Below are 72089 nucleotides of genomic sequence, written 5' to 3'. Positions count from 1 at the left end.
ATTTTCAAATTTTGTGACATATCAGCTCTGGAAGTAAGACCTAATGATTCTTTGGATTTCCTTCATGTCTGTTGTTATCTCTCCCTTTGTATTTCTGATTTTGTTGATTTGTATAGTGTTTCTCTGCCTTTTAGTTAGTTTGGCTAAGGGTTTGTCTATCTTGTTGATTTTCACAAAGAACCAGCTCTTGATTTTGTTGATTCTTTGAATTGTTCTTTTTGTTTCTAATTTATTGATTTCAGCCCTCAGTTTCATGATTTTTAGCTGTCTACTCCTCTTGTATGTATCTGCATTCTTTTTTCCCTAGGGATTTCAGGTGTGCCATTAATTTGCTTGTATGAGATGTTTCCAATCTCTTTATATAGGCACTTAGTGATATGAACTTTCCTCTTAGGACTGCTTTCAATGTGTCTCGTAAGTTTGGGTATGTTGTACCTTCATTTTTGTAGAATTTTAATTGAAATTTAAAGTCCCTAATTTCTTCCTTGACCGAGTTTTCATTGAATAAAGAGTTGTTTAGTGTTTAGTTCCTGTGTGTGTGTGTGTGTGTGTGTGTGTGTGTGTGTGTGTGTGTTTTGTTATTTTTGTTATTGTTGAAGTCCAGCTTTAGTACATGGTGGTCTGATAAGATACAAGGTATTTCAATCTTCTTGTATCTGTTGAGGCTTGATTTGTGACCTACTATATGGTCAATTTTGGAGAAGGTTCTGTGAGCTGCAAAGAAGAAGGCATAATCTTTTGTGTTTGTGTGAAAAGCTCTGTAGATATATGTTAGTCCCGTTGGGTTCACAACATCAGTTAGCATCATTATTTCTCAGTTTAGTTTTTGTTTCATTGATTTATCATTTGGTGAAAGTGGGGTGTTGAAGTCTCCCACTATCCCACTATCAATGTCTTGTTTAAGCTTTATTAATGAGTGCCTTTGTATTTGGGACATAGATGTTCAGAACTGCATTGTCATCTTGGTTGAATTTTCCTTTGATGAGTATGAAGTTTCCTTCCTCATCTCTTTTGATTAATTTTGGTTGAAAGTATATTTTATTAGATATTAGAAAGGCTATACCAGTTTGCTTCTGTGTCTGTTTGCTTAGAAGACCTTCTTCCAGACCTTCACTCTTGGTAATGTCTATCTTTGTGGCTGAGGTATGTTTCTTGTATGCAACAGAGTGTTGGGTCCTGTTTATACATCCATTTAGTTAGTCTTTGTCTTTTTATTGGAGAGTTGAGTCCATTGATGTTGAGAGAGATTAATGACCAATACCTGTTAGATCCTTTTATATTGATGTTGGTTATGGTAGTGTTTTTTTGTGCTTGTCTAACTTTTGTTTTGCTGAAGTGAAGTTATCCATTTCCTGAATGTAGTTAGCCTTCTTGGGTTGGAATTTTTCTTCTAACATCTTCTGTATATGGCTGAATTTTTGGTTATGTACTGTTTAAATATGTTTTTGTCATGAATATCTTGGTTTCTCCATCTATGGTTATTGAAAGTTTTGCTGGGTGTAGTAGTATGGACTGGCATCTGTGGTCTCTTAGGGTTTTCAAGACATCTGCCCAGACCATTCTGCCTTCTATGGTCCCTGCTGAGAAGTTAGGTGTGATTCTGTAAGGTTTGCTATTGTATGTTACTTGGTCTTTTACCCTTGCTGCTTTTAATATATATTTTTTGTACTTTTAATATTTTGATTATTATGTGGCAAGAGGAGTTTTTTTCCTGGTTTATTCTATTTGGTGTTCTGTAGGCTTCTTGAATGTTTACAGGAATCTCTTTCTTTAGATTGGGGAATTTTTCTCCTATGATTTTGTTGAAAATATTTTCTGGTCCTTGGAGCTAGGACTCTTCTCTTTCTTCAGTTCTTATTATTCTTATGATGGTATCCTTGATTTCTTGGATGTTTTCTGTCAGGATTTTTTTATAGTTAACATTTTATTTGATGATTGATTCAAATTCTTCCATTGTATCATCTATGCCTGGGATTCTTTCTTCCATCTTTTGTACTGTCTTGATGACACTTTCCTCTTTAGTTCCTGTTTTCTTCTCTACGTTCTCCCTCTTCAGGATTTCCTCAGCTTGTGTTTTTTGTTTAATTGTTTTTATTTTCATCTTCAGATCTTAACCCTTTTATTGATTTCTTTAACCTGATTGTTTGTATTTTCCTTAATTTCTTCCAGTGATGCATTCATTTCCTCCCTCTAGGCCTCTCTCATGGCCTCTCTAAGGGCCTCAATCTGTTTGACTGTATATTCTATTTACAGATTTTATTTGTTTCTTCAATTATCATTCATCATAGGGAAAGATTTGAGGTCGTTTTCTCATGTTTTAGTTGTGTTAGAGTGTCCAGGGCTGATTTCTTTGGGATAACAGGGTTCTGGAGATGACATATTGCTTTGACTTTTGTTGTGTATGCTTTTATGTTGGCCTTTAGCCATATGGCTGTCTCTGTTGATGTGTGATAGTTTTTGGTGCCTTACACTGGCTCTTGAGAAGCAGCTGATAGGTGAGTGGCTATAGACTGAGACCCCTCACGTGTGGATACCAGGAAACCCTTCTGTAGATCAGCCTTGCGACCTTAGTTCAGACCTGGGAACTTTGAGTGAACCAGCCATTGACCTGTGTTCCGCACTGTGGTGTCTCCTCTCATCAGGAAGATTCAGCCACTGGTCTTTTGTGGCCAATTGTTCATTCTGAGACATTGAGTGCAGTGTGCTGCATGCGTATGTGTGGGTAGACTCTGGAGACTAGGTCTGCACCTGCTTGGAGCTGGGAACTTTCTTTGGATTAGGTGGGTGACCTGGGGTCGAATTCACTTGTGCTCCACACTGTGGGGTCTTCTCTGAGCTGGGAGACCTAGACACTGATGTTTATGGCTCATAGATCTGTCCAAGACACTGAACACAGTGAGCTGTGCACAGGCCTGTGGCAAGACACTGAAGACTGCATGCAAGCCTGCAGGGACCTTGGGACTTTTCTGTCAATTAGCTGGGCGACCCAAGGCTGGACTCACCTGTGTCCCACACCGTGTGGTCCTCTCTCACCAACAAGATGATAATATCTAGCCTCTGACTTCTAGTTTCTCTCAGGCAGTATGTTTTCAAATGTAATCCTCATTGTAGGATGCATTTTACTTCTTTTTCTGGCCTAGTAATAATCTGTTGTTTAGACATCACACACTTTGTTTATTAATTTATCAGCTAAAGGATCTTTGGCTATTTTAATTTTAGTTTATTATGAATGTAAGAATATAATGCTTATATAAGCATGCATAGATGTTTGTATAAATTTATATGTGCAATTATATAGTTGAATTGGGGATTTATGGTAGTTCCTTAACCTATTAGGAATCACAAGCTTATTTTTACAAGCTAATTGTACAATTTCACATTCCTGCCAGCAATATACACATTTTCCAATTATTTCTCCACTATGCCGCCTACATTGTGTATCATTTTTTTAAAAAAACGACCACAGTGACAACAATGAAAAACCAACAAAACTATTCTCATTGGTGTGATGCAGCATCTTACTAAGGTTCTGATTTGGGTCACACACCTTATCCTGTGCTACTGGGCACTTATGCCCCACTATGTGAAAAAAGAAATCACTGTTCAAATCCCTGCCAAGTTAAAACATGTGGCTTTTCTTTTCATCATTGATTTGTAAAGGCTCTTTATATATTTGCAACTTCCCGTCATTGATTTGTAAAGGCTCTTTATATATTTGCAGCACAGAATGCTTATCAGATGTAACACTCGAAAAGTGCTTCCTGCTCTGTGGGTTATCCTCTCACAGTGTTCATCAAAGGACAGGTGGTCATTTTGACAAAGAATAATTCATTATTTCATAACATTTATGAAACCATTGTCCAATTCAGTGTCAAAAAGATCCGTACGTATTTTTCTTTTAGAAGTTGTAGTTATGTAGGCATTTAATTCATATTCTAGTCAGTTTTATTGGTTGTATAAGGCACAGGTCCAATTTTTTTCCCTTTGCAAGTGGATTCATAATCTTCTCATCTTAAGTCATTAGATAACTATTTTTCTCCTTTACATTTTCTTGGCACATTTATGTAAAGCTATATATTTACATATTTATGTTTGAATCAAATCCATTTAAAATTAATCCCCATCATTTTGGAGGTGGTTATCCAAATGTCTTAGTATCATTTGTTGAAAACCAATCTACTCCATTCCTACTGAAATCGTTTCAATGCCTCTGGCAGGAGGCAAGCGCTCCTAATGATGGATGAAAGCTCGGATTGCGAATCTCCGACTTCAGCCACACTCTCTTCTTGTCAGCTGGTTGCATGTGTGACTCTTTCTGCCTGGAGATTAAGCACATCCTTCTCACACTTGTAACTCCTGTCACACTTGCTCCTAGCAAATATGTATTAAAATGAAACTTTAACAGATGTAAAGTTAAACTAACACTAGACTATTGGCACAAGGCCCCTGAAAAGAATAAGAAAGGAATATGAACTTATTACCAGCAGATTGCAAGGTACGGTGACTCCTAGGATGACAGCTCTACAGGTTTCACTAAAGGAAGGAAGAGGACTGATGAGACACATGGCAAACCAAAAGGTGGGAGGGCAGCAGCAGGAGAAATGTCCAATCAGTACTCATAACAAACTGTCACAGGCAGGCCAAGTGCAAAAGTCTATTTCCTTCCATGCAGTACAAGCTCTTTATCATTCCCCAGACACTGAGATAAATTCAAGGCCAAGGAAAGGGACAGAAGCAGTGTTGACAGAGCTCTGCAAGCATTCGTAGTGGGCAGGGTCCTGGGAAGCAGGACTCAGCTCACTGTCCTCCCTGATGTGACACACGTTGTACTCAGGAGGCGAGGCAGATGTCAGCTGCAGGTGTGTGTGCTGCGCTAGCTGGTGGGCAGTAAAGTCTCCTTCTGCCTGGACTACTGAGCTGCAGCTGCATTGGAGGCCAACCTTATGGCCCTCTGCCTGAGGGATGTGAGATGCTTGAAGAAGATGCAGGGAGCAGTGGACAGCCCCTCCAATATGGAGGGAGACACTAGAAGGAACAGGTAGTTGGGAGATGGACTGGGTCTACTGGTCCCATCCTGGCTATGTTCCTTGTCATTTTATTTAATCGTGTGGGACATATACTAGACAATGCTATAAGATGAAAAGTGGAAATATGTTAGTTCATGAATAAAAATCAGAAAACAAAGAGGTAAATAAATGAGAGGTTCACTGTATGCTCTAAAGGACAAGTTCACGGCTGGTGAAGTGGCTAAGAGAACATATTCAGAACAGCATGGCCTAGGTGTGGGTCCCAAACCACCTGCTCATCAGCTTGCTGGGCCTGAGCCATGGGAGCCTCTGTAGTTTATGTAGAAAGGCTAACGGAGACGTGTCTTATTATTTATGGTTTCTATTGCTGTGAAGAGACACCATAGCCATGGCAGCTGTTATGAAAGAAAACATTTGATTGGGACTGGCTTCCAGCTCGGAGGCTCAGTGCATTCATCATGCACAGGCAGACGTGGTGCTGGAGGAGGATCCCAGAGTTCTGCATCGAGATCACCAGGCAGCAGGAAGAGAGTGAGGCACTGGGTCTGGCTTGAGCATTTAAAACCTCAAAGCCCAACCTCCAGTGACACACTTCCTCCAGCAAGGCCACACCTTCTATGGTGCCACTCCCTGTGGCCCTGTAGGGACCATTTTTATTCAAACTACCGCAATACAAGCTCAAAGAATTGTAGCAGGTCTGATGTATAAAGTACTTAGTGGTAACTATAGCTTACTAAAGGGCATTTGTTCCTTATGGTATATAATACTTACTTGGTTTTGCCACGTATTTAAATTCTAACTAAAACACTAAGGAGTCATGTGTACCTTAAAATTGCCCATTCTTATCATTTTATAGTATGTAAGAATTAATGTTATTCAATAATAGGCACTAAGAAATCTAATTTGATGTTTGATGGTTGAATATTAAATATACTAATTATGTAGTGTTTTGATTCACAGTAAAGCTAGCACTTTTGAAAAGATGAATAAAAGGAAACTAAATCCTTCAAAATTAAAAGTGATCTATATTATTTTGGTAATATAGGTGTGTTGGTTTGAATGAGAATGCCTCAAAGGTGCATATATTTAATTGTGTAGTCACTAGATAGTGAGACTGGGAACGACCAGAAACCCTTTGTTGGAATAGGAGGTGTGTCACTGGGAGTGGGCTTTGAGGCTTTAAATGCCTCTATCTCTGTCTCTCCATCTCTGTCTGTCTCTCTCTCCCCCAACCCCCTTTGCCTAGGGATCAGATGTAGCTCTTAGCTGCATCTTCAGCACCATCATTCCCACTAGCTGTTATGATTCCTGCCATGATAGTCATGGGCCAAGATTCTAAAACTGTTAAGAAAGTCATCAATTAAATGTTTTCTTGTCTAAAACTTTCTCTGGTCACAGTGTCTCCTTAGCTAAGACACTAGGTGTTTGGTGATAGAGGGCATTAGTGCACATTGCTTTTGAGATTTTTTTTTGTATGCAAATGACTTTATTTTTAATGAAAAACAATTCTTTGTGAGAAAATAGGCCAAAGGCACATTGACATTACTTTCATAATAGTAAGCTGCTGAAGAATTAAACACAAGTGTGAAGCCTTATAAGCATGATTGGTTGCTGCCAGGAAGAAACCAGTCTTTCTTAAAATGTGAGCTACCTGCGAAGTTAGCTCGTATGTGTGTGTAAGAAATATTTGTAGAGATGGAGACCAACCTTCCTCCTATATCTTTTTCTTCTATATTTTTTATACTTTTATCTTCTAGATACACCAAAATCTACCAATGATTAGGGATTCCATTTCCCTTTTCATTGTGGTATTAAGATGTTTGGATTAGCTGAATAGCAAACAGATGAACAAATATCCTCCATGATGTGGTCAAGGTTGCCCTATGGACCCTACATAGTGGCTTCCAGGAAATCTGTTCTTGGGCTGCCTGACATCCTCTAACTGCCGACTCATGGGTTACCCCTGCAACGGCCAATTGCAAACCAAACACGAAGCTTTCCAACACCCGACCCTTTCTGCCCTATAACTATGGCAGCTTATAAGCTGACTGCAAGCTCTAATTTTTATGGGAGCTCCATACTCTGCAGGAATCTTCTTACAAAGAAGGTCTGACCTGTATCAGGTGACTCATTTTTCTGTCTGCCCTTCATTTTGGGGAACCATTCAGTTTTAGTGAGACTTTCATTCCTCTTCCCCTGCCCACCATCATTGGGCTATAAATGGATCGAAAGAGATTTCATTTTTCAGGCCATCTTCTGTTGGGAGTACAAACAAAGTTGGGCTGGCCAATTTGCTTTTTGCTGCCACAGGGCTGGTATTATAACATTTATGTGCCATAATACATTGTTTTTCTACAACATGGATCTGGAGATCAAATTTGGATCCTTATGCTTGCATAAGAAGGTCCTTACTGGCTGAGCCACCTCAGCAGTTCAGAAGTATTAATTTCTGTACATTACGAGTTAAAGCAAAGGTCAACCTGAAGAGATTGTGTCTGAGCTGGGGCCTGTGGGCAAGTGGTATCTTGGGGTGTATCATTGGCTTTGGGTCTGCAAGCTGGATGGAGCTTTTTGTCAGTGACTACAATATTAGACTTACAGTCCTCAGTCCTTGCCATCACTGGAGATCCTCGGAGGTCACCAAACTTATGCACTTTCTCTCAACCCTCATAATTGTAGATGCTTTCCACAAGTAAAAATAAACTTAGCACTAGAGTTAAGATTTCGGTTTTCCTGACAGAGGCCACGTTCACGTTCTTGGTTTCTAGAAGAGCTGACTGTGTGTGTGGCGGGGCGGGGGGGGGGGGGAACGGGACACCAAATGATGTCAAATTAGTCATGTCACCTTTTTTCAACTGCTAAAAACAAAACAAGAGCTTCCTCCACCTGTGAAAATAGAATGGATACTTCCTGTATATTTTAATATCATGTCTTAGGAAAAGGAATCCACCACCCAAACACTTGACTGATACCTCTTTATCCTGTGGTTGAAAATGATGCTACGACTCCCTCCCGTAAGAGTCTGGGACTTAATAAGACAGATCTAGAGCTATGCACATCCTATGTTCCTCCCCCAAGAGCAATGATACCTAATGGGGAATCCAGCAAAGATTCAAGATTCTTTTTAATCTCAAGGTTTTAAACGTCCCCGGAAGAATCCTCTAGTATGAAATAGCTCCAAATGTTTACATCGTTGCTTCGTATACTGCTCATTATAACGAGGAAGCTGTGCTCACGTCCAAAGCACGGACAAGAGCCTTACATCTCACTTTGCTGGTGTTAATTCTTCATGGGCCTGATGAGAACGCACCTATGGCAGTGCCACACTTGTCTTGATCTTGAGTTCCATTCAGTATGATATGGTGAGAGAGAAGACGGAGAGCTGGGTTCTCTCAGGAGCTGCATTCTTTCCCCATCTTACGCTAAGCATAGACAAGCAGAATATATGTGTGGGTAACATGCTAATTAGCCACCAGTAATTTCACTTTAGGAAATTATCTAGTTGTGGGAAGCTTAAGTTTGGCAAATTATGGAAAATGCTGGAGCATAGTTTCATAGTGTGATAAAGAGTGACTCTTCGTTGCTCCTATGAAGACAAGCATGACTAAAAGCCACTGGCATTCCAAAGCGTTAACCAGCTCAGTGCGAGTAGCCAGGCAGCGGGCGCTCAGTCTTGTGCGCGCTTGGCAACACAGCCACCGGAGGAATAGGACCAAGTTCAAACGGAATTTCAAGGCCAATTTCTTTTGAAAACACACAAAAATCTTTCCACTTTGACACTGTAGTTCAGGTAGCCAAACAAGAATAAGATGTGTTCTCAGTTGAAAGAAATTACAATTATTTAGCATTTAGGAGATGGAGGCAGGAGGATTCTAAGCTTGAGGCCTGCCTGGGCTACATAGACTGAGACCCTATTACCAAAATCACAACAAACAAATACTACACTATTTTAGAGTTGATGTATAGTAAAATATGAGAAATGTAATTTTTTATTTTATTATCATTGTGGTGAATGACCCAAGTTTTCCTATAAGGTAACTTATGGCACATACTTATGGCAAAATTGTAGTTTCTTTCTTCAGAAGATGGTACTTTCTGACTAAAGTGACAGCTCCATATTCGTAAGGTAAGCTCAGAAAATGGGAGAAAACGTGCAATCTTTGTTGCAGTTTTTAGTCACTAGATCTGGACTCTGCCCTGGAATGTGGATTGAAAATGTTTCAGACGGCATGTTAATTAAGGCACTATTGCTGTGATCAAACACCATGACAAAAAGCAACTGGAGGAAGAAAGGTTTTATTCATCTCACAGCACACAGTTCACCATGAGGAGAAGGCAGGCCAGGGACTCAAGGCAGGGCTAAAGCAGAGACAAGAGAGCCCTACTTCCTGGCCTGCTCCCCCTGGCTTGCTCCCCCTGGCTTCCTGATACCACCCAGGACCACCTGCCCAGAGGTAAACTGGCCACAGCTGGCTGGGCTGTCTCCTATTAACCACCAAGCAAGAAAATGCCTTACTGACTTGCCTACTGGTTAATTCTGTAGTGCCATTATTTTTCTACTTAGATTCCTGTTCTTGGGTGATCCGACTTTCTGCCAAGTTGACATAAAAACGATCAACACAGGTAACTGCAAATCCGCATCATTCCTTGGAAAACCATGACAGATTATCTTTCTCTGAAGATTCCTTGGGTCAAAATATTATAATTATACTACCTCCTTCAGTTTTTAATTGTAAATATACTCACCTTATTTTTGCTTTTAAGACCATCGGCCTCTGATAGCCTTAGATAGATGCTAGGGTATTTATCTTGGCAGAAGCAGTCCACATATTTGGAAGAGCTATAAATTCAACTGATGTCATAATTATATTGCCTATATAATAAGCTTTGAGTTTAATACGCCAGCAATATTGATCATATTGCTATAAAAATTAAGAGTATTTTGAAAGGGGGTTTTAGTGAATTTTTCCCAGTTTTCTTTAGATGCCTGAATGACCTGAGCTTATTAATTCTTTTTTTTCCCCCCTCTGAGATAGGATTTCTCTGTGTAGCCTTGGCTGTCCTGGACTTGCTTTGTAGACCAGGCTGGCCTCGAACTCACAGTGATCTGCCTGCCTCTGTCTCCCAAGTGCTGGGATTAAAGGTGTGCGCCACCATGCCCGGCCATAAATTCTTTTCAGTACCCAGAATACTCTATCCTATACCAAGATTTTATAGTCGCCATGACTATATTTAGTAATCATTTCACCCTTGAATGACAACTTTAATAGTTGTTGTTACAACTCACCCCAGGCTGATGAAGTTAGTTTCTGGGTACTACTTGCTCTGGATTCTTAGAATCCTGTTTCACATTGGTAAGAAGTTCAATATTTCAATCAAGTTCAAAACCAGTGGCAGGTGTTGACGTCTTCAAGGTGTGCTATCCATGGCTACCTCTCACAGGTTTCTGAAAAACAGAAACCACAATAGGGATCTGAGCAGGAGGAATGTCTGTCTTAGCTTCCTTTCCTGTTACTGCAATTAGACACCCTCACAGAAGCAACCTAAGAGAGAAAAGGGTTTATTCTCTCAGTTCAAAGCACAGTCCATAACGGCAGGGGGTCAAGGCATCAGGAGCTTGAAGCAGTTGGTCACGTTATATCTGTAGTCAGATGAACAGAGAGATGGGTGCATGCTCACCTGTGCTTGCATTTATTTCTCCACTTGATACAAAGATCCCCAGGAAATGACATCACCTGAGATGTGTCTGTCCACTTCGATGAACATCATGCTCTTGTGGGCACACGCAGAAACCTTTCCCCCCTGCAGTCCTAACGTCCTTCAAGCTGACAATTAACTCCAGACATCACATCTTATAGAACTCATTTCTAGGTAGGTACATGGGTTGGTCCTGGGTTGTACATGAAGGCTGGCTGAGTATAAGGCAAAAGATGATCCAGCAGCCAGTGCTTCCTATGGTTTCTGCTGCCTCAAGGCTCCACGTGAGCTCCTGCCTGAAACCTAGAAGCTGAAATAAGTCCTTTCTTTCTGCCCTAAGTTGCTTTTGGGCACAGTATTTTCTCCACAATAAAAAGGCAACTAGAAAGTGACCTGGCAGCTACAATGTGTTGACTTCAATGGCAAAGGAAGATCTTGGGGTTTGTTCAGGATGCTATAACAGAGCTGTAGACTGAGCAGGCTACAAACAACACCCACCTATTTCTCATAGATCTAAAGCTTGGAGGTTCAAGAAGAAGGCATCAGCGAAGTCAATATCTGGCAAAAGTCTATTTCCTGTTACTTAGATAGTGCTTTCTTGCAGTGACCTCACATGGTGAAGGGTCTGCTTTTGTGACCTGCTTATCCCCCAAAGGCCACATAGAGTAATACTATCCCACTTGTGATTGGGTTTTGACACACTGTTTTAATTCCATTTCTGATGCTGTGATATAAACCCCAACAGGAAGCAATTTAGAAGACAAAGGAGTCTACTTTAGTTTACAGTTTCTGACTATAGCTTATCATCATGGAGAAACCAAGGCAGGAAATTCAAACAGCTATTCATACCACACTCACAGTAAAAAAAAAAAAAAAAAAAAAAAAAAAAAAAAAAGCAGAGAAAAATGAATGCAGACACACTTGCTCTCTCCCTTGCTCAATTTCCCCACCCTTGAATAGTTCATGGCTGCCCTACTCAGGGAATGGTGCCACCCATGGTGGACTCAGTCTTCTCACACCAATTAACTTAATTAACTCTTACCCCTAAGGCACCCCAAAGGCCAATCCAGTGTAGACAATCCCCCATTGAGACACTCTTCCCAGTGATTCTACATTGCATCATGTTGTCAACTAAAGCTAACCATAACACATGTATTGCAGGAAGACACAAATATTCAGGTCATAGCAGAAAACACTTGAAAAGAGTTAAAGAATGCCATTTTGTACAAGTTTAATAACTTACAATGAATAAGCAATTTTTTCTCTTTAGTTCTTTGAATTCTTTTTATCAAATCTACACCAAAATATGCTTCTAAAAGGCCATTGAGTAAAGATGAATCTAGCCTCTGTTCAGTTAAAAAGTTCAACACTGAACTTACCATTATAGTTTTGGTGGTGTTAATATGGACACATCTGGTAGCACAGAACACATCATAGGTAAAATTATGATTGTGTTCAATCAAGAAATACAGAGAAAATTATTCTTATAATTGGGTGGTATACACATATGAAATAAACGACAAAATATACCTATATTAAGCAAATTGTAATAGCTTCCTCTATGAAGCACCAGCTGCTGCAAGCATCAGAATTTAACAACATTTGATTAACACAACTGACTATAAAACTTATATTAAATACAGAAACAAAACAAAGTAGCTAAGCCAAAACACTGCACATTTTGCAAGGTAGTGTGCACTTCTCTTGTTCTTATTTAGTTGAATCTTAGAAATGTTTTGGTGTCTGGGAGAATGACATTGTAAATCAGCCCACTAGTCCCATGTTGGCGCTGAATGATTCTTCAATTAAAACATGATTAATTGGAAATCTTTTATCGAGATACTTGTGTGCTGGAAGCCAGAAGATTCCAGGTTTTGCAAGAACTACAAAGGCAAACGGATTCCTACAAAGTCAGGGACATGAGAAAATTAAGTGATGAAGAGCTCACACAGTGTGCAAGATTCAGTTTTGAAATTCTGTAAACGACTCGTAGGAACAATCTTTTGATCAAGCTCTGTTGTGGGTAATTGGATTATATCGTGTACTGGAATGGAACGAAAGCCCTGTGACTTTATAGCATCTACTTGGCAACACACTCCAATTATGAGCAGAGAACTTATTTTTATTAGTTTTGCCTTGTAAAATGTTTGGTGGCAAAGAGAATCTCTAAATTGAGGCAATGAGACACTATCTCCACAGTATCTGATCTTGTATGTGAACACATTTCCCAAGGGCTAGAGCTGACTTGGTAGCATTTTCTCAGTGTCAATTACACACATGAGCACCGCTAGCCAGTGTACTTTGTCACTTATAATATTATGCATTACAGGGAAGACTAAACAGACATCCATTTAAAAATTATTATCAATATTAACTTAGAGGATATTTGAAAATTTTAAAAGATCACATCAAGAAAAGTAAGGGTCTATAGAAATAATGTATTATGTATAGGATATTACAGAACCTTTCCACTGAAACAGTAGTAGAGACAGATATTGTATATTATTTTTAGTGTTAAGATATTAAGATAATGTAAATAATATATTTCCTTAAATCTGTGAAACTATGGGTCATTTTATTTTATAAAGAATTTCTGCAAAGATACTTATAAGCCAACCAATTGAAATCACGTGCCAATTTATGGAAGATTTGTTTTCCTTTTCTCTCTCTTTGTCACTTAGGTGGCATTAAACCTGGGTACAACTCATAGAAAATTTTTTTCCTATGTATAAACTCAAATGAAGTCAGTCTAGAAGGTAGAACATAGAAAAGGTTGGTCTTGAACTCCAGATTTTCTTGCCTCCACCTTCTAGGTGTTGAGATTGAAGGAGCTATTTAATGAATACTAGAAATGTGTCATTTTAATTCATTGTAACTCTCCTTTTGTTCTCAAAACTGTCCTGGCTTGGGATCTTAGTGTGCTAGATTGTCATTTTAAAATTCTCTCATAGACTGAGGTTAAACATAGAAGTTCATTTTCTCCCAGTTTTGCGAAAGATGGATGTCCTGCATTGGAAGAACAGCCCCGCCTGCTTCTCATGTGACCCATATTCCTGCCTTTCTAGTGTCACAAATGCTATGGCAGGCCATGCCAAGTCTTAGATGGCAGAGACACAGAGCCCAGTCTTTCCAATGTGTCTCACTAAGGCGTTGATACCACCAGGAGATCTTTATCCCTATGATCATATGTCATCCACGTTATCTCTGATGGGCCTCAACAGATAGCATCACATGGGGTCACAGCTTCAAAGGACAAAACACAGCCCATTACACTTTTACTTAAATTTATAGCCCTATTCCTAGGAACCATATTGTAGAATAAGAAGAGACAACTTGTCCAATGCCATGGAGCATCATATGCGCATTCCCAACATGCAAGTTCTTAGCATGCAGATGAAAACGCACATCTCTCTACAATCTCTTCTCTGAAGGATCTCTACTCTCTACTCTCTCTGTCCCCTTTGAGAACACAGCTCCTGCTCTCCATCTTGCTATGGAGCATGGGATTCTGTGAGCTTGCCATGAAGGCATTTTTTCTGGGTCCCCTCACTTTACCATTGCCCGTAACTCTCCTGCTTAGCTGGCTCACAACTGTTGGCTACTCTGTGAGGCTTCCAACAGGCTAGGGATGCCATGCAATGGATTTCTGTGGTCTGAAATAACCCTAAAGTAATTTGAGGCATTTGTTGTTCCTTCCCAGTCCTCCTTGCCCTTGCCTAACAGAATAAGCCCTGGATTCCTTTCCATGGCTTCATCACCATCTAAGGACCAGTCACATCCTCTCTTGAGTCTGCCTTCCTCTTGAGTCAACTTCCTCTTTTTGGTAACATGCTATCTCTTAAGTGATACCACATTATTTACATGGACATAGTTTAAGTTTTGATTCTTCTCATCCTCTAAGATGCTTTTGGACCCCTCTACCAAACAACTCACACTTACAATCAGATGCCTTGGTTTCAAGACTGTTGTGGCTATAACACAAGTCTTAAAATAACAACGATAATTTGGATGATGCCATTATTTACTGTATCTTTTGTCATCTAAGTAGTGGGAGCCAGTGGCCCCACGGGGGAAGGCAATGACAAGGGCACTGGGAAGACAAACCTTAGTTATTACCTCAAAATGTCCTGCCAAAAATGCAGGAATTTCAAGGCTTAAAAAAAAAGCTTTATAAATTATTTATTAGATTTACTCTTTTATAGGCACTCTATGAAAAGTTGAGGCCCGGAAGGAATAAGTAATTGCTTGCTTTTAAGATGGCCCACAACAGTGACCCACAGTGGAACTCACCTCCTTCAAGCCAGAATTCTTTTCACTGATTGACAGTTGCCGTGTCCATTCGTTCGGTTGTTCTGAATTACTCTCAAGGTGTGCTTTTAAGAACTGGAGACATTGTTCAGGGCACGGTAGAATCTTCTGCATTACACATGATTCTCTTGTGTCGTGTGTGTGTGTGTGTGCGAGCGCATGTGTGTATGTGTGTGTGTGTGTGTGTGTGTGTTATATACATGTAGCAGAGGGTAATTTCAACTGTTCATCGGGTGTCATTCACTTTTTCTTTTCTTTTTTTAAGACAGTTTCCCACTTCCCCAGATCTTGCCAAATAGGCAGGGCTAGCTGGCCAGCAAGCCCAGGAGATTTACCTGCCTCTATTACAAGCCTACACCAAGTGTCCAACTTTCCCCCCTGTTGCTTCTGAGAGCAAGCTCTTCCCAGCCCAAGCCTTTCCCCAGACCGTGGCACTGACAGTTTGGTTACTCAGCCCTCGGGGTGGGTGTGGACTTGTCCCATGCACATGCACTTATCCTGCCACTGCTGCCAGGGCTTCTCTTCTCGATCCTGCATTTCATTTGTGAACTTGTAGGCAATCCCCAGAGCCCCGGAGTGTCATGGAATGGAGTTGCTTTAATAATTCATAGAGCTGAGGGAGGGAAAATGGCTTGTGCTGTACAAAATGAAACCTTTCCAATTAGTGTATAATCTAAACCTTAACTGCTTATTAAAAACATTTTTTCCCTCATGGACTTGGATTAGGTTTCATCCCCAAGGTTTTCCATTTTTAAGTACAACTTTTTGTGAAGATGCAGATGGCTTTGCAGCCACATCCCCTCTAGCACTAACACAGCCGGATGACAAGCTGTCCTATGCCCACCTGTGCGTCGCTGCAGAGCTACGAGCAATCACATCAGAGCTTCGGGGAACCTGTGAAAAGGCAAGGTTAGTGGGTTTTTCTCAGACATGAATTTTTTTGTATGTGACATTTTCAATTAATCTGCCCACACCTTAATTGGGCCCTTGTTCACAGAATATAATTAATTCTTTTCTTCTCTGTACTTTCTCTCTGAGAGAAGCCGAAGAACGATACACAGGCAAGTCTCACCTCAAGAAACAAGACAGCAGATGCGCATCATCATCATCGTCGTCATCATCATCATCACCATCATCATCATCATCACCATCATCATCATCATCACCATCATCATCACCACCACCACCATCAGGCCTCCAAGCGCAGCCTTGTGGAGTCCAGTCTCATCACGTGCTTTTCCTTCCCTGCTCTTATCATTCCTTAACCCTCCCCTCAAACCATCAAAAGATCTTGCCTCACAGAGACTTCACACGAACAGCTCCAAGCAAACTCTTCCACTTCTACAACTTTTTAGTCTAACAAGACAGAAATAAATAAACAAATCCATTAAGGATACTATTATAACTTGAGGGCCCAGGTGACTTAGTATATGGGAGCAGGAAGCAAGGAATAATAGGAAACGTGATGGAAGAGCATGAGGGTTTATATAATTACTTCCTGCCATGCTTCATCTCAGAAACACAGGATTTGTAAGGGTGCTTTGCTTTACAAAACAACGATACGTTGTATATAAACCAGAGTGCAAGCACACCAGCTCTGTTTAGCAACTAGCAGAGTGCTGGTAAAAAAAAAAACGCCTCCAAGTCCTTAGCCCACCCACCAACTAGTGGGGGAAGTGCACGGAGCTCTTGCCTCTGTGTCAAACAGAATTTTATTTTCTAAACAGACCTCACCAAGTGGGGTCTTCAAGTATTCGGTACATGAGTTTCATTCTGTAGGTACGTAGTTTGAGAAGTCATTATTTCTGCTGTCTCTGTCTGTCTGTCTGTCTGTCTCTCTCTCTCTCTACACACACACACACACACACACACACACACACACACACACACACGCGCGCGCGCATTCTGCAATTTTTGTGGGTTCTTTCCTAACACAGTGAAATAAACTAGGAAAGTAGTAACAGTAAGCACCCCTTACTTGCACGGTCCTTTCCCTAACTCTTACATGTTTAATTTTCATGTGATGCCCCTTATAACCCTCTGGGGGGGAGGAGAGCTTCTGAGGAAACCTGGGCCTCCAGTATACAAGTGACTAGAACAAGCCACACAGCCTTTGACGACTGAGCCTAGATAATTATGAAGGTTTTCTCACCCCCAAGTCTTTTTCTGCCTTTCCGTTAAAGAACAGTAGTTTGTCTTCTTTGGATGCTGCCCCTGCCCTGGGACTGTAGGATTTCATCAATTATAAGATGTTTACTCTTTGTTTCAAGGAAACAGGAGGCTAGAAAGACCCCCCACCCCAAGCGGTCTTAGGTTTTCCGGCTGCATATTTCAGCATCCTACCTGGCAGATAGGAATGTCCTCAGGCTTGGAGAGTGTAAAACAAAATCATCCTCCCTTCAAGAAACCTCTTTCCTGGGTCTCACTGGAGACAACTTGACTTGCTAAGTTGGTCCTTAGCCAGCAGCAAGCTCCGAAGGGGAAGCCCCAGTGTGGACTAGCAATAACTCCCTGAGTGGGCTGGTTTCACCAGCGACATGGATGCAACAGTGACCTGCCACCTTGCCTCCAGGGTGGCCTATGTCTTTGACTTTTGTCTTATCCCTTCTAAGTTCCCTCACTTCCTTTGAGCTCCCATATGCAGGTCCCTGCCTGCTCCAAGCCCTCCTGCCATCAAAGCACTAATTTTACTGCAGAAGAATATCCTTTAGTCGGGATCCAGGAACCTTCCTTGGCAGATCCTTTCCCTGCATGAACCTCTTCTGGTAGGCCGATGGAGACTGAGAGACTGAGAGGGACCGTCCCTAGTTAATTAAGGTGGCAAACTTTCAAGATGGCTGGCTTCTTCCTCACTCTTGTGACCTAAAAGAAAAGCCTGGCTGCTACAACCACCACCACCAGCACCAGCACCACCACCACCACCAGCAGCAGCAACAACAACCATTATGAGCAATTGTCTCCTACCAGCAAGGGAGATGGACTGGCTCGAGAAGTTCAAGGCTGCATCAGCACTTAGCACACAACAGTTGTAGGCTGATCAGCCATCCTATACCTCTTCAAAGGGACCAAAGCTAAGTTGAGGGAGAAAAACTCTTTAGACACTAAACGAAAGGAGAGCAAGAGTGAGAGCAAGAGCAAGGGTGAGAGCGAGAGAGACAGAGACAGAGATACACACAGAGAGAAACACAAACACACACACACACACACACACACACACACACACACACACACAGAGAGAGAGAGAGAGAGAGAGAGAGAGAGAGAGAGAGAGAGAGAGAGAGAGACTTTGCCAAGTTTCTGTGTCCTTGCTCCCAATAACACCCTTTTTCCAACTGCTGATCCTGTCTGTTGCTGTCTGCACCACTTGAGGTTTCTTCACTGCCTGTTGTGCTCAAGATTTTTCCTGCTTTTTACTCCTTTAACTGGTGGAGAAAATGAATGCAATCAGGACCCCTATACTCTATCAATGAGGATCACAGCTAAGTGGGCTCTATTCTCCCTTCCACATTCAATCTGTTCACCAGTGTAGCTGATCGCATCATGTCTTCCCCTCCCCCACCCCTTTCTGCCCAGAATACTCTTAAGGCAAAAATATAGGTACAGTCCGTTTTCACTTCACGTCATAAGAAAAAGAATTTGGATTAGGGTGATTTTCAGGAGTAATATAGTCATGTTAACAGATAATTATGTGCCTCATCTGCACTTAGAGGAAGTAAAACACTTTTCTGTATTTTCTACACTGGGTCTTTTCCAGATCCAGTCAGAGTCCACATCCACGTGGACAATAAGAGCCCTTCCTTGCATGTCATCTCTTTCTTTTCCACCCCAAAGTTGGCACCTTGGCATGCTGAGTTACTTAAGATGAAGGAAAATAAGACCCCGAAGGCCAGAGGGTGTCTCAACTCTCTCCCACCCTTCTCTGCTGAAGACGTTCATGGAAATGAAATTTCTGTCACCCTTTCATTCCTAAAACAGACCATAAAATCTAAATGATTCCTCTTTGAGCATCTCCATTGGTCTCTATTTCAGGTACTCAAGTGATAGGTGTCCTACCCTGTGCCTACAAGGAAAGGGTATTTTTTTTCAGTGGCTGGGTTTCTTTGTGTAACCTTGGCTGCTATGGACTCTCTTTATAGACCAGGCTGGCCTTGAACTCACAGAGATCCTCTTGCCTCTGCCTTTCTGAGCGCTGGGATGACAGGTGTGCACCAGAACTAGAATGGCTGGGTCTTGCTGTGCTTTCCCCGGGATATTGCCGTTGACAACACTCCTTTTCAAAGCATCTGCTTCTGATTGCCCATAAACATGCCCAGATTGTCCCAAGTCACTGAGGTCCCATCCTGAAGGCTCTCATGCCACATAAAATGTTTATTAAATTAATGCATATTTTCTCTTGTTACCCTTTGTTTTAGGGATGTCAGCTATAAATTCTGTGCTGCTTTCTCCCTTACAATTGATTAACTAGGGGCCTAGCTAAAATGATACTTTAAAAAAAACCATCAGAATTGTCAAGTAGATGCATCAATTAATGAAAAGAGTGGCTGTGAAAGAGAGCAGGAGGGATATATGGCAGGGCTTGGAGAGAGGAAAGGGAAGGGAGAAATGATATAATTATATCATAATCTCAAAAAGTAAATAATAATAATAATTTCTTTTACTCTGAATACTCTCCCCCTGTCTTTCAGCCCCTTTCACAAACCACCTTCTCCTACAATTAAAAAGGCAACCTGGACTTTCACCTCATCCCGCGTCTCTGACGACTCTTACCTCCACAGTTTCTGAAAAGCTAGGTTCGTTGTGGTCCCTCACACAGACCAGACACCCTTTCCCATTACCTCAGGCTGTGGAGATGTGTCTGCAGAGCCCGAATGGCTGCTCCACCTCCTTGAGGGCCGTTGACTCTTTCTCAGTGATACCTACCTTTATACACTGAGGTCCTCTGGGAAAAGTTAGCTCATTGAGAGGTATGTTCTTGACCAGGATATTGGCATCTCAGAGTCCTCCACTTTCTTCCCAGATCCCAGAAAGTGGGCAGGGACCACAGTCTTCTGCTTCAATGCTCATTGCCAACTAATGGGAACCAGGGCCCTTGGGAGCACGATAGAAGACTCTCTTCACATCAGGACTATCATCTCTTGGAAAGAAGGGGAGATTCAGTAGGCTCACAAGACACCCCCACCCACGCCCTGAGGTTTCTTAAGTGATAAATAGTTGCTGAAGATAAAGAGAGACTCTGGGGGTGCGGAGGCCTGTACATCGCTCAGTGGGACCCATCAGAGGTGTAGTTTTCGTGAACATATCTAGTGTGGGTGGAACACTTTATTACAATAGTCTGCCTGCTTATAAGTTTCCCAAGGGATCTATCTCCCAGTGGTGCCATTGCTCCTATTCCTGTAAATAATGCCAATAAATGCATGGGTTTGCCAAGCCAGACCTGGATTGCAATTTTTCTTTGGGCAACTGCTGCCTTCTCTTTCTGGGGTGAATAGATTTTTTTTTTTCATTTTGTCTCTCCAGGAAGAGTCCAAGGCACACCATGGATCCAGAGCAGTTGGCTCAGGAGATCATGGGCTCAAATCTCCAAGACCGTGAGCGAAACAGATCTTTCCTCCTTGTGAGTGGATTTTCTTAGATGGGTTGTGGAAGCAACAGATACACCCAGCACCACCACTGTGAGAGGGGCAAAGGGAAGAAAGGAAGCGGTCCTGTGCACCATTGGAGAGTTAAAATGAGGGCCGCCTGATGATTCTGTTATCTGCAGTAGATGCATCAGAGGTATGTCGCCGAGACGGAGGTAAGGATGACAGTAGAGATAAGAGCACCGGGTAGGGTTCCTGACTAGCTCAAGCAGCCAAGATCTTTCTAGAAACTGAAGAAGAAACCTGAGCCAGCATCCCATAGAAGAGACAGGGTGCTGCTTCCTAGAGCCCTTGAGTTGCTACCCCGCAATTTGCAGCCTCCAGCCTCAGTGGCTGTGCTCCTGTGGGAAGTAGTTTTTGTTTTAAATACTATCTGTGAGAAGGGGCCTAGGCACTAACCGAGGATTGTTATTAGGATTCAAAGGGTGATCAAAGCAAGGAGGCTTTGAGACAGAGATGGGACCTGGGACGCAACAGTAAGTGTAAAAGGGATTCAAGCAATGGATGGAGAGGATGGGCTCTCTGTGTAAAGGCCTGCACTAGAACTGCTCTCTGCAGACACTCCATGCCTTTCTGCCCCATGAACTAAGTGTATAAGCATGGTGGTTGGTGGAATGGAGCTTCTAAGTGAGGTGATTTTCAGTAGGCGCTACCTGATCACAAAGGCGTTTCCTCTCAGTGCCGCGGAGTTGAATGCGTTCTGACCCTATGAAGAAGAGGGATCCCCGGGAAGCGTCCCTACGAAGATTCTAGCTAGAGGTGTGTGGGGTGGGCGAGGAACCTCGCCCAGTTCCTCTCTAGTGGAGGATCCCTGGCCTTGGTGTAGCCTTCTTGTCCAACTCACCAAGGAGCACCTTTCTGCCATTTTGACAGGAAGAGTCTAAATCGCCATCCTTTCTGCCGAACTCTGCCAGAGGCACTTTAGGCATCATGTTGCTGTTGTTTTGTTTTTCTCTCTTAGTCTGCCCTCATTTTCCTTTGGTGCACGGCTGAATGTGTGGCTAACCTAGCTGACTGGTAATGACGGCAGTTAACGCTGTAGTAATTGGGCAGAGAGAGAGACAGAGTGAAAAAGAGGCGAGCGATTAATGAAAAGCAGAGTGCTGGCATCCTGCAATGAAGCTTCTAGAATGTTGAGCATTAGAGAGGAAGAAACCCAGGGTGGAAATAACAAAGTTTAGGATACAGGGTTGTCAGGAGGCCTTCCTAATTGCTCCAGATAAGTTAAAACAGCTTGCGAGAGTATAGAACATCTTTTCAAATTCTCATCAAAGGAGGAGACCACCTTCTCCAGCCAAACCTTGCAAATACAGTTGGCCAGTGGGGGCTTCCCAGCCATGGCTGCCATTAAAACCTAGAGATGATTTTAACAGCTGTTCTCACAAAAATGATTTCAACAGGAGGGGACTGGAAAAGCTAGAGTGAAAAATGGAATATATATTCTCTTTAGAATAAAAGGAAATGACTAGAAGCCCCGTAATGAATACCACAGCTTACTAGAAAGACAGGTTTAAAGAATAAGGAAACACACGTAAGAACTCAAATTGAAAACAGGTGCCACGGCCGTTTCAGGGAGCCATAGAAAGTCAGAGCTGGAGGACACCCAGGGGTACTGCATCCAATTCCCACATTTGATGTTTCAGGAAACCCAGGTCACCAGAAGTGAAGTGACTTTTCAGTGCCACCGTTGTTAGTGTCAGATTAATCTCTTAATTCAACAGGTAGTTTTTTTTTTCTGACCTGAATACTTCTGGGCAAAGTTAATATAAGAAGTCTTTGCTTTGTTTTAGAAGAACTATCATAAAATTTAAATATATACATTTATATTATTACACATATATACAATAAACTACCTATAGCAAGAAGAACTATGACGCAATCAGGAATTCTATAAATGTTATAGTCTTAGTGTTTTGGCTATTTGTATTTGACAGCCTTGAAGAAAACATCTTTCCTATCTCGGTGCAACTAAAATTCTGAATGTAAATCAATATCTATCATATCTCTTCATTATCGACTTAAAACATCTATCTAGACCTAAAAACATTAACCCCTAAACAACTAAGCTTACTTGTAAAAGTAAACTATCTAGTCTTCAATCCCATCAGAGACTTGAGAAGGAATAAAACTGATTACCTGAGTGTACAGGGGGTGCAGGTTAGTAGCTTCCCAAATGAGAAGATGACAGAGACAGTTTGCTACCTGAATAGTCACCAAAAACTCTCTATAATGTTGGAGCATCATCTTTAGCCTTCTGGCCCAATATGTCTAACAGACATATTGGTGAGGCAGGAACTGTTGAGGACTTGCTTACCCTGTCTTGGCAAAGCTTGGTTGTTGACTCTGCCTGTATCCAAGCTTACAAGTTTTTGCTTTAATCTCAGTCGTAGGATGTGTAGCTGCTTCAGACTGTCCACAGCAGCTGACTGTGGTTTGTCTTGTGCTCTGGCAGGGGAGCGATTTTGCCAGCTGTAAATAGTTTATGCTCAGAATTCCGGAGACTCTTCGGAGGGTAGAGAAATGCTAATGCCTTGAGAGGTGGGGCAGCTGGAACTCCTGGAGAGGTGAGGGCTCTTCTTCCTCCTCCTCCTTCTCCTCTTCCTCTTCCTCCTCCTCCTCCTGCTGCTGCTGCTGCTTCTGTGCTGTTTGCTGGTTGGAGATATCCTAAGGATGAAGATCAAACTCTCACCAAGGAACTCAACACCTCTAATCAGCAGGAAATAGTGTAATAACATTGATGCCTCCTTTCCCTTCTAACTTTTCTCTCCAACCTAATGTTAGGGTGGTGGTGGAAGGGATAGGGGTGGTGGAGGGAGGGAGGAAAAAGAACCCAATAACAGCCAGAAGGTCCAGTTATACAGTGGATTCTCACTCACTACGACCAGCAAATATTCTTTCCCTCTACAAATCGCTGGGGCTGGTGAGTGTCTTAGTGGGTAAAGGTACGCACGTGCTGTACAAGCTAAGTGGCCTGAGCTTGATCTCCAGAGCCCACCTAAAGGCAGAAGGTAAAATGTTGGGAACGATAGGCCATATGGCTAAGGTTCAGCCATCTCGTCCAAGTCTGCACCTTTAAGTCTCTGTCTTTCCCAGAGCTTACCTTTCACCAGATACTAGCTGACCCTGTTGTGAGTCAACAGTTAGACTGAAGCTAAACGAAGACAAAGCAAGATACCCTGTGTGGCAGGACATTATGACCCTGCCTGGGATTCCCTGTGTTTTGAGAAAAGCCTGCAGCTGGGTTGCTATAGCAATATGCTTCCCTGCCTTCTGAACTATAAAAGCTGCTGCCTGGCTAATAAAGATTGAGAGTTTGATCAATTAGACTTGTTCTCCTTCCTGGTGTCTTGCATTTCTCAACAGGTGACCTCCCTCCCGAGTTTTAGTCGAACCCCACAGGTTGGATCAGTAAAAACCGATGGCACAAAGTTGTCTTCTGACCTCTACATGTGTACATGTGAACGTGCAGACACATTGCATGCATGCACATGCACACGCATACACCACCCCTCAAAAACAACAGTATCTATTTTCCTTGTAAATCTCATTAGTGTCTTTTGTTTAAACTTTTCTTTATTTTGTTATTTTATTTCCTTTTTATTTAAAATTTTGTATTTTTAATATATTCACTTTACATCCCGATTGTAGCCTCCTCCCTCGTCTTCTCCCAGTTCCACCCTCCTTTCCCTCATCATCTACCCCCTTCCCCTAGTCCTCTTGAGAGGCGGAGCCCTCCTCCCCTATCATCTGACCCCAGCCTATCAAGTCTCATCAGGACTCCCTGCATCCTCTTCCTCTGTGGCCTGGTAAGAACCCCCCGCCAGGAGAAAGCCATCAATGAGTGGGCACCAGAGTCCATGTCAGAGGTAGTCTCTACTCCCCATATATCTGTACACCATGTGCATGCCTGGTGCCCTGAGAGGCTGGACATTGTCAGATCCTCTGGAACTGGAGTTGCAGACTGTAGTGATCTACTCTGTAGGTGATGGGAGCTGGTTCTCTGCAAGACCACTGAGCGCTCCAGCCACCAAGGCATCTCTCCGGCCCTCATTACTGCCTTTCCTTTAAATTTAATAATCCACATATCAAAGATACGTATATATGCACATGCATATACATATATTTACATATATATGTGTACATATGTATGGTGGCACACTTGGCTAACATGCAGAGCAAGAAAATAATTAAATGAAATAAACTTGCACTTACACACACCATGAAAAAAAAAACTACTTCAACTATGCCTGAGCTCTGGACTGTTTAGATCATGTTTAACTTTGAAATTATCGAACAGAACAGAATGTAAAAACAATGATTCCAACACTGAAACTACATTAGAACTCTAGCTTAAACTACTACAGAGCTACTTATCCATTTACTATAGTGTGAAGTTCTGAGCCTATCAATTCCCTGCAAATCCTGTAACCATGAATGCACCACCAGGCACTGGTGTCGAAGCTGGGGATCAGTCAGGACTACTCATCTGTACTCTGTAAGTGCTTCCTGGGGACCAACAGCCCAGTCTCTGGGAGAGTGGGTGAGCTGGAAGAGATGACACATTTATGGGCTGGAGAAACAGCTCAGCAGTTAAGACGGATTGTTCCTCTCCAAGAGGGCTTGGGTTCAGTTCCCAGCATCCGAGTGCCAACCGATTCTAACTAAAGTTGCAGGGGATCTGATGCTCTTTCTTGGCCTCCTCAGGAACCAGGCACACTCACGGTTCAATGCGTACATCCAGGCAAATATCCCATCCATATAAAAAATGTTTAAAAATCTTTAAAAATAAAAAGAGATGACACCCTTCAAAATTAGACCAAAGAGATCAATTATTATTTATTTGTTTTTGTCCAAATTTTCCTCTACTGTGAGCCCGGTGTAATAATTTAGTTTCTAAAGTGACTACCATCCATAGGAGTACGAACAGGAACCAGAAAGACCCAAAGAGGAAGTGTTCCGTAAGCTCCTGGATTGTTGCTTATTTCAACTTTGTGCTAAGAGGTGGAGGAGCATGAGGATGTAGTCTTCCCAGGTCACAATGCTGGAGATGGAGCTTCTTCTGCCCTCATGACAATGAGTGAGAAGGAAGGAATGGACACTACATCGAAATGTACTTTTCCCCTGGGCATCTTGCGTAAATCATTAAGAAAATCCACATACAGTTAGGATTTGGTAGTTAGTCAAGACCCTCAGCCTGTCTTTCCATGTGCCAGGATAGGCCCCCCAAGGTGCTCCAGAAACAGCACCGTCAGCAACGCCTGCTGCATACTCACCATCTGAGCACTTTGTTCTTTGGGCTCTGAAAGGAGGTGACGTAGCTGCTGTGATTTCTCCCTGATGCTGAGACGCTGCACGTTTAGTTTGACATAACAGTATTCCTTGGCGAACTTCCTTTTAGAATATAGTTCAGAGGCTAATTATTTTTTATTAATTTATTCTTGTTACATCTCAATGGTTATCCCATCTCTTGTATCCTCCCATTCTTCCCTCCCTCCCATTTTCCCCTTATTCTTCTCCCCTATGACTGTTCCTGAGGGGGATTTCCTCCCTCTGTATATGCTCATAGGGTATCAAGTCTCTTCTTGGTAATCTGCTATCCTTCCTCTGAGGGCCACCTGATTTCTAGGGGACATGGTCAAATATGAGGCACCAGAGTACATGTGAAAGTCATACCCCACTTTCCACTCAACTGTGGAGAATGTTCTGCCCATTGGCTAGATCTGGGTAGGGGTTTAAAGTTTACCACCTGTATTGTCCTTGGCTGGTGCCTTAGTTTGAGCGGGACCCCTAGGCCCAAATGTTCTACTTGTAGGTTTCTAGGACCCTCTGGCTAAAATAAAAAATTCAGTGACACCACATGCTGGCGAGGATGTGGAGAGAGAGGAATACTCCTTCATTGCTGGTGGGAATGCAAACTAGTACAGCCACTTTGGAAATCTATCTGGTGCTATCTCAGAAAACTGGGAATAGGGCTTCCTCAAGACCCAGCTATTCCACTCCTTGGAATATACCCAGAAGATGCTCCAGCACACAACAAGGACATTTGCTCAACCATGTTCATAGCAACCTTATTCATAATAGCCAGAACATGGAAACAGCCTAAGTGTCCCTCAGTAGAAGAATGGATAAAGAAACTGTGGTACATATACACTATGGAATACTACTCAGCTATTAAAAACAAGGAATTCCCGAAATTTGGGGACAAATGGATTGATCTAGAAATGATCATAATGAGGGAGTTAACCCAGAAGCAGAAAGACTCAAATGGTATATACTCACTTATATCTGCATACTAGCCCAAGGGGCATGTCCCACGAAAGCCTTCAGAGGCTAATTAAAGCCACGTACTCTCATGGATGAATTTTTGTCAGGCTATAACTGGCATGGCCGTGCTTCTCAAGTTCTTCTACTTAAAGACTGATGGACATGGATTCATCCTTTCTCTTGCCCCCTTTTCACACTTACACTGAAAGCATAACCAACCCCATTCAGAACTAAAGAAGGGAACAATGTGGTTTTGTACTTCGTAACAGCAACCGCTCTGTTTATAGGGAACAGCTTTTTCTATGGATTCAGGAAAAAGTCTCCTTTCCCCAGCACCCATCTCCTCTTCACCAGCTCTCCTAAGCCTCGGTACCTCATCCTCTTCCTGTGTTTTTTCACATCCCCAAGACGAGAAGAGAAAACTCGGGTCTCAGTTAAAGGGAAAAGGTGCTTGTTTCTGGCGAAAGGGTGAGGAGGAACTAAACGCTAGTGAAATACTGTACTCAGGCACATTGCCTGGTGTCTTCATGCTGTTTACAAAGGAACCCCCGGGAAGAAAAGTCCCAGATACTCTTCTTGAGTGATGGCTACAAAGAGTCACAAAGGTGTTGAGGAAACGCTAGTTTTCTGCCAGCATTAACCAGGACAGCCCACAGCTCCTGGCCCTTTGCAAGAGCCTGGCTAGTTCAGAACCTTGAAAGGCCCAACATGGGGTTTAAAATTTTGTTTATCACTCACAGCTAGTCCCTGAAACGGTCTTAGCCCACCTGGAAATTAGGGGGAATCTTTGTCCTGCATTCCACATGGACTGGGGTGAGGGAAAGGGGGGTGTCCCCAAAGTGAGTCACTAATCTAAAATGTTCTGTCTCATTAGCTAGTTAATAACACTCCATTCCACTAAAAGCTTTAGCATCTGTAAGCAGTAACTGCGTCCATGTGATATCAAATTAATTCTTCTAAAAAATTAAGGTGCTGGAAACTGAACCCAAAGTCTTGTGCATCCTAAGCAAGCAACAACCCCCCCCCCACTGAGATACACCCCCCTAGATCCTACAGTGACTTTAATAACTATGAATTGATAGGAGGGGAAATCTTTTGACACATAGGGTCTTAAGAATGAGTATAAGAAAATGGCAGTGAAAGCATGAGGAGTCATTACATTGAGTTCTTTGTTTTAAAAAGAAGCTTTTATTTTAAAGCAGGGTTGCCATGGGGATAAAGTGATGCCACAGTAAGTGGCACGTACATTTTTATTGAGGAAGGAAAACAACCTTAGGACTGTAGGTGATATGTTCACTTATGCGTTCGTCGGGGTTTACATCTGGAGAGTTGCTACAGGGTTGCTTGATTCCCTCATGGGCGCTGCTGTTCAGTGCATCACTCACGCACAGTAGGCATGCTTTTGAAGTAGAGCATATGACCCTACTCCTAGTCCTGCTCTCTGCTTCCCAAATGGCTAAGATGTGAGGAATTGCTCCACCTCACAATCCTGCCACCGTGGGCGGAGCTGGGGAACATGTCTGTAGGCACAGCCTCCTTACCATGACCAACTAGACACCTCCCAGACCGTGAGCCCAAGCAAACCTTTTCTGCCGTAGGTCCCTTCTGTCGAGTGTTGTTCCACAGTGAGTAATAAAGTTTCTAACGTAGCATTCACGGCATTGAGCTAGGCATATATACGTTCAAATGTGTCACTGTTTTGAAACTTTTTGCAGTCCATACTCCTTTTGAATAGTTTCCACAGGTGTGCCACTGTAGAGTGCAATTGTCATCAGCAACACACTCTATGAAGACCCTGCTGTCATAACCTAGGTGTGGAGCCCCTGGCTTCCTTGTGGGGAGGCATAAACTGCAAAGGGGGCTGAGAGCACAGAATGACTTTGCTTCTTTCTGGCATTCACATGCTGAGACCTAGACACCAAAGTGGTGGTATTGAGAGATGAGGCTACTCATCCTGAGGGCAGAACCTTTGAGTGGGATTAATGACCTGTCAAATGACATCTAGAGAGTTGCTTCCGCCTCCACCACCCGATGGCAAAGCAGGTAGACATGTCATCTGTAAACCAGAAAGCAGACCCTTGGCCAGCACCAAATTTCTAGAACTTGCCTCTTTGGTGTATTGACTTCTAGAGGGGTAAGAAACAAGTGCCTGTTGCTTATAAGTGTCTTAGTTTACATAGTTTTGTTTAGTCTTTACCAGTTCCAACTGGAGATCCAAAGTATCTTCTGAAACTCAAGATAACCACTTAACTATGATTCTTTGTAAAAATCAACAAATCATATGCTCCCAACACACAGTGGCACAGAGCAATCATCCCCATTCCTAAAGAGAGGAGTGGAGGGTATAGAAAGGTAAAGTCTGAAGCACATGAGGGCAAATAGCAAATCCTGCCGCTCCGTGTCTGGCACTCAACGTCTGGGACTCACAATCACATTATCTGGGCACCAACTCTTCAGTTCGGTGGCCTGCAGCATATATATCCCCTTTCTCTCTCCTGAATATATTCCCCTTCATCCATGCAGTTTTCCTTGGTAGGCATCCTCTCATTCTGGCACCTCCAACATCCTGGGGTTCTTGTGGAAACTTGGGCTTCATCTTCACAGCTTCGTTCAATGGCTTCTCGGGACCTTCTTGTGTGACGCTACTACATTTTGATGCGAGCCCTTGGACCGATGATGCGAGCCCTTGGACCGATGAGAGCCCTTGGACCACAGTCGCAGCAGCCTCTGTCTGCTGATCCTGGGGAAACACTTTCCCAGGCATTGCTTTTTAGAACAGGGAATTCTTGTAACATTCTGAGTTTAGACATTTTCCTTTGAAATAAATTTGAATTTTTTTTTTTTACAAATTTGAAGCTTTGATGAGTGGGGTTTTGACCTCAGGTACCTTTCTTATTGTCTTAATACAGAGCAGAAAGTTTATCCTTTATGGTGCCAATTTCCCCAACAATTAAATATGACTTGTCACCTTCATTGATCTTAGCTTCAAGTTTATTCAAACAGCCTTCTTCACCAAACCACATTTTTATCCGACTCTGCTCAACTCTTTGCTCCTTTTCACTGTAGACCTGAATAAGAGCAGTGGGCAGTAGCTGTGCCACAGTCTGAATGTTCTCATGTGTTGACACTTCATCCGTCAGAAGAACCAGGCCACTAGGTCTAAATTTAGCCTTATATAAGTTCTTGGGGCATGGGCAGAAAAACGACAGATTATTTTCTGCAATATTACTTGAAAAGTCTCTAGTGTCATGCACAATGGAGCTCTTGTCCATGAGAGCTCCTGAGCTGAGGCTCCATGGTGGTGTTTCTCTAAGTTTTTTATATTTATTCTTATTGGATCCCATTCCAATGGCCTGTTAATGTAATGTTTAAGGGATTTTTCTAACCCAAAGTTCTAAATTCTTCAATCTTCTTCCCTGACGTCAGTCCAGAGGTCCTGAGAGCCACGTGGTGGGGCTTATCACAGCAGCCATAGCATTCCTGACAGCAATTTTTATGTTTCAGTTACTTTTCCTGTTGGTGTGATGAAATACCCTGGGGAAAAAAAGGAACAACTTAAGTAGGGAAGGGTTTGCTTATCGTATAGTTTAAGAATTAAGTCCATCACAATTGAAAACATCAAGGCAACAGGAGCTTAGTGCAGCTGACCCTGTTGTATCTGCAGTCATGGGGAAGAGAGTCATAAACAGTGATCTCGGCTCTTTCTCCTTTTTACGTAGTCAAGAACCCATTTCTAGGAAAGGACACCACCCACACTCAGGGCAGGCCTTGTCGTGCAATGGACATAGTCTGCCAGGGCGTGTTCAAAGGCTAATGTCATCCTTCAGAGATGTGCTCAGAGGCTGATTTCCAAACTTATTCTAGATCATGCCAGGTCATCAGTCAGCAGTATCCATTACACCCACTTTTTTTGTTGTATTTATTCTTCTGAACTTTGAGTTGTTCGTGGGGTCAAGTGTAAGCTACCTACACAGCTACTTGAAAAGACAACAGGTCTCTGCATAATCAGGTATCTGAAGTTTTGATGATAAACATGTGTAAAGTTGTTGAAGTTCCGTATTTTCCATGTTTAGAATGTCACATGGGCATCAGAGAGTCTATTAAATTGGCTCCTAGTGAAAGTTGCTGTTTAATCATATGAGCCTCATGTCCCAAGTTGTTTCCCCTCGTCAATGTCACTAATGCTTTCTAGACTTTGTCTTGGGTGAAGCAGTTCATGGAATCATTTTAAAAATTACTTCTTACTGCTAACTGGAATAGAGGTGATGAATTTAAATCATGATTCCAATGCACAAATGACATATCAAGGTCAATGATTTGCCCCTCCTTCTGTTTATTATGGACACCCCATCTCTAGGCTTCCTGGGGCCACATTTTTCTTTTTCTTTTTCTTCTTTTTTGTGTGTGTTGTAAACCAGCCTAGCCTGAAACTCACTGTATAGCTGGAGATAACTATGAATTCCTGACCCCTTCGCCACCACCCCTCAAGTGCTGGGACTATGGACATGAGCTACCATGCCCAGACTTCTCTGCCAATGTTCCCCATATAGAAGAGATCTTCTATGTGCAAAAGCTAATCTATACATGAAACAGAAAAGAGTAGTGCTATAAGTCTGCGTTATGCTGCTGCCACTGAGTCGATCCCTGGTGTTTGCTCACTCAGGAACTCACTGACCTACAGCAGACAGACAGACAGAGCAGCTCCCTGTTCACTCTAGCTTTACGGCTTTTGACCATTTCCCCAAAGCACATCACCAGGCTGAGCATTACTTCTTGCATCTCTTTAACCCTCACACTAACCTTATAAGGCACGTGCCATTATGAATCTATTTTTACAAACAAAGAAACAAACTTTAAAAGATTTAATAAATGGTTCAAGGTCACATTTTCTTGGCAGCAAAGTAAATCCTTGGGTTCGGTTTTTAACTCCGCAGTCTCTCTGGAACACATCATTTAGCAAAACTAAGGATTATGAACATCATGAGAAGTCACTTTAAAAATTGTTGAGATTGTGTAATCATATTATAGCCAAGTACAGAAATGCACAGGTCAGTGTTTCTCAAACTGCAAATAATGTCATAGGGGGTGATCCATGTGGAGCTGGCCCTGAAGGCAACAATTCATAAAAAAATATGTTCTGTATATCATCCAACAAATATTAGGCTCTTTCAAAAAATCCAGAAAGCATTTTTACCCTGATAGACAATAGTCCATGTTACAGTTGGCCTTCTCCATTGATCTTGGGACAGTGAAACAATGTGTAAAAATGTCCCTGCAGCTCTCTCTCCCTCTCCCTCCCTCCCTCCCTCTCTCTCTCTCTCTCTCTGTGTGTGTGTGTGTGTGTGTATGTGTGTGTGTGTGTGTGTGTGTGTGTGTGTGTGTGTGTGTGTGTGTGTGTATTTTGAGCATCCTAAAGATCATTCCATTGAAAAGCCGGCCTGTGTGCACTTGCTCAATGGTCAGTCCCTTTCACTGTGGCTTTGCACACAGTAGCAACAGTGTCCTGCCATCTAGACCTCAGCAAAGAATGAGAACATTCATTATTAAATCCAGTTTCTAATTTTGGTGCCAGGTGGTACAATTTGTTTTACTTAGGGGGGAAAATCCTTTCCTTTGAGGAAAAGGATAAAAGTTTTAAAAGGTATCAGGTTAAAATGTCTTAAAGTACAAAAAAAAAGCAGCTCAATTTTGACACGTTCTTCCTCTGCCCTTTATTGTGGGGTGGGGTAAAGCATGCCCAGGTCCCCACTAAGCTATCGTTTGAGTCCTGTTAACAGGGGGATAAGACATTTATTTTTCTTAATAGAGTTAAATGCCTGGGGTTTATTTGGCGGTTTTTGAGGGAGACTAGAAAACAGGATTCAAAGAGGGTGGGGAGAACGAGCCAGGAAAACCAAGATAATTCCTAGTTGAATTATGACCTCAAGTGCATTCCGGAGAATGGAATTTCCACAACTCACAAGCTTATTACTGGTTATTTCTGAGTCTTTGGAGCTGAGGGCAATATCCTCTATAGAATCCCAAGTCTATTTCCTGTTCTGTTTGTCTTTGTTTTCTATTCTCTGTGTCACTAATTAATTGAATTTTATACGCTAGCTTCCTGGATGGTATTGAGAAAGAGAGGGCTTGTCCCAAACACCAACTGCCCTTCTATACTAACTCAAGGAGGTACAAAACGAATTCTACAATCAGGGGGAAAAATAGTCACACCATAATTCTAGTCCAAAAATAAGACAGAGGAATACAAGTGTAAGCTTGCACATCATTGGCTGTCCCCCAAAGCATGCTTATCACCAACCCCCGCGCCCCCCCCCCAATCTAGTGAAAATAAGAGTGAAGGATTCAAACAAATTCTGGAATGGCAAGAGGAGACCCTGGCAATACACACTTGCCTTTCCAGACCAAAGGAGGAAAACAATTTAAATATGAGACAGAAATGAGCAGAAATGGAAACTCCTGCTGTCTATGACAAAGCTCTTCCTTAAGAATTCTGAAAGGGACAAGAAAGAACCAAAAGTCACCCAAATTATCAGGGAGTAGTTAACATAACCTTTCAGTATATAACACTGTCAAGAACCACTTGGGGTTGGAGAGATGGGTCAGAGGTTAAAGCATTTGCCCAGAATTAAGAAGACCAGAGTTCAGATCCTGAAAACCCATGTAAAGCCTTGGTGGGGGAATTGGCCCATCTGTAATTATAGCCTTGAGAGGTAGGGACTGAGATCCCCAGAGCAATCTGCCAGGGGCCTAGTGCAGCAGTGAGCTCTGGCTTTTGATTGACAGGGCCTGCCTCAAAAGAATATGTGATGGAGGATGATTCCGTGGGCATCTTCAAGCGTGTGCATACATGTGCATGTGCATTACACACATGTGAGCATGAATACACAGGCAAACACTACGCGCCCATACATATGCAAAGAAGGCCAATGCTTAAAAAGGAAAAGAAAGAAAACCACTTAGGATTCAGGCGTAGCTTAGTGGAAGAGTGCTTGCCTAGCATGCGAGAGGCCCTGGGTTCCATTCAGAGCAATTTCCCATGAGATTGTGTCCAGAGAATTCAGTTTAAAAAGCAAAGGAGGAAGGGTAAAAAGTAAATAGTAGCTCAATTGCTTAGGCCAGAGACAGCCAGAGCCAACTATAGAAAGAAAGGACAGGAATGGTAACTTGGAACATTTGCTGCCAACTGGCACTGTGGCCAGTTAGTTACAGGGGGAGCAGGACCCAGGAGGCTCTTGGTGCAGTGTTGGCCCATTTTCAAGCGGCTTTGCCACTGACTTTGGCAGGTCAGCTTCTTGCAAGCGCATCTGGCAGGCTCTGGCAGGCCGTCTCAGGCACTGGGCTTCCTGTAGCAGCTTATCAGCTAGGTCTGCAGGCTCAACAGAAGGACAAAGCAGCTTCTAACTGTCCACTCCCCTGCAATATCATTCTCTGCTTGGTGGAAGATGTGCAGACAGGATGACATGTCCCAACACAGGTCTGGTGTACCAGAACTGCGCCAGTGGCATGCTATTCCCACACAATGAGAACACATGGGTCTTTGTGCAACGTGCATCTGGAAAACGTCCCGGCTCATGCATCTGCCCTCTGATTTACACCTTGCAGAATAAGACTGACCTGCAGGAAAGCAAGGACTCTATAAGCAGTGGGTGGGCTGTGTGCTCCCTCCCCCAAACCCTTGCCTCCTTCTTATTCTGAGAAACAATCGTGGGTGTTCCCACCTCCCCAAAACTCCCTCCCTTGGAAAAGAAAAGGGGAAAAGCTGTTTCCTGGCAAAATAAAGCTGAAACACCTGTGTGCCAGAAACACACAGATGTCAGACAGGCGCAGCAGCGCTGCCCATCCATCTGCCCAGCACACTGCGTTCACACTCAGGAGGTTTGGGCCGGTGACCAATTAGGGTGGGAAACACACACCAGAGGGAAAGATTCCTCTGGCCTTGTTTCTCTCTTGCCTTGCAATTCTCCTTCTTATGTTTCTTTCTCACCATAGCTCAACCCACACACCCACCGCCATGCACTGCACCCCGCGCCCCCCCCAGCCCCCTCCCCACCTCCACTGTTACCCACCCGCTTCCTGACTGGAGCGCCTAGCAGAACAAATGGAAGGAAAAGCAGGGCTTGCTGAACTGTTGTCGCAAATACCTATGCCCCTTACGTTCTAGCGCAGGAGCGTCTGGCAGCAGAAGGTGTGCCCAGCTTCCACAACTCCTATTGTGTTTACTGCGCACTAATACATCCGGTTTTGTGTTAAGCACTGGTACCATGGCACCATCTGACAAAGCCAGGGAACGAAAAAATACTCTCCAACCAACGGAATGAAAGTACCTGTTCCTGTGCTTTGAAAACTATGGGAAGTTCACCACCACCGCCTTTTGTATACTGATGCTTTTATATGTAACCTGAAGGGTTTTTTTTTGTTTTTGTTTTTGTTTTCCTTTCATATTGAGCAATGTCCACAAAGAACCTAGGATGGCTCTAGATGGATCAGCATGGTTCTGAGTTGTGGTCCTTCTTGGAAGATAATGAGATGCTTAAAGCTGAACCCAGGCTTTGGGAAGTTACTACATTCTGGGTATCACACAGAAGGACTGCTTTCCAATTGCTTTGGGACATGATCTGGAGTGTAGGAATGGATGGATGTAAGGAGGAGATGAAAATAATCAGTCAGGACTTCAAAAAATCCAGCAGGATGTGTGTGTGTGTGTGTGTGTGTGTGTGTGTGTGTGTGTGTGTGTGTGTGTATTTATCTTTTCTACCCCCTGGTGTTAAAAATATGGATACAGAAATTCATTGAATAGCACCAACTTTCCATGCCATCTTCAGTCCTATAAGTCATATCTCATGTAGTCAGCTATATTACACTGATCCAAGCTAAGAAACTAACACCGGGACAATTCCAGAAGTTCTAAATTGGGAGCCTTACTCAGATTCTCCGGGATCTGTCCCCAGGTTCCCATCTAGGGCTCAGCCCTGACCTAGGATGCTATATCACACTGTATTGAGGCTCTGTTTAGTTTTAAGTGACGCATTCATGCAGACTCAGCTGGCGTCCTACTGATATGGCACCATTTTTGGAAAGATGCTCCCCTCTTTGGGTTCTGTAATCTGCAGAGAAGGGGCTAGCACAGCAGGTGGAAGAGGAAGAAAGGAGAATTCATGCTGCCTTTATTTTCAGACCTACCTGCAGAATGAGCAGAATGCCTCAGGGAAGTGGTTTCCCTGACCATCCTGTCTTCTTGGGCCTGGGAAGGGCAAAGGTCAAGTGCCCCATCCTGACAACTTCGTTAATCTCTAGAGACTCAACAGCCATTCACCCAGATCAGCCCTGGGTTACTATCTATATGTCTTCATCGGGGGAAAACAAAGGCCTGCCTTGCTGAATAACTGCTTAGGACCAGAAAGGAGAGTCTCACATATAGGACCAAAATGGAGGCAAATACAACTTGGCCTTGAAGCCCAGTTCGGTGGTAAGCCTTATTATAGGAAGGAGTATTGGATTGCCAGGATGTGAGGAAATATTGTGTGTATGTATATGCGTGTGTGCATTCTCATGTGTGTCCAATGTGTATGTAGGTATGTGTGTAGTGTACTCACAGAGAACATAGGTCAATGTGGAGTGCCTTCGTCAGCGTTTCAGCACCTGGAACTCATGCATTGTCTAAACTGGCTGGCCAGCAACCCCTGGAATCCTCCTATCTCTGTTTCCTAGGTGCTAGCCTTGCAGGGGCATGCCTCCACAGTGGCTCTTTTAACGTGGATGCTGGGGTTCAGAACTCAGGTCTCCATGCTGGTGTGACAAGTGCTTTGCTGACAGAACCATCCCCCTATGGCTGTTTCTGCAAAGAACTATCTAGAACAGAAACTTAGCTCAATGTCTTCCAGTGTGTCTGGGAAAATGGGAAGGGTTGGGTCTCCTATTCCTGCAGTGTCAAACTCTGGCCGACACTGAGATAGCTTCTGGTGAGTTTCAATTTATTTAAGCTGCAAATTTGAAGCAACTGAATCATGTGAGGGATTTATATCTATGTATATATACATAGATACAAAAGTATACATACATACATACATACATACATACATACATACATAAATACATACACACGCTTACATACACACATATATTCACAAGCCAGTGCCCTGGACTGGCCTGGGTGTTCTTGCTGGAGCGTGAAGTCTAAGCAATCTTGGAGGAACACTCAGAGAGAGTTAGCTTCATTTTGGATCCAGGATCCCCAAGAGCTACGGACATCAAAGTGATTCACTTCTCAGCTCTGCACCAGCAGCCCCGCTGGAGGTAGGGCGGCAGGTATTACAGCCCCAGTAATGATCATTCATCTTAGTCACAGTGGCAAAGAGCTTGCCTTGCCTCCCTCATGCCTTCTGCATTCATCCCCTTCCCTCACAATCCACGTGAAGCAAAGTGTGCTCATTTCTTTCCTCTGCACCAGTGATGCCAGTAATGACGCTGTCGGGGGCGGCGGGGGTGGGGTGGGGGGGGGGATGGGGGTGGGGGTGAGGGTGCTCCACTGGATCAAAGAGGCCTCTCTAGCAGGGCAGCGTGTGGGAAATGAGCCTTACCATCCAGCCTGCCTCCCCTGCTCACACACACTTTCTCTCTCTCTCTCTCAACATCAGACATTCTTTTATCATTTCTAATTAACATTAAAGGACAAACAAACAAATAGAAAACCTGGGATTCTTCCACAGTGAAACTCCATAGAAAGCAAGCAACTGGCACATTTTAAAATGCCTCTTTATTAACAGAGGAAAAAGGAAAAAAAAAATCATATGAGGTAAATCCTTCACTGAGCAACTCACCAGGGAGACTGGTAAAAATAAATTGCACAGCCTTAATTTTTCTAGCAGCTTCCATGCTAGTCTTTGAAACTGAGTACGAACCCCTTGGCCTAATCCCAAGAGCCGAGCTATAGTAAATAGTGCACATTTAATGCCTAGGTTCCTTTAGCACCATTCAGACAGTGACTTCAGCCGCGCAGCTTAGTCATAGCTGACATTTTTGTGGTGAAAGCATTAAACCCACATGCAGCTCTCTTTCTGTGGCCACTGGGGGTCACGCTCCTTTCCCATTAGCTGAATAAATCATAAAGTCGGCTTGGACCACCCACGGAGCATGGCCAGCGCGCCACAGGCAATGCCTACAGCCGCCTATTTCTTTTCAGAATCTACAGGGAGGAGGGGGGAAAAAGAAAGAAAAAGAAAAGAAAAACAAGGTGGGGGAAAAACACTGCAAAACAGACTGGCTGTAGGAAAACATTTGCTTTTTTTCCCCCTCTCTTTTAAATTGCAATATCTTCACAAATAATTTGGAATTTTCTTGTTTAATTTTTAAAATCTATGTTGTTAGAAACAAAGGAAGTTTTTAAGAAGAAAGCTGGTTAGAAAAACTAAAGCCACATGCTTGCCTTCTGTGGTAAACTGGTGTTGGAGGGGTTTCTGTTGTTGTTGTTGTTTTCTGTTGATTTTAAATTAAGGAAGCCCGCCCTGTGTGGCCCTCCTCTGATAAGACACGTAGCAGATGCCGGCAGAGAGCTGAGCATCCGGCAAACTGACAAGGCCAAAGGGATTTTAGGAGGAAGCCACCGAGTTGTCAAATGTCCCCTGTGTCAAGTGATTCACTCCTCCCGGGAGTGGGGGCAGTGAAATGGGAGGAAGGTCTTACAGGTCGCATTCCCGTCAATCAGTAAATAAGATAAGAAACAGGAATTTTAAACACAACTACTAGTGTGCAACTGCTATTGCTTCAACAAACCGCAGCTCATTAGGCTGAACAGTTTCTTCAGGGGGAGATAGGGGAGGCCCGAGGAAGAAAGCCGCTGCTGCTTCCCTCACCTGCCTTTCTGCACTCAGAATTGTAACTAGCTGCAACTCTCTTCCCGACCTCACAGCTATTACTCCTTTCCCCTCCACCAAGGAAGACTTGGCAAGGAGGTGGGTTTCCATCATTTTTCAGAGGCTCTTAAAGGAATTCGATGCCAGGTGGCCAAATGGCTTGCCTTCAGGAACAGGCCTCCCTGGGCCCCCACGAACTTGGGCATGTGTTCCTAAGTCTGCAACTGGTTATTTAGGAAAATGACCCTCAATGAACAGATTATTTACTCTTTGCTTCAAGTAAAGAGAGTGCATGTACTTTCTCCCTGAGTGTTCACTCAAAGCTCGTTCTAGGGTGTTCCAAGTCCTCATCATAGAAGGCAGCCTGCCTGTCCGCCAGAGGTCATGTTACTGGGCAATTTGTGGCTGTTGCCCAAAAGGAGGAAAACAAGTTCATATCTATCAGTCTTGTGTGTGACTTAATATCGTGAGTCGTAACGTTGCCTTTAATCAACATCGTCCTGTACAGAAACATTTTCAGTGGTCATCAGTCTACATCCTTAAAACTCCAGCAAGAAGGCAGGTGAATCTCTTTGCTGATAACCTCCAGCCTGCTGTGAACTGGCTAAGTAAAGCTTTCATTTGCTAGGTCAGTGCAGTAAAAAGCCTGCTTCCACAGTGAGCCCAGGCCATTGCAGACCAAGGCTGGACAAGCATCCACTCACCCCATACACTGACTTTCCTTTCTCTTTTTACACACACACACACACACACACACACACACACACGCACACGCACACGCACACGCACACACATGCACACATACACACACGCACACACACCCACACACACAGGCACCTACACGCATGCACACACATGCACATACATAGTTTCCACATTCTTGAGAACATAAAGCATCCCTATGCAGATGCTCTGAAGCACTCTTCCTGAGTCAGAGTCCTTGGAAACCTGTCTAGCTGCTGACCTGTGACCTACTGGTGTGCCCTTGGAAACAGGACTGTGTCTGTCTGACCAGAATAGACACAGCAAGGACAAAATGGCGTGCCTCTGCATCTGTGAGGTCTCTGCAGCAAAGGCAAATAGTCTCAAGGAAAACAGTCCAAGCACAATAGAAACTCTACCGAAAACAGATGAGAGTTAAGAAGTAAATTTGGAAACAACCCCTTTCATTATTAATATATGTGTATGCTTGGGTTGCTAAAGCTGAGTTTGCATATGAAAGATATATATATGGAACACAGAGGACATGAAAAATTGACCTTATAGCTTGTAAAACTTAAAAAAGTAAGGCTAACATTTTTGTGGACATGAAGATACTGGCATTGAAAGGGGCCCCTCTATTTCACCAGCAGTCATGTCACAATGCGTGGTGACCTACATACCCTTAGCTCAGTCTGTCTATATTTCCCAGAATAAGATCTCATCTGACTCATCTTTTTGCTCCCAGGTTCTGCTGTCCCGAGAACTTCCTGATTAAGCAGAGACCCTTCTGATTTTCTTCTGCCCTTTTCCCAAAGTTACCCTTGCAGAGTTGAACCTCAATCACAAGATAAAAACCAGTACAGTTGTAGTTATAGACAATGGGAAAAATTCAAACCCACCACAGACTCCAAACCCTCCTTAAAGACTAAGGCTAAATGAATGAGGGATAATACTTTCACTAGCTAGAATTAGCACACACCCCTCCCAAAAACATTTATCAAGCAACCATTTTGATCTATGTATGATTCACCCTTTATATCAAGACATTTCCACAGGTGCCTGGTACTGTCAGAGAGGGTAGAATGGTACTAAAACTAGAAATTGCCAGAGCTTTGGGTCTCACATTAGCACTTAGCGGCTGAGTGTGTTTGGGCGAGAGTCCTAACTCTTGAATGACGCTGTTGTCTTTATCTCTGAGTAAAGAGCAAGAATGCCACCTCAGTAAGCACTCATGCTATTTTGCGCTGGAGGCAGGGGCCTGTGTCACAGCCTCTGCTTCTTTGAAGCTTCCCAGTGAGTGAACTGGCAACACAAAGATGTGCTGTGCACATGACACTAGGAATTCCCCAGCTGTGGCCGTAGATCATATGGTAGCTTTGGATGAATGACTCATAATTTTAACAAGGCAGCAGCTCCTGGGAGAGCTAAGGCAGTGCTGTGATAGGCCCATGGCCAGCAAGCTGGAGAGCCTCCATTAAAGAGCAAGCAAACATTTTGTTGGCCTCCAGGTTCTGAGCAACAAGGCATTGCCATGACAACCTGTTCATTGGCTTATGAGTGTCCTTTACTGTGGGTCCCTGTGGGTGGCTAGTGTATCTCTCATTCTTATTCTCGCTTCCTTCTCAGCACTACAGAGCTGTTGTTTCTTACTGTCCTTATGCCTTCTAACCAAGTAACTTATTACCTCTCATCTCTATTCTGGTCCCGAATAGTCAACTATTTTGAATGTAGGTCCTTTGGGAGCAGAAAGCCAAGTTCTATATAGAGCAATCCAAAGGTCTATGGTTTCTTCACAATTTCCCCTCCCAGTGCTCTTCATCCCATTCCTACCTCCTGCAACCAAACACAGGAGACCCTCTCAGGTAGGCATGCCCACCATGTCCTGAGAGGATCAGTGCCATCTCATCTAAATCAACTCTTCCTGATGAGCCTGAAGAATGCCTTGTCTTACTTAATTAGTACATTGCCTTAAAAGTATGCGTGGTAAAAGACCATGTGGTCTGGTCTAGAGAGGAGTGGAAACTGTGTTCTGAAGGGTAGATGATACCCTTTGACAGGGAAGAAGATGAAACACATCCATTAACCTTTGAGGAACATATGGACAAAGCAGACATACAAACAGATTATTCCTGGTAATATGATGCAGAATTAAAAGCAAGCATAAGGACCATCAAGAAAGAAATTGGGAGTGATAGGCAGGTTAAAGACTCAGAAAAGCCAAAGACTGAATGAACAAACACTGAGAATGTGCTCACAAGGAAAAGTGAAGAGGCGGGTGATAGGGAGGCAAAACAACTCTCAACCCAGCAATGGAGGAAGGGAAGAGGACAAGTGGACATGAAGGCACAGGTGCACGTTTGGGTGGAGCCAGAGAGTGCCGAATTCCTGCTCAGTAGCCTTGTTTTTGTAGGAAACAAAACCAACTGGGGACTAAAGTGAAGCAGGAGCAGGCAGAATGATGAGAAGGAAATAGAAGAGGACAAAAGAGAAGGAGGAAGTGTTCAATATTCAGTGAAATCGAATTGAAAGGAATGAGAACTCGGAGCAAGCAAAGAAATAAAGAGACTCCAAGTTCCAAATGAGCTGGGAAGGAGAGAGATTGACATGATGTGATTGCCTTCAGTGGGGACACACTACCAAGGAGAGAGAAAGGGGGGGGGAGAAGGGAGAGAGAGACGGGGGGGGGGGATGGAGAGAGATAGGAAGAGAGAGAGAGGGAGGGAGGGAGGGAGGGGGGTGGAGAGAGAGAGGGGAGAGAGAGGGGGAGGGAGGGAGGGGGTGGAGAGAGAGAGGAAGAGAGAGAGAGGGAGGGAGGGGGTGGAGAGAGAGAGAGAGGAAGAGAGAAAGAGAGAGGGAGGGAGGGGGTGGAGAGAGAGAGGAAGAGAGAGAGAGGGAGGGAGGGGGTGGAGAGAGAGGAAGAGAGAGGGAGGGAGGGGGTGGAGAGAGAGAGGAAGAGAGAAAGAGAGAGGGAGGGAGGAGGGGGAGAGAGAGAGGAAGAGAGTGGGGTAGGTCGAGTAGAGGTGGGAGGGAGAGGAGAGAGAGGGCGGGATGAGAGCGGGAGAGGAGGAGGAGAGGAGAGAGAGAGAGAGAGAGAGAGAGAGAGAGAGAGAGAGAGAGAAGGCAGATTTTAATTTGATCAAGGTTTTGCATTCAAAGACATCACAGATTCTGTGGAAGAGCAGCATACGTGGTGGTTGAAGAGTGACATACATGGTGGTTGACGAGTGGCCTAGGGTTACTCTATGGTTGTTAGGATGAAGTTCATAGTCCTTTATACGAATCCAGAGTCTCAGGTGCAACGGCCCTTCCCTCTTTGTGCCCTCCAGTCTTTATCTTTCTTCACTCGCTGTGTATCTTCAGCCCCTTAGCACTCTTTGAAAGTACAAATATCTCCTGAGCTCTTGGGCTCCTCCACGGCTGGGGAAGTCTTTCTTCCCTGCACTTTCCACTGTCTGAGGGTTCTCACACCTGTGATTACCCTCCCACTCACTTTCTTCCATACTATAAGTCCAACGAACACATTTCAATTTTTTATGACCATATCCTGGGTATTCAATGGGACTTTGCTCCCAGTAGACACTCAAAATTATTTGGAGGACATGGCAAGATGAGCTGCTGATGCCAAAAGGCAAAGATACATGGCCAGGCAGAGAGGGCTGATGCTCCAGAGGTAGATTTCAGAGCCAGAGAGCTTTTCCCTATGACACTAATCAATATTCACTAACAGGAAACTGTTGTTCTAGCTAACTGGCAATCTTTGGCACTGAGGACATCAAAGACATGGAAGGCTGGTATGGTTGATGATTTTAGTCAAGTAGCGATCTGGAAGTATTAATGCGACTGGAATCAGAGAGTCGTCTAAAATCCCAAGGCCAAAATCTTTGGTTAAAAATGGAGAATGAAAGGAAAATTGGTGAATAATTTCCCCAAAGAGAAGTGGGTGGTAAAGTTCTGTGGCTCAGAGTTCCCGGGGGAGGAGCCTGCTGCTCTTTACTGGGTGTCTGGACTCCAGATTTTCAGCTCATGGGAGTAAGGCCAGGCTGCCTAGAGGGATTAGCATGGCATCGCTGCCCTGGAATGGAACATTTGTTGAAAGTGCAGTGCATACAATTTAGAATGTCTTTCAAAACAAGGGCTTAAACAAACTGGCATTTTCTGATTAGCAAAAGGCTAATGAAACCATTAATCAGAAACCTGCATTTCCCAGGCATTCTCATCTTTTCCCCATTTAGCATTTAACAGTATTTATCAAACTATGCCTTTTTTTCCTTACTAGCATTTCTTTCCTAGTAATAGTATGTCCAGGAAATAGAAATTTGAATGTATCTTGCTCACTGCTATACCCATATGATTAAGCAGTGCCTCAAGTAGACTTGAATATTCAATCTCGTCCTTAAAACTCAAATCTAGTTTTTTTTTTTTAAATTAATCTGCGTCATTAAGTACTTAATTTTCCTATGTGGCTTTTGTTTTAAAAGATTGATTTCATGTTTTGATTTAGGAAAAAATGAATTTTTATTTGTGAGTTGGGTCCTACACATTACCCAGTGCAATTATCCACAGGAGTCCTGATCTACAGTCTCGTGTATTTTAAATAATACTCAAAATACCACACAAGAAACTAAACTTTGCAGAGCTACCCTGATACTCCAGCCACTCAGCCCTCCTGCTTTCCACAGAGAACAGTAAATTGGGTACTCTTACACATAAGCAAAATGACAAACAAGCTCCTAACACTACTCCAGTGTGCTTTTCCACAGCACAGCAGCTGTATCCAGGAGAGTAAAATACTTCTAGGGCACAAGCCACGGACAACACTGACTTGCCGGTGATCATGGTGAAAACACTGGGCATTATAAATCTTGAATAATGCACCAGGTGTATGTGTGCAGATTAAGCAAGAATGCAGAATGTCCAGCTAAATTAGAACGGCTAGATAGACAGTGATTTTTTTTCCTCTAAGTGTGCCCAAAGTAGTACAGAGATCATACCTGTAACTAAGCAACAGGTTTTTTTTTTTTTTAATCTGAAGTACAAATTTAACTGGAGGTTGCTTAATCCTAAGCACATTATTGTTTTCCTGTTATAGTTTAGGGCACGAGGAGGCCCGCCAAGATTAGAAAATGAGTCCCCGTGGAAACCTCGAATAAACGTCACTGCTAGCTCTTGCTTTTGATTCAGCCAACTAAATGGAGGTAAAAGTGAAGTTTTGACAGCATGGACAGAAAAGACTTTCACAGAGGCCCTGGGGAATGACCTAGAGCCACATATGTGAGCTGGTTCCAAGGGAGCCAGCTGCCCCTCTCCTCTGCCCACTGGCTCCTCAGACCTGTGTATTAAGAGAAGTGGGGCAAGATTGGAGAGACGCACCCTGTAAGCATATCCCTGACAGTTTACTTTTAACAACGTTGTTTGTCTTGTGAAGTTGAGTAGAAAAAGCAGTGGTCCAAGGCAGCTTTGATGCTGTGAAAGACCACCAGATAGCCAAGCTATGCAAGTAGCTTTACTTTGGAAGCTCACGGACTCAAAGTGCCATTTGTAAACCTGGGAGAAGGGACCAAAAGCAAGAAGATCGTGAACCAGGGAATGACAGAGGTCCAACTATTGTATAAGGTAATTCACATAAAGATGCTGTCTTCAGGAACACTTCCTTTGAAGGCTCACAGAAAAATTTGACGCCAGAAAAGGTAGACACATATGAATGATTTTTATATAAAAGTCCAAGTTTTGTACTACTGAGAATACAAATAGAAGCCCACGCCCAGTCTTGCCTCTAGTTACTTCCATGTCCTCATACCCTGGACTTCACACTCCCATGTATGAAATGAACAAGCAAAACATTCGGCCACTCTCAGAGAGTCACTATCAGACTACTTGCAACAATGAAGTCAAACGCTTCAAGAAACATCATACAAAAGTACCGAGACTCATGCCTGCTGGCTGCCAGTCACAAATGGCTAACAAGTGATTTTCATGAATTACTCAATGCCCTGAGTCAACTTTTGTTGTAGGTCAAAGTGTTAGATCAGGAAAATAGAATTTGACCAAATTACCATATTGGAAATCAAAACACCAATGCAGACCCGTTGGTTTGGAAAGTAAAGACTGTACCTCTGGGACTCTGTAAAGGACAAAGGGCTTAAGACTGGCCCTTGCCTTCACTCCAGCTGTAATTCATTTGGAAGGGAGAAAAAGGCACAATTGCCAGTGCAGAAACACCTACACTAGCTTGTGATTCAGTGCCCATCAATGACAAGGGCTGTAGATTTCTTTTAGAGATCACGATAGAACATGAGCCGCACGTGAAACTGGTTTTAGGGGATTGGTCTTTGGATAGAAGGGATCTGTGGAAGTAAAGAGAAGAGTTCAGGGCCATCAAGACAGGGACACAATAGTAGAAAGGTCTTCGCTATAGTAGCCAGGGTCTGTGAAGACAGCGATGGGATTATCCTGGTAGGAAGAAATTCTTACTGGGACCAGATCACAGGAAGAACATGTTAAACAAAACCATAGCCAGTAGATTGTTTCAAGATCAGGGCAGCTGTGCAACACTGAGCTACGGTGTTTGGACTTTTGAAAGTTACGTGTCTATAAATATGCTATACTATATACTATGCATTTACACATTAATACAGTATAAACATATCTCGGGTATGCATTCTCTGTAGTAATAGGATAATATGCAGTGTTCATTGTATTTGCACTCTTTGTTTTATCCCCAAATAGTATGTCTTTTGAAGGTGGAACAACAGACATGTGCTCAGAATAAGGTTTTAAAAGAGAGCCCCTAGCCCTGTGTTTGAAACCATAACTGTAATCATCACAAGCCGTACAGCTCACCGCACCTTCATTTAGCTATGCATGGCTCATAACTCCCGCAGTAATACCTGTCCTGATTGCTGCACTCCTTATTATTGTCCTATCTGCTACTCATCTCTGCAACTCCTCTGTGCAATAGTTTAGTGGCTTGATCCTCCCAGCTTCGTCGGTGTGGTTTCCCATGCAGAGAACGGCCACTGAGCTTTCCGCTGTCATCCCTTTTCCACTTTTGTCTTACCCGGCAACAACTCCCATTTCAAGCCGGGAGATGGGTTGCATCACGGCTCTTTGTTAATTCACTTCTGCTGGTTACTGTTAACTAAATGATGCTGATGACCTGCTGAGGGCCCTGAGCATATTCCTGCTGTAGGTCCAGGTCTTGGAACAGCAAGAAGTGATTGGCATGGACACTGAGGTAGAAATAACTGATTCCGGAGAGTTGTGTCTGGTAGAGCAGTGTCTTGCTCTCCCCACCAGTCTCCTGAAAGACATCCTGGCCTTATGGGTTTAATTTCCTGCAACATGGTCAATCGGCACACTGATAGATTCAGTGTTGCCAAGGAGAGAAAAAGTTCAGTGATGACTTTTCTCCATGTTGTCAATGAAAATCATTACATTGGCCAAGTCTAGATTTCTTTGTTGAGTCTTTGAACACAGGTTTGGGATATGGATTTAATAAGGAGTGACCTATGAGAAAATTCTGTTTTAGTCCACTGGTAATGAGGAATGGATTGGCCACGATGATGTCAGTGTTGACCTCACTGAATAAGCCTTCACTAAGCACTTGGGGATCTTCATGAACACTCGTTGAGAAGTCAAATTTCTCCAGCAGTTGCCAAGGCCCACACTCTCAACCTCTTCATCAGCATTCAGACTACCCTGGCATTTTCTGCATCTCTGTGACAGCCAACTACAGTACTAAAGCCAAAGCTACACTCTGGTACTATGTTGTGACAGGGGATGGCATCAGAGCCACTGTCCCTGCTTTATGTAAATGCTCCTTTGGACATCTCAGCTCAGTGCGGATGAAGCTCCTGTATGCGAGAGAACACTACGTGTTGCAGAAGCGTCACTGCTGTGGTCACAATTCCTTTTATCCTTTACCATACAATATCTGTCTCTTGGCATCTAGAAACTGTATCACCTTTTGCAGATTTGTCCTAGGAGACCAATCTTTGTTGAATAAATTTTAAGGTGGGCACATGTCAATTCCTTTAAGTCCTAAAATAATTTATCTTTAAAACTATTATATATTTAAGAGATTTCTTAAACGTTGATTGAATGAACACAACTTTGTCTCCCTTCATATTACTATACCTAACCTTGGCCATCAAACAGGGATGGGAATCTTGACTAAAGTCTTTTTTTTTTATTTAATTTTTTTATTAATTTATTCTTGTTACATTTCAATGGTTATTCCATCCCTTGTATCCTCCCATTCTTCCCTTCCTCCAATTTTCCCCCTACTCCCCTCCCCTGTGACTGTTCCTGAGGGGGACTTCCTCCCCCTTTATATGCTCATAGGGTATCTTCTTGGTAGCCTGTTATCCTTCCTCTGAGTGCCACTAGGTCTCCCCCTCCAGGGGACATGGTCAAATATGAGACACCAGAGTACGTGTGAAAGTCATACCCCACTCTCCACTCAACTGTGGAGACTATCCTGTCCATTGGCTAGATCTGGGTAGGAGTTTGAAGTTTACAGCCTGTTTTGTCCTTGGCTGATGCCATAGTTTGAGTGGGACCCCTGGGCCCAAATTGACTAAAGTTTTAACTCGTGTCCTCTCTGTATTCTACCATATTTTCCATCTGGATGTTTTGTGGCCTTGCAGGTCTTTGGAGTGTTTATTTAACTCATGTTGATGACAACCTTAAGTCTGATTTTGTTAACCTTTTATTCTGTGTTATTTGATAGAGTCCCATCAACTTCCCAAAGCAGTAATAGATGTTCTAGCAGATATTTAGAACGTAGCAACTATGCTATCTCTACTAAAGCTGCACAGAAAAATGCTTATTTTCATTTTCACCCGCTTTCTTCAGAGACAAGGGAAGACACAGATCTGTATGAGGAAGTTGACAAGTAGACTTCACAAAACTCTCACCAACAGTTTTTTTGTTTAACAGCTTTTCTTCTTCTCTCTTTCTTTTGTAGGATGCAGATGTGATGGCTAGAGCTCTGGTCGCCATACCAGTAGAGGAGTTTCTTGAGGATGGTGATTGATACAGACAACTCAGGCACGCTGAAGGGTACCACAAGCACCGAGGATGCTGTGGAGCTGCTGAAACACCTGAGCCCCTTCAACACATACGCTAGAAAAATGACTCTGTTTTATTTTTAGATGCTCTTGTTTTCCAAGCCAGCTATTAAGTGTCTATGAGTATCTCTGAAGGATTCCTAAAGGATTCAAGCCCATGGTGCCTGGTGGTCGTAACAACAGGTACAGTAACAGAGAAATTCACATCACCATAGCCAGAGGGTGGGGGAGGGAAGAGAGAGAGAGACAGAGACAGAGAGAGACACAGAGAGAGAGAGAGAGACAGAGAGAAGAGAAGAGAAGAGAAGAGAATTGAATTCCCAGGCCTCTGACTTTCTCCTTTTCCCTCTATTCTACCCAAGTCCTGTGTCTGTATAAGGCTCCCAGGGCGACAATGTCATTACTTTATTCATAAGGTCTTGCTTGAAGATTTCTTTAAAAAAAAAAAAAAAACTCTAGAATTAGGCCAGCCAACCCTGTGAAGCACAGGCCTTAGTTCATATCCAGATGTATTATTTTCTCTGAAGTATTAGGTGCCTTGACCCAAGGCCTTGCACAGGCTAAATAAGAGCTCTATCTCTGAGCCACACCCAAGCACTATATATATATAGTGTTTGTTTTTCAAGACAGTTTTCTCTGTATAGCATTGGCTGTCCTAGACATACTTTGTAGGTGAGGCTGGCCTCAAACTCACAGAGATCTGAGTGCCTCTGCCTCCCTGAAAGCTGGGATTACAGATGTCTGCCACTGCCTATTATTATTATTATTATTATTATTATTATTATTATTATTATTATTATTATTATTATATTTGACATTTATTTAGAACAAATTACATACAGGAAGAACAATTATGAAATAATCATGAAGACATATGTAAAAGTTACATTCAAAATGTTTAGCTCCTTTGTATTTCGCAACCTTGAAGAAAATACTATCTATCTTATGCAGGTGGGTCTAAAGTTTTGCACTTAAACCATTCACTGTAATGTCTTGTATTTATCAATTAAAAATATCTTTCTAGACCTTAAGCCATTTTCTGAAATTCTAAAGAACTTAAGACTAGCTGTGAAATATAACTATCTAGTCTTCAACCCATCAGAGACTTGAGAAGGAATAAAATTATTACGTAAGTAGAAACTTCAGGCAAACAGCTTCCAAAACTAAGAGGTGACAGGGACAGTTTGTTGCCTGGTGCGTCACCTATTCTCTCTAACACTGGAGCATCATCTTCAGCCTTCTGGCCCAGTATATCTGGCAGGATAATTGTGAAGCAGAAAACATGAAGGACTTGCTTACCCTGTCTTGTTGAGTAGACTCAATGTGAGCTGCCATCTTCCTGCCTCAGCCTCCTGAGTGAGCACGGATTTTAGGTATGTGGCACCAGTCCTCCAGAGCCATCCATTCTGCCCTCACCTCAGCTGAGTAGAGAAAACTGGATCAAACCTTTTCATCACACTTACTACTGATCATTTCCTCTAATCTCACTGATGAGCAGGAAGTAGAGCTTGCACAGTGGACAAGGAGATGTGAATTGAGTTGAGGAGCCTCGGTTTTGGCAACCAGGCAAGTGGAAATAAGCTCTCTCCCCGCCTGTGCAGCACTCTCTCTATTTTATAACCTATCATTTTCCACACGGCCAGGGAGGAGGGTTTGTTTGACAGTTCTACTGATTTCAGGTTTCTTATTCATTGCAAAGATATTTGTGCATGTTCAGTCACATCCACACACACATATATATCACACACACACACGTAGCACACACACACACACACAAATAACAACTGAAGATAAGCCTAAAACACTTCCTGAGAGGGGAAGTCTTTTCAAAAGAAACAGGAGGCACATTCATCAGGTACCTGAATCAACAAGAAAGCGCTCCACATTCTCTGAAGCATCAGCCACACCGGGAGATTAAAGCCGATGTCACTGGTGTGTCTGTGGCCAGAAGAAAACACAAGCCAAAGCCATTTGCTGGGCCTGAGTGAGTTTGGTACATCTGGGCTGCCCCTTGTGACTGCACACCTGGGGGCATCCTGCTAGCCAGGGGAGAGTGGCTGGGACCCAGGCAAAATTGACCACACTGGTTTTTACAGAGATTTTAGTACCAGACTCAAGCTTAGAAAGTTCTTTTAAAGTCCTGTTGTAGAAATTTAACACGCAAGTGCCTGCATTATTTATCTGCAGTTATATTTCAACATATAGGTGCATTCCACTGACTTGACCTTATGCTAATTTATTTGCTGAAGCAAGGGACCAGGACATTTCCATTGCTTTTGTTAGAACACATTTTTATATATATATAAAAAACATCTATTTTATGCATATATACCTAAAAAAGCTATCAAGAGGATCCTAACTTTATACTTGTGGATTAAATCTACCTAACCATATGCTTTCAACACTCTTGTTAACCGCTGCCAGAGATTGCTTGGTAATAGATGGGTTTTGATGTTATCTACATGGCTTCTCCTTGGCGGCCTTTCTCCATTTAAAGCCACTTTCCTGAGAGGGATGTACATTTTGGGCATCTGAGTATATTTGTAGAACTAGTAGTTATGGTAACAAGACTAAGTTTACATGTCCGTCCACATCAGCACCATGTACTCAAGATGGATTTCAGCTGCCAAAAAGGTCACTCCAAACTGCTTGCACAGACCTGTCTTTATGCCCCTGTTTATTATGCTCCGTGTAGTAGATGTCTTAGGCACTGGAAAGCGCGGCCATATATCAACAGCTCTCTGGTGGTTCCGAATGTTCTAAACAAGAGCAAGGGTGCACTGAACCTCTCCCATGTAAACTTTATACAACAGTTTCAGCAGAACTGTAATTATTTACAAAATGATGGCATGAGAAATCTCTGGATTTATATCTTACATTAAAGTAACTTAGATGGTGTCCGCATAATTCTTGTGTTCGTGGTAGGTTCGCAATTTATTTTGCTTTATTTGGGTTGCACTTGGTACAACTCTAAGGCTATTTTCATTAAATTTCAAAAGGAAAAACAACAAGGACCGAACAGGTTTCTGAAAACACACGTCAGTTAAGTCTGGTATATCGGTGACCCCATGGAAACTTGAATTTGTTTTTGCCTGGGCACAAAATATTGTGCATTGTTAATATAATGTGAAATATACATTTTCCTTTTTTTTTTTGCTATTATAACAAACTAAAGTAAGAAAAAATAGGTCATTTTAGAAAAATATCTGTAGCTACTGAGCCAACTAAGTCAGGTGGAATTTAGAACTTCATGTCCCTTTCAAAATTTTGTTCCATGTCCAAACCAGAAAATCTAGGCACAAAGCTCCCTTTCAGGCCAAGGGGACTCCCTGTTTGTACTGGCATCTCAGGGTGGGCATGAAAAAAAGAAATGAAGCCTCAGAGAATGTGGAAAAACCCCACTTCGGTGAAGATGGCAATCTTAAATAACTGTCATTGTAAAATATATGATACATATTTAAAGTTGGCTGTATTTCCATGTGTAAACTGTATCATTTAGTAGCTCACAAAAATCACGTTTTGTCATTTTCATAATATCTGTATCTACTGTCAAGGCTTCTCCCCATGCCAAGAGAGACCTTATGCCATTGAGGTCCTTAACAAAGGTAACGTAAAAGTCTCTCTTATGGCCTAATGAAAAGCCAGTTCTGTTAATTATGCCTTCCTTTATCTTTTACTCTTGTGAAATTTAATTTTGTTTTTGCACCAGAACCCTTGGTTCACCTCTCACCCGGGGTGTGCTCCAGCTCTCACCCGGGGTGTGCTCCACCTCTCACCCGGGGAGTGCTCCACCTCTCACCCGGGGTGTGCTCCACCTCTCACCCGGGGTGTGCTCCACCTCTCACCCGGGGAGTGCTCCACCTCTCACCCGGGGTGTGCTCCACCGAGACGTGTCATTTGGTGTTCGGCAGCAAGACTCCAGGTATCTGCTGTGATGGTTACCGTGTTACCGTCAGCATGCCGTCCAGCCTTTGACTACCTATTGCTCCCTATCACTGGAGGAAAGAAAAGGACTGTTTATCACATCTCTTCTTCTGCGACGGAAGGCAGAACGCTGGAGGGCTTGCAAAGTGGCTGGGCTCTAAGCGGATGGCTCCCTTTGAAGCAGGCACGGCTCTGGGAGTGCCTGCTGGCTTAGGAGTATGGAGAAGAGAGCCTAAACAGTGGCTGTTATTCTCTGCATATCGTTAGTGGGGGTAACTTAGGTTTGTTCTTACAAGGGTTACGCACTTCCTCAGGTACTGTAAATGTCACTTATGTAAGGTGTTTAATTTCACCCACCACCAGGAGGCATTTTTTTTTTTTTTTTTTTTTTTTGTAATAGCAGAAGTGTGTCAAACTGGGCTTAGTACATTAAACATATAATGTGCTTGGGCTGGAGGGGAAACTCAGTGGTTAAGAACACTTGCTGACCTTGCAGGGGACCCAGATTTAGTTCCCAGCACTCATACTGGGGGTTTGTGACCACCAATAACTCCAGTTCCAGGAGACCTGACTCCTTTGGGCCACCCCAGGCACCTGCAAGAATGTAGTCATAAAAACTCATACAGGTGCGCACACACATCTGTATAAATAAAAATAAGTAAATCTTAAAAACAAAACCCACAAATATAAATCCTGAAAAATTACAGACCTTACTATAATTTTTTAAAAACAGATTTTATAAAAAATATTTTCCTTATATGGAAAATAAACTGACCTCCTGGAGCACAGATGATGTCACAGAAATGTTTCACTGGGAGCCCTGACATTTGTAGAACTAGAAGTGAGGGCATTTAAGAAGAGCTTTAGAATTTACGTGGTGGTTCTGTGCCTCATTTAAGAAAAGTACGAAATGGCAAGAACATAAGCTTGCCCTCAGCTGGAAGAACCAAGGGGAAAAGGGAATGTGGTTTTACATCTTGGAGACTGTCACATTGTATTCATTTTTTTGTGGTTGATTTCACACAAACTACCCTGCCTCTTAAAATGTCACTTGTACGAATTTATTTTGAAGATTAGAGTTGTGTACAAAGGTAAGCACACTTTCTTGTCTCTTTCAAGAGGAGGCGATGCGTTAAAGGACAATTTTATGGTATATGTCTTACGTTTATCGAAGTTCCCCAACATGTAATCTAAACAGGTGTAGAAAAAAGGGCTAGTCTTCACTGGCTTACATAATCTTATTTTAATTGCTTTCAAAATAAGATTCATAGGAGGCTCCATAGTGTAGTGGCTATCACCTCTGCTTTACAAGCAGAAGGTTCTCGGTTCAAACTTCAGTACAACCTGGTTCACTCTCTAATAACTACCCTAGATAAAGAAAAAAAAATTAAGACTTTTCTTAAAAATAAAGTTCAAAACAATGGGGGACAAGGATCACTTATTTACAGTTATAAAGATAATACAAAGAGAAGGGGATGACCAGAGCTAAGTCCTCAAACAGGAGTCTATTGGTGACACGGCTTTTGGAAGCAATGATTCAGACATAAAGCATCCACTGAGGTGCATTAGAAATTTCAAAGTCTGGACTATAAACAATCTTGGGGCAAACAATGTCAGATTTTCTAAAGCTGGACTTTGGGAAAGAAGAGCTTTCATTGGCCCAAAGAACTGTCAATTACTCCAGGTAAGTGTGAACGCACACAAATATGGAGGGCACGCTAAAGAGAAGAGGACGCCGTTTCTATCATCTTTCTACCTAATTATCATCTATCAATCATCTATCCGCATATCTACTTGTGATCTATTTATCTTCTATCTGTCATCTACCTCTATCATATCTCTATAGCCATATGTCATTCAGCCTATCATCTATAATCTACCTATCATCTGACAATCTACCCTCTACCGTCTATCCATCTATCTATCTATCTATTTATCTATCTATCTATCTATCTATCTATCATCTAAATACCTATTTGTCTCTTCCTCTTAATTTGGAGGTATACTGCAAGATTTGTGTAAGAGGTACCTGTACATATGTGTGTTAAGAAGTGCACGCCTGTCTTGACTAATAGTGCAGTACGCACAATTTTTTTTTTTTTTTTTTTTTTTTTTTGAGGCTAGCAACCATCCAGCCCCAGTAATCTTCCTGTCTCTATCTCTTACATGACCAGAATCGTAAGTGCTCTAGACTACTGGCTGTTCAATGTGGGTGTTGAGATCTCAACCTGTGCGTTCACGGTTGTGTAACAAACACTCACAGAGCCATCTCACCAGCCCCAGGACATAGCCTGTTTTTTTGGTTTTTTTTTTTTGTTTGTTTGTTTTGTTTGTTTGTTTGTTTTGTTTTTTTTAAGAAGCCTCTTTTATTCACTCTGGATAAAAAGAAAATCTCTGTAAAATCTCTCCACACTTCATCAACTCAGTCTAGACAGCTGTAGACTGCGGTCCACTATAGCATGGATGGTTGGCAAAAGGGGATGAGCAGAAAGAAGAAATGGCTGAGCTTAACCCGCTCAGACTATCGTACCTGCCACTGAGGTATGGGAAAACACCAAGGTAGGGATTTTCCCTTGGGCTAAGATTTTGGTGGTTACTTCTCTAACCAGAGAAAGCAAGCCGGGAAAGAGATATAGATGGGTTTTCCAAACAACTTTCTGGATTCCTAGCAGCCTGTCAGGAGGCCTCAATGAGAGGAGACTGAGTGAACAGGATCTCCCAATTTGGTAGCCGAGGCCAGTCACAGGGAGCCTGCGTCGGAGCTGGATCACCTCCCCTTCCCGACCTCCCCTTGCAGTACTGGAACATGGAAGCGTCCATCACACAGCCCGTAGCTCTAGCAAGCACCAAGAAACTTGGGGGGGGGGATGTTGTTGTTGTTTGCTTTTCCTGATGAACACTGTCAAGGTATTCAAAAGTTTACATGGGGACCTCAGGATGTCACAAACTAGGAGAGCTCTATCCCTCTCTGCAAACCGCGAACCAACCGCACTCAACAGTAACAGACTACAATACCTCCCACATGGTTGAGGCAGTGGTTAAAGCCACAAGCACGTCCTCGGATGGTTTCAAAGATACTGGGTTCAGTTTTTTTTAACTTTCGTTTAAGGATACGGTTGATGTTCAGATCCAACCCATAGCGGTGAATTCTTTATGCACAGATGCCTCAGCCAAGGCAAGAAGAGGATAGAGAAATGGCTCTCACCATCCCCATCTGTGCTTCCGACACAGATGAATGAAAACCATCCACTCTCCCACAGCTTTTCTGAAAGACAGGAAGCTAAGAGTTCTGACTGGAAGGACATCCATCCACTTGCCATAGAAGTGGATGCAGTGGTCCCAGAAGCCATGTGACATTGGTGGAATGTCATTCAAATGCTTCTCATCCATGAGGGACTCAGTGCTCAAATCCAAACCTTGGACAGGACTGTATTTTAAAGGATGAAGGAACGGGGTTTGTAATCCTGTGAGACCAGATGATCATGCCCGCAACCACTTTACTTTACTGGTGAGTGGGCCAGTTTTCTAGAAGTCTCTGGATTTGTTGTTGTTACTTTGAAACAGCTTCCCTGTAAAGCCTCGGATGCCCGGGACTCTTAATCCCCCTGTTTCAGTGCCCACGGCACTGGGATTACACGTGAACAACTCTGTCCCACTTGTTCACTCAATTCTGCATACACCCTGGTTAATCAGACCCGATTTCTAAACTTGATCGCATTCCCCCAAATTATTAAGCTATTGTTCTGATTAGTTACAGCCTCTGGCCTGGGTTGGGCACACACATGAGAGTGTTTCAATTTAAATAAGCTTTCCTTGGGACTGTCGTCGCCACCCCTGAGTCCTGTGTCGCTTTCCTTACAACTGCGGCCAGTGTCCTGACTCACACTGCTCTGTCGCTGATATTCTGTCCGTCCTAACCTCCGGGAAACACTGTTGAGACGTTCACAAGCCTATCTGAGGCCATTTCAATATGGTGAGCATTCCAGCACTCCGCACTACAGAACATGAAGGTTTCTTCTTTAAAAAAAAAAAAAATTATAACTTTGCGGTGGAATCACCAGACTCCACCATGCTATTAAGCAGTCCCACGGTGCATACATTTCTTTGCAAGCATTTGCTGGGATATTGTAAATTACTTAACTACAGCAGCAGCATACTTTCTCTCCCTTAGTCTTGATCTGATCCCCGAGGGGCTATTTATTACAGATATATACAACTTGTCATTGGAAGTGAAGTTAATGTAATACGACACAAGCAGCGCACGTTGTTTAATGTGTTCCAGAAAGTTAGCAAATTTAGTTCAGTGGCTGCGTTACATGGTCTTCTGCCTGGAGAGCAGCAAAGAAGGGAGTGAGGCTGGGGGGGGGGGGGGGGGCGGTGGGGGGGGGCAGATATTAAACACTGCTCACTGTAGGTGGCCAATTAATACACTGTGTCCAAGCTGGAACAAATCTTTCCTCTGTATACATAAAGCATATAATCTCTTATCTGCTTAGGCATTATCAAATATTTTAGCAAATCCTAGTAACTTCAAACACAGGTTTAATGGAATGCAGGGCGTAATCTGGTTGAGAAGGTTTCAAGGGAACTGCTTCGCAATGCCATTATAATCTTATCCCATGTGGAAAGACGTCTGACTTGGCAAAACATGACATGCGTGAAAAACAAAATGCACAGCTCTTGCCTTCCCAGCCACAAATCAGGGGAAAAAAAAATCGCCGTGATTCTCTCAAACCTTGTAGGTCCGGTTCTCAGCATTTGGTTACCAGATCATATTAATCTGAGGGGAAATTCTAATAGATGACCACATGGTATTAACAGTACAATCCAGCTGGGGTTTGAGCCAGGATTAATTCAACGTTGTGGTTTGTATCTCATCATCAAGTTAAAAGTAATACAATTAATTAGACCGCAAGCATGGAAAAAAAAAATGGAAACCAACGTAACCAGTAATATAGCCCTGACCAAATTCCAGTTTTCACACATATATTGACTCTATAAATGAATCCATGTCTCTCCCAGTGAAGCTGTCTTTTTAAAAAAATATTCCCTGGGTGGCTGAGATGTATTTTAAGCATCTTTTCCTTCTTTGTGTGGGATTCCACCCAGGCATTTGGGGTAGTGCAGATGAACAATTGTCAAGTACGTGCAGTGAGAATGCGGCAGATGCAGCGGGAAGCCAGAGAGAAGGGGCAGAGAAGCAGCTGGAGGGAGGCAGGAGAACGGACACCATGGGAACCGCTCTTCACCTCAAGGGAAGGTGTATGATGGACTGGACTTACACGTGTGACGTCTCACACTTCTTACATAGGCCAGAATGCACACAGCCAAAGGCAGGATCAGGTGGAAGCCAGGGAAGGCAAAGAGAAAGAGCAGAAAACATCTTACTTAGAAAAAGATGTTTTCAGGTTTTTAATAGCTGAGTAGTATTCCATAATGTAAATGTACCACAGTTTCTTTTCTTTTTCTTTTTCTTTCTTTCTTTCTTTCTTTCTTTCTTTCTTTCTTTCTTTCTTTCTTTCTTTTTTCCAAGACAGGGTTTCTCTTTGTAGCCTTGGATGTCCTAGACTTGCTTGCTTTGTAGATCAGGCTGTCCTCAAACTCACAGCAATCCACCTGCCTCTGCCTCCTGAGTGCTGAGATTAAAGGCGTGCTCCACCATGCCAGGCTGTGTACCACAATTTCTTTATCCACTCTTCAAATGAGGGATCTAGGTTGTTTCCAGATTCTGGCTATTATGAATAAGGCTGCTATGAACATAGTTGAGCAAATGCTCTTGTTGTGTGAGGGAGCATCTCTTGAGTATATTCCAAGGAGTGGAATAACTGGGTCTTGAGGTAGCCCTATTCCCAATTTTCTGAGAGAGCATCAGATTGATTTCCAAAATAGTTGTGCAAGTTTGCACTCCCACCAGCAATGAAGGAGTGTTGCCCTCTCTCCACATCCTAGTCAGCATGTGCTGTCACTTGAGTTTTTGATCTTAGCCATTCTGATGGGTGTAAGATGGAATCTCAGAGTCATTTTGATTTGCATTTCTCTCATGACTAAGGACATTGAACATTTTTTAAGTGTTTCCCAGCCATTCAATATTCCTCTGTTGAGAATACTCTGTTTACCTCTGAACCCCATTCCTTAGCAGGCAAATGGATGGGACTAGAAATGATCATCCTGAGTGAGTTAATCCAGACCCAGAAAGACATACATGGTATATACTCACTTATAATTAGATACTATCCCAACATGGATGTCCTCTGAGAGTCTTCACTCAGCAGGGGATCGGGACAGATGCTGGAACTCACTATTGGGACTCCAGGTGAGAGAAGTATGGGAGAATGGGGAGATAAAAGGACCCAGAGGGTCCAGGAATCCTACAAGAAGATCATCAAGGCTGGCAGATCTGCACCCAGGGGGGCCTGCACGAACTACTGTACCAACCAAGGACAATGCGTGCAGCAAACCTAGACCCCCTATTCAGATCTAGCCAATGGACAGTGCACTCTCCATGGTTGTAGGTACAGTGGGGACTGCCTCTGACATAAACTGTGGTGCACCCTATTTGACCACTTCCCCTTGGTGGGGAGGCCTGGTGGCACTGAGAGGAAGAGGAAGCACGCTATCCAGATGAGACCTGATAGGCTGTGGTCATATGGTGGAGGAGGAGGTCCCCTCTGTACAGGTCTAGGGGAGGGGAATAGGGTGAAAGAGGGAGGGATGGAGGAATGGGAAGATACAAGTGAGGGGATAACAATCAGGATGTAATCTGAATAAATTATTTAAAAATAAAAATAAAAAAATGTTTTCAGAAAAGCGCTGTGCGTGTAGGATTTGCTTAGCTCAGGATGTTTAGCACCTGGGGGTTGGGGGGGGGGCGCATGCAGAACAACACTTCCTTGTAATTTTATACAGTAAGCAAAGATTCAGAATATTTATAGTCCAGCCCTAGTAAGAACATCACTGGATGGTGGGAGCATGCTCAGATCAGAGCATTCATTTTTTTTAAGTGCCCAGTAACCTCTGGCTATATTTGGCTATAGAGAAGGTATGTTTCTGATCTTCTGAGGCCAGCAGAAATCAGAGCATTGCAGCCTGCTAATGGGTTTTCTTTCTTGTTTTTGTCATAGTGGCTGACTTCCTTATTAGACCTGAACAACAGCGATGCTTAGCACCTTCAGTTTCCCAAATTTTAATCGCTGACAAAACACTGTGTCAGGGATCCTGGTGCTATCCTGAGTGACAGTTTGCTGGTATGGAAGCTGTCTTAGAGATGACACTATTTTACACTCATTTGCACGCCAGCCAGTGAGCAGAGCTGGCTTGCTCTCTGCTCACCGGCAGACACAGAAAGGAGGCCTGTGTATTATGTTTTAAACAGTGTACAGCCAGGCTGGTGCCAGCTCCTTTTTTTCTGATTTATGGGCAATTCTTCAAGCAGTCAGTGTTTCTTCTTATTAAAACTGATATAGGAATGGCCCAAGCCTTCAGTCACGAGGCATTTCTTTCATTTTTAGCCTACGCAATGTGACTGTAATAAATTACAGCACTTCCCTATCTATGTTCTCTGCGTACACTTCCACAGAAGGTTCCAGTCATCCTGAGTTAGCAAATAGATGCTATGAGGTCTGATCCTAAAGATTCAAGGTCCTGTAAACATTTTCCCACTACCCAGGCATCCAGTTCCTGGGATGTAAGGACACAGTGTAGAGATAGCATTAACCCTTTTATGGAAATGCTGGTACTCTAGTGGGTAGCTTCCTAAAATGTGATGGGTGTGAGAGATTTTGTCTTCTCCCAGAGTGACTATGAGGAAAATCTCTCTTTTTTTTTTTTTCTGTTGGGTTCTTAGAGATAAAACCTTGTATTACCTACCGCCCAGTCCAGTGTCTGACTTTTTACCCTCTTTCAGGAGTGACTCATTGACCAATTCATCTTACCTGGCCGAGGAGAGAGACAAGCAAGAAAAGGGAACTCCATCACTGCACGATGCTGCATCCTTACTCCCGACAGCCAGCCGGAGCTCGCAGAACTCTCAAGGTTGTGTGTACACCGTCAGAGTCCACACAAGCCCCGCAGAATTCTGCACACAAGACCTCCTGTGGGGTGTCTAAGCTGCCTTTCAAGTGTCAGCTGGGGTCTGAGACACTGGAAAACTTGCCAGTTGCAATTTTGTTCTGCAAAAGCATTTGTAGAGAGCAAGAAGAATGCAAACAAAACACAAGAATCACAAGATTAGTCAGATTTTTAAGCTTAAGAAATTCTTTTGTCTATACGATTCTGATTAAGGTTTCAAAAAAAAAAAAAACCTCACACAGAGCAAGTGATAGTTTATTTAAAAAATCAATGATTTTTTCCAGTAACATTCCTGAGAGCCTCAATAGGAGGTCAGGCTGGAGTCGGGGTGGGGAGGCTCCAAGAGAATGAATCTGACTCTGATAATCGTGGCTCCTCATAAGACATCACAGGACAGAAGTTGTTTTACTTAGACTACAAAGTACACACTCTAGAATAATGTGCCACTATCGGGAGAGGGGGAGTTGGTTATCACTGCAGCAGTGGAGATATTTTATTTCCAAACTCAAGAGGACCAATAAAGACATCCTCAGCCTTCACCTTGAGAAGATCAGTCTGTAGGTAGCTCGGAAAAAAAAGGCAATAAATAAGAATGTTTGTAATGATTTCCTAATACTGTTGGACATAAACACAATAGATTCTCACTGAGGAAGAACATAGACTATGGAGAAATGTTTTTTTCAAGAACTGTAGATCTATGATTCATTTTTGTGTGGTGTATGTGTGTGTGTATGTGTGTGTGTGTGTGTGTGTGTGTGTGTGTGTGTGTGTGTGCTGTGTCCATGCACTTATGAGTGCACAGAGGACACTGTCTACTGTTCTGCTTGAGACAGGTTCCCTCAGGAAGTAGGTGGGGCTGGCTAGCCAGTAGGCTCCAGGATCCACCTGTCCCTGCCTCCTCAGTGCTGGGGTTACACATGCACAACACCACAGTCCCGGGGAAGATGGCTCAGCAGGTAAACACAGCATTGCGCTGCTATTCCACAGGCTCAGGCTGATCCCCGAAGTCCTCTGTGGATGACAGCACCAATGCCTGAAAACTAATCTCTGACCTCCACTTGTGTCCCATGGCACGTAGGTGTGTTGCCCGTGCTAGCATGCACACACACACACACTAATAGCACTTGTAAAAATCTTTACTTAAGGAAATAAAAAGAAGGCAAAATCTTATTGGTTTGAAGTTTGAAGAGGGCTGCTGTGGTAGGGCCCTTTAGAAGCCCGTTCCCCTTTCATTTCCATTCTATGTATGGACAATGTTTGTTTCAAAGTGGTGACCATTTTCCTGGGAGTGAGGACAAGAGTGCAGAGCCTCTGGAAATTGACTCTACTTTGAGAATGTTACTCATACTGGTCTACCCATTGCTTTCCTGACTTCTTTGCCACTATCTCTCAAAGAAAAAAGTTATAAAATGAATAAAAAGCCATTCCTACTGTGAGAAGGAAGGCCAAATAATCAGTTAGGAAAAAATTGCCTTAATGAACTGCCAAGCCTCAGCTGGACCTCACAATGTAAACTAAGAGAAAATGCCCACGGCTTCTGCTAAATTAATTCCCATTGCACATGCTAAACCAAAGGTTATCTAGTCTGTCTGCAATCTTGCAAAAGGCATGGTTGCCCAACCAGAGGCCACAGGAAACGGGCTTGGAGTAGGGGGTGAGTGGACGATCACTGCTCTTCAAGTGTCACAGTCTAGCAGGATATTTTACCAAACGTATTGTATCTGGAGTTATTAGCTCTATCTAGAGCTCGCAGTTACCAAAAGCAAAGGTATTCAAAACCAGTAGGAAAAGCATTTGTTCATTATCTATGAAGGAATTAAAACTGTTCACCCGCTGGTGCAGATGCAGTCTCTCCTTTTCTTCTGAGCAGCATGACGGTGACCTGGTACTTACACTGTGCTCACTTTGAACCTTCTGTCTTCCTTTACTCTTTCTCTCAGGGATGGACACCTGCCTGCCTGCTTACCCACACACCAGGCTTGTGATCCCCTGTAGCATGGAGAAAGTAGCCTCTTAGGGCGTTTTTTCCTTCGCACTGGGAACGCCGAAGGGATCCCATTTCTGCACACACAGTGACGTCATATTTAGAGGGTAGACACTCAACTGTGATTATTGATTAAGTGAGTAGACAGGATAAATAAATGGGAAGAGTCGGGTACTGTCAGTATGCTGACAGACGACAGGACAGTTTTGGGTATCTTTTGTGTGTCTGCCTTGACGTCAGTAACCAGAGGCCTTACTTAGTGGCAATTAAAACACCTGCCAGCAACATCTCCTCCAGCCTTGGTATATTATTTAAGAGAATTATGGCCCACAGTCTAGGACACTTCTTTTAGGTAACTGATCATTAAGGGTTAATGGCCCTATGCCTTCCCTGAGGCCAAGACTTATTTCTAATCAGTCATCGGCCTCCCCCTTGGAGCCCCAAAACCCATGATTAGTGTTTAATTCCAACACAATCTACCATGCTCGCAGAACGCTCTTATCTCGGTCCTTAAACATAATGAGCACATTTCAGTGAACGTAATCAGCTGTTTACATATCAGCTGCTTTCTCGGAAACAGCCGGGACCCTGCCTCTCATTTCACAGAATCTGCAAGCAGTCTAAGAGGTCCGCACACACCAATTCTCTCCTCCGTGGGTTGGCACACATACATGTTGTGTTTAGGGTTGCATATTTTAAACTTAGCCGCCAAGGGAAACTTTCATCCCAGTGTCCTGTCCCCTGTCACTTTGTTCTCTACACAGACTTGGAACACAGAATGGCACTTGTCTAGAATGTCTGAGGCAGTTCATCGTATGCCTTTTCAGGCTATTTGATAACGATTTTAGAAATACCTTGGGGTTGGTTTCTAACATCAATGCCACTAAATGTATCACGGATTTTTCCAAAGGTTCACTTTGCAAATATTTACTGTTGCACAACACTTGGTTACGTTTCTTCAGTCTACATGCTAATCCCCTGATTAGACAGCTCCTACTTGGAGGAGCCAAGACAAAAAAAATCACTGTGCCCGCCAAAGGCAAATAGACTATGGATGTCTCTCAAAATTCCGTTTTTTTTTTGTTTTTTTTTTTTTTTTTTGCCCTTCAATGGCTTTTATTTTTGTTTTCTGATAAAAATAAATGATGTAGACTAACAAGCCACTCATTGACCTTTGACCTCTTTGGCAATATCAAAAGCATTTTAAAAGCCAATTAGTGGAAATACAGAGAAAAGGTCATTTTATTACGGCTCTCAGCATTGCAGCCATTACATCGTACATAGATTCAATTACCCCATGGCTTTCATTACAAAAACTGAAAGGAAAATAGCCTCCATCCTAAAGCAGATAGATGTTTGCACGCACAGACTTCTCTCATCCTCAGACTTAATACAGTGATTTCCTGCAACTGCCTGCACATGGAGCCCTGTGAATGCGGCCCTCCCCATCTCTTTATGCGAATCAGAGACAGCTCTGAGAAATGATGCTGGCCGATAACCCCCAGGCTAATTTTGGCCATTGGCTTTAATTGCTTTTTGAAAACTGCTCTTGACGGGACTGGTTCAGAAGATGTAATCCATGAAAGATTCAAGATTTTCTTTTGGTTTCTTTCTGTCTTTTCTTCTCTGGTCCTGGTGGTGGTAAGGTGGAGAACAGAGGGGAGAGTTAAAACCGAGGGCAAGAAGACCATGCTGCTGAGTATGGTCTTTAGAAATTAAAACGATTACTCCACTGAATAACTACTGAGTACGTTTTTAATTATGTTTATAAATGCTTTGTTTTACAAGAATCATTTGTGTACGCGTGCGTGCGTGCAAGCGTGCGTGCGTGCGTGCGTGTGTGTGTGTGTGTGCGCGCGCGCGCGCGCCTGTGCTGGGGGATGCTAGGGCTTGAAGCCAGATTGTTGTGCATACTGGGCCAGTGTTCTTGAAGCCAGATTGTTGTGCATACTGGGCCAGTGTTCTACCACTGAGCCACATCCTCAGGCAACTTATATGTTCTTCTATCCTTATTTGATTTGAGAGCCTGCCATAGTAAAGCACTAGGCTAGCTACACCTAGGACAACACAATGAAATAAAAGGATTGTTGACGTTCTAGAAAGTTATATGTCTCCTTGAATGCCACACTGTGGTAAGTCATCTTACACATTGTGCTGTGTCATGACGTTCTTTAGCCAGCCCCATTAGAAATGGTAGACATTTTAGTATCCTGTAGTTAAAAGACCAATATACTTCATTAAAAATGTGAATATTTGATTTTTCTATAAGCATGATGTGTGTGTGTGTGTGTGTGTGTGTGTGTTTCATATTTTTAATATACATGCATGCAAAGTAAGCAGGTACTACAAGAAAGCCACTCCAAAGCCACTGGAACAAAAAGCTAGGTACATTCTGAAATGAAGCATAATACAATAATGTAAAAAATATGTGGAGCTGGTGGAATAAAGTCATCAAGGTCGTTTGTAACACACAAGCTCAGGTACAGAAAAACCGTATCGGACTTTGATTTTCTGAGCAGGAATTTCCAGCTCTTTCCTGAATGCTTTTCCTTTAAAGTACAAGCAGACTCCGATCATCAGAACCAGATGCCAGGGCCTTTCCGTTCAGCTGCACTTATCAGTATTGAGTTTGAAAGGTCCAAAACATCTGTATGAGAACTTGACTATGCCTGCAGTCAGGTCCTATTCACCTGACGTGAGAACCAAAGCCTGTAACGCCTTTGAAACAAAAAAAAGAAGGCAAGGTCACTCTGATCACATTTTCCCCTTTAACTCTTTTAAGTTGAAATTTTATTTGTTCAAAAACTTCACATGCTTGGGCAGCACACAAACCTCCTGGCTTAGCGTTTTCAGACTGCTGGCATTCAGGAGTATACCTTTTACACATTCTGGTCAGCTCTGTTGGCTGCCTGATGGACTTAATGGAGCGTGGTCAGTGGCCAAGCTGTACAGCTGCCCCACAACTGTCTGCAGTGGATGGGCCAGCCCCAAAGTCACCTGTCCACTGATAGACCCAACATGGTGTGAGTGATGAGCTCATATCGAGTGTTCCCATGGTTACGAGAAGAGCCAGGCCTTTCAGCTCCCTCACTGCTTTTCTCTTGGGCATCAAAATAACCTGTGTACCATTTTCTACAACTCCATTAAAATATTCTACATAAAAAAGCCTTTAATGCTCATGACAGTCATATGAAAAAATTTATATACTTAATTTAAATGGCTTCTACAATTCATGAAAATAACATAAGTTCAGAGAATAAATTATTTCAAAACTGGATTTAACCCAAGACTTGACCTACTGAGATAGAATAAAAAATGCCAACTATATGTTAATATCTGGTGTAATGTATGAAATCAGGTAAAATAATTAAGTGTTCTCTGTATAGCAAATATGTGGAAATTAATGGAACTAAACCTAGTTCCTAGAAACCAATATCAGAAATGAAAGAGGGACATCACTGCATAAACCACAGAAATTTAAATTATAGTAATAAATTAAAATATGCATACATTTTGTGCTTAGATTTAAAAACAAGCACATCCTTTGAAATGAAAAAATTACCAGTGGTCACCAGAGAAAAGACAAAAATGCTTGAATCATCCTTCCTCTGTCCCTCTGTCTCTGTCTCTGTGTGTGTGTGCCTGCCATGCATGTATACAGATGTATGTGTGTGTGCACACATGTAGAGGGCAGATGTTGATATGAGTTGTTTACACTGTTGCTTTCCATCTTATTTTAGAAAGAGGGTCTCTTGCTGATGCTGGAGTTCTTTGGCTCATCCAGACGGGCTGATGAACAAGCTGCAGCCATCCTCCTCCTCCTTCTTCTGGCTCCCAGAACTGGCATTGCGAGTGCACAGTGCCCCATGAACCGCTCATGTGAGTGCCAGGGACCTGCACTCCTGAATGTCAAGACTTTCACTATGCTGGGAATGGTGGTGGCCCATGCATTTGATCTCAGCACTCGGGAGGCAGAGGCAGAAGGATCTCTATGAGCTCAAGGCCAACCTGGTCTACAAAGAGAGTTCCAGGACAGCCAGGGCTACACAAAGAAAGCCTATGTCAAAAAGAACAAAATAACCAAACCAAACAAAAAGGAGTTCTCCTACTCTTCCTCCTTTGAACGTTGTTCTCCAGAGAACACTACAAGCTCGAATTGTTTCATCTGGTGAAGTATTTCAACCAATTCAGTAAAGAAAGTGTCAGCCGCGTACAAATTATTTTAAAACATAAAACGTAAAGAAGTGTTTGTCTTCCTCAAGATCCAGCTATTCCACTCCTTGGAATATACCCAGAAGATGCTCCAGCACACAACAAGAACATTTGCTCAACCATGTTCATAGCAGCCTTATTCACAATAGCCAGAACATGGAAACAGCCTAAGTGTCCCTCAGTAGAAGAATGGATAAAGAAACTGTGGTACATTTACACTATGGAATACTACTCAACTATTAAAAGCAAGGAATTCCCGAAATTTGTGGACAAATGGATTGAACTAGAAATGATCAGAATGAGTGAGTTAACTCAGAAGCAGAAAAACTCAAATGGTATATACTCACTTATATCTGCATACTAGCCCAAGGGGCATGTCCCACAAAAGCCTTCACTTACCAGGAAACTGGGACAGAGGGGAGGACATCCTATTGGGACTCTAAATGAGAGAAGCATGGGAGAATGGGGAAATAGAAGGATCCAGAGAGTCCTAGAAACCTACAAGAAGAACATTATGATGGGTGGATCTGGACCCAGGGGTCCTGCTCAAACTATGGCACCAGCCAAGGACGATATGTACAGAAAACTTTGAATCCCTACCCAGATCTAGCCAATAGACAGGAAATTCTCCACTGTTGAGTGGAGAGTGGGGTCTGACTTTCACACGAACTCTGGTGCCCCATATTTGACCCTGTCCCCTGGATGGGGAAGCCTGGTGGCACTCAGAGGAAGGATAGCAGGCTACCAAGAAGAGACTTGATACCCTATGAGCATATACAGGGAGAGGAGATCCCCCTGAGTCATAGTCTTAGGGGAAGGGAGTAAGGGGAAATGAGAGGGAGGGAGGAATGGGAGGGTACAAGGGATGGGATAACAATTGAGATGTAATATGAATAAATTAATAAAATATATTTAAAAAGACAATAGCGTCAAATATTTTTTAAAAAATGTTTGTCAATTTACTTTCATTAAAATTGATACCCAGATAATGGCATTAGAAGAAAATTGATATTACATTTTATTAAACTAGATGTATAATTCAGGAAAGCATCAGCTTAAACTCATAATATATAAAAATTAATTATAACAGATCACTATAGAATGCTTTATTGTAGACACTCAAAACTGTATGACATTAAAGCCAACTAATGCCATGTGTCACACTGAAGGGAAAATACAATTGCCTCAACTTGTTATAGAAAAATCATTATAACAACCTAACATGATTCATGACAAAAAAATTCTCAAACCAGGAACAAGAGAAACAAACTCCCACCCTTTGTGAAAAGGACATCTGTACAGTGCTGTGAATCATTGTGCTGTTCCGTGCTGTAAGAACAGGGTACCTGGTGCCAGTGGGCTCCATGGCCTGGCTGCCAGCAAAAACTAGGGAGCCCTGGCAGCAGCAAAGAAGCAGGAAAACCCACCTAGAAATGAAGAGTGCTTGCTTTGAATCTGAATATGCCCCCGCAAGATCATTTTCCAATGCTTGTTTCCCGGCCTGTGGCACGGTTGTGAGCGGCCATGCTAGACCGAGTAGGTGGGACTTAGCTGATGATTGTGAGAGGCCACTCTCTCACAGGTGGCACTTAGCTGGAGGAAGCAAGTCACCAAAGATCCCATCCCTTTACAGATGATGATGGCCCTGCCCCCTTCCTGCAGCCTTCTGCCTCCAGATGTAAATGGGTCCCCGCTGGCTTGATAAGCTCTACAACTGTGGACAGCAATAAATACTTTCTCACATTGTTTCTGTCAGAGTTTTGGTCATAGCCATAAAAGTATAACTAACCCAAAGAGGCAAAGCTCATACCTAGCCTTTCTTTGGTTAAAAAAAAAAAATCATTTCACATCTCCTTTCTTTTTATTTTCTTTGAGTTTTACATCTTATGTTCCAGTTCTCGCCTTATGCTCTTCCCCACCTAATTTTTTCAAAATCATAAGAAAAGCCTATTACAATAGTACAACAAAAGAATTCGAGACCCTGAAGCCATCTCAGGGACAGTTAGCAGGAGACTTTACAATCAGGACCTGGTCTTGTTGCAATTTGATAGCAGGAGAACAGGCGGGCTCAGCTCTTAGGCCTGTGACATTAACTGGCTGAAAAGTGGTCTTCTGCAGCACAGTAAGAGTGTGCTAGCACATTTCCAGAGCTTTCGAAAAAACAAATGGCATCAGCCAACAGTGGTATTGGGGTACCACTGAAATAGAACAGGGAAAGAGTAGCTTTTGGGTTTTTCCCCCAGGGTCCAGGCTACTGTCTAGTTCACCCATGCACTGAGATTGAGACATCCAGCTCAGACAGAAATGAATGGTCCCATTTCTTTTGGATGAAAAGCTATTGGCCCAACAGGCCGTAAATCAGTGCTACGTGGCTGGGCCACACTAGTTGAAAATGTCTTTTCGTGTTGCCTTTACTCTGTGCCTAATCAGTCTGCTCTTGAGTAACTATCTGGACCTCACTGATGGGAGAATGCTGAGCTGTGCTCTCCATGCCATGACTATGATGGCCCTTTGACAATACAGTCAGCACAACTGGAAGAGACTTCATTGAGAATCCTAGAAACATCAGCGGGTGAGCCTATTCGCTAAGTGTTCAAAAGTATATGTGGGGGAGGGCGTGCCAGTGGAAGACTCTCCTCTGGTGTAGAGCGCCCACTCTTTGAGTCAGTCAACACTGAGGCAGTTTTAGAACTAGCACCTCTAGATTTCACATTTAGAAATCTCCATCAGACACCCCATGGGCAGAAAGGGACCAACCAACCAAGGATACTTACTAACTCATTACTCAGTTTCTTCATCAAAGAAAAATGAAGTGTCTTTTCATCACCTATTTTTAACATGGGGGCTACTAAGGGGCTCGCACATAACTTACTTCTCTTTAGGATAGGCCCCAGAGGAAAAGGCTGGAGATGACAGCCAGAAGCTTCCAGTGATGTTTGTCCCAACTTTCAAAGGTTTTTCTCTACAGGAGAGGCGTGGGTTGAGAGGAAAGTGGTATGGCCAGGGCATTTTTCCTCATTAGCGCTAATGCTCGCAGAAAGTGATTTTGGCTTCTCTGTCTTTACAACCCTGAGGATATCATTTCCCTTTTCCTATTCATACACTTGTATACACAAGAAAACTGGGGCCTCGTTTCTGGTTTTGCTTTTTCTCCTCATGGGACTTTGCCAATGTTCTCAATTTAATTTAAGGCATAAGTGCAATGGGCTGACTTTGGCTTCACTTGAAAGTCACATATTCATGAGGATAAAAGAAAAGCGCTGTGTGGATTCTGAGAGCCCACAGCCTATTCTGTTTCAGTTGATAGCTCTACTTCCTTCAAGTACACGGCATGCTTTATGCTCGTTATGTATCTTTGTGAATGGGAATTGAAGAGTTTGTAGCAACATTGAACATATGGGGGAACTGAGGAGCTCTTAATGGCCCGGATCTTGTCCTGTCTGGTCTTCTTCTCATGAGGCTGAGTTATGTTGGCTATGGAAATAGAACGTTGGTACAGAAAAATCCAGTGATGGGCTGGCAAGTAGCAAAAAAAATTCTAGCTTGCTTTAATTCTCCGTTGCTATTTCCTCTGAAAGATGCTGAGAAGCTCATGTCTGTAGGAGTCTGGCCTTCCAAACATGTTGGCAGCTTTGGCGTCCCCTTGAGTCCTGGCTGGTGAGGGATCTGTCTTTCTTTGAAGGGCACTCCAAGACTTGAACAAATGAAACGGTTTATATCTGCATCTGTTTGGCTTCCCAGGTTCCATTAGACTCCTTCGATGGAAACCTTGCCAGTAATAACCTCTGCTGGGAGGAAAGGACAAGGTGGGAGGGAGAAATGGAGCATACTGGACAACTGACTTTATATTTTAGAGTTTGAAGAAAGAAAGAAGGACACAGTGTGGACTTGCCTTAAGTAAATGTTTCATTGTATAGGTGACCACACTCAAGTGTTTTCTTAAGAGATGGGAGGAATGATCCTGCTTAATGGGTCCAGGCACAGTATCGGGCCACAAATGTGGTTTGATGCCAAAGAAGAGCAATGCGGCTACATCCACTGGTTCTGAGCTGCAGTGGTGTCTCTGGGTGTAGTTCCGCTCCTGTGATGCTTTGAGAGACTGCATTCAATCCAGTCAGCACATCCTAAAACAATGCTGGCCTGTGGAACGCTGGCATCACACCGAACTCCGCAGACAGGGTACTTGAAAAGGAGCATGGGAGGAAATCAATACACTTATGGAATCGGGATGTGCATGGCTGTCATCGCAGCACTGAGAAGGCAAAGGCAGGAAGATCCCTGGAGCAGCCAGTGGAGCTGCGCAGGTGAACTCCAGGCTCAATGATACTGAGCTCCAAAACCAAGTCGGAGAGCAGTTGAGGAACTATCCTCCACACAGCAGCCACAACGTACATTCCTACGCGCATGAACACAAATCTGCATGCGCACCCCCTCCCCACGCACGCATGCACGCACGCACACAAGCATGCGCAAACCCCACGAGTAAGCTCACATACATAAGCGTTCGAGAACCATGGGAACGCAGGAACCTGAGAGCAAGCTGCCAAGGACTGATGGGTTGTCACACAGTAGATTCAGAGGAAAGGCATGCGGCATGGATCCAAGGATGGAACTAAAACTACAGGGCGTCACATTTCAAAATCACCAACCCTTGAAACCATAAGTAAGTTTTCATCAGAGGCTGTTTTCATTTCTTCTCCATACCCTCATTCCCTAACGAGTGCATTCAGTTCGTAGGTGCTGGGTAAATATTTGCGGAATGGATGAACGAGTAATTCTTATTAAAGGCTCATTTGTTCTGATTTAATGGAATGGTAATTGGTTTTACCTGGTAAGCCCGTGCCCTTTCCATTGCATTTCTCCGAGAACTAAGTAGCTAACTAACTGATTAACTAATTTCCCTGTCTCTTGTATCTTTTTCTCTTTGTAAAACATCATCATCATTATTTGTGCTGATATAAGGCAGAGTGAACGCAGCCTGCTTCTGCTTTGTATGTCCCCGTTTGTGCCACCACTGCTTTTGAGGTGACTGAAGGTGATCAGAGTTCTGGCTTTTAACATGTGGTTAAGTCTGAAAGGTGACTACCAGTGACTCCCCCACCCCCCCACCCCCTTCTCCTTTCTGTACCTTAGTTCGGCTGTCACATAATTAACACTTCCTTTTATGGAAGAGTGTCTGGGGAGTTTGCTGATAAAACAACTGCCTGGGGATTCAAACAGTGAACTCTAGCTTGACGGGGAGGGAGGTTTCTCCATGGGTGCTTTAGAGCCCCAGCCTGCCAAGGCTTGACCCATGGTGTCACCTCAAAGATCCATTGATCCACTTCCTGTGACCAAGGAGCCAG

This window comes from Acomys russatus, chromosome 26, assembly GCF_903995435.1.
Source record: "Acomys russatus chromosome 26, mAcoRus1.1, whole genome shotgun sequence".
Classification (NCBI taxonomy): Eukaryota; Metazoa; Chordata; class Mammalia; order Rodentia; family Muridae; genus Acomys; species Acomys russatus.
The sequence above is the reverse complement of the archived record's forward strand: the minus strand, read 5'-3'. Positions refer to the sequence as shown.